This window comes from Anabrus simplex, chromosome 8, assembly GCF_040414725.1.
Source record: "Anabrus simplex isolate iqAnaSimp1 chromosome 8, ASM4041472v1, whole genome shotgun sequence".
Taxonomy (NCBI): Eukaryota; Metazoa; Arthropoda; class Insecta; order Orthoptera; family Tettigoniidae; genus Anabrus; species Anabrus simplex.
Window position 1 is genome coordinate 222863506 of NC_090272.1, and position 70679 is coordinate 222934184.

General features: G+C 52.2%; 8 non-coding genes across 8 annotated transcripts; all 8 read right to left on the reverse strand.

Annotated features, from left to right (window-relative positions):
* Positions 1-15412: 15412 nt before the first annotated feature.
* Positions 15413-15484, reverse strand: TRNAL-CAA (transfer RNA leucine (anticodon CAA)). The gene has a single exon. It is a non-coding gene; the product is annotated as a tRNA-Leu (tRNA).
* Positions 15485-25326: 9842 nt separating this feature from the next.
* On the reverse strand, positions 25327-25398 carry TRNAL-CAA (transfer RNA leucine (anticodon CAA)). The gene has a single exon. It is a non-coding gene; the product is annotated as a tRNA-Leu (tRNA).
* A 1452-nt stretch (positions 25399-26850) lies between these two features.
* TRNAI-UAU (transfer RNA isoleucine (anticodon UAU)) lies at positions 26851-26922 on the reverse strand. Its single transcript has one exon. It is a non-coding gene; the product is annotated as a tRNA-Ile (tRNA).
* A 6429-nt stretch (positions 26923-33351) lies between these two features.
* Positions 33352-33423, reverse strand: TRNAL-CAA (transfer RNA leucine (anticodon CAA)). The gene has a single exon. It is a non-coding gene; the product is annotated as a tRNA-Leu (tRNA).
* Positions 33424-45005: 11582 nt separating this feature from the next.
* On the reverse strand, positions 45006-45077 carry TRNAT-CGU (transfer RNA threonine (anticodon CGU)). Its single transcript has one exon. It is a non-coding gene; the product is annotated as a tRNA-Thr (tRNA).
* A 2553-nt stretch (positions 45078-47630) lies between these two features.
* TRNAT-CGU (transfer RNA threonine (anticodon CGU)) lies at positions 47631-47702 on the reverse strand. Its single transcript has one exon. It is a non-coding gene; the product is annotated as a tRNA-Thr (tRNA).
* Positions 47703-59374: 11672 nt separating this feature from the next.
* TRNAM-CAU (transfer RNA methionine (anticodon CAU)) lies at positions 59375-59446 on the reverse strand. The gene has a single exon. It is a non-coding gene; the product is annotated as a tRNA-Met (tRNA).
* Positions 59447-70368: 10922 nt separating this feature from the next.
* TRNAL-CAA (transfer RNA leucine (anticodon CAA)) lies at positions 70369-70440 on the reverse strand. Its single transcript has one exon. It is a non-coding gene; the product is annotated as a tRNA-Leu (tRNA).
* Between the last annotated feature and the right edge of the window lie 239 nt (positions 70441-70679).

Genomic DNA, 70679 nt, shown 5'->3' on the forward strand with positions numbered 1-70679 from the left:
TACGGGCCCAGCACGCTTCAACTGCGCCACCCTGCTGCGGGGGTTGCGCTGCTTGCTCCAGGCTCTGGCTGTAGAGTGAGACATTATTGTGTTAAGATAACTTTAGCAGAGCGTGGTTTCGATCAACGGACCTCTGGGTTATGGGCCCAGCACGCTTCCACTGCGCCACTCTGCTGCGAGAGCGTCGCGTCTTGCTCCAGGCTCTGACTGTAGTGTGACACATTATTGTGTTTTAAAAACGTTAGTAAAACGGGGTCTCGTCCCCCGGACATCTGGATTATTGGCCCGGCATGCTTCCACTGCGCTACTCTGCTGCGAGGGCAGGGCGTCTTGCACCAGGCTCTGGCTGTAGTGTGAGACATTATTGTGTTAACATAACTTTAGGAGAGAATGGTTTCGTTCTGTCCGCCTCTGTGGTGTAGCGGTTAGTGTGATTAGCTGCCACCCCCATAGGCCCGGGTTCGATTCCCGGCTCTGCCACGAAATTTGAAAAGTGAGTGGTACGAGGGCTTGAACGGGGTCAACTCAGCCTCGGGAGGTCAACTGAGTAGAGGTGGGTTCAATTCCCACCTCAGCCATCCTGGAAGTGTTTTTCCGTGGTTTCTCACTTCTCCTCCAGGCAAATGTCGGGATGGTACCTAACTTAAGGTCACGGCCGCTTCCTTCCCTCTTCCTTGTCTATCGCTTCCAATCTTCCCACTACGGACATCTAGGTTATGGGCCCAGGACTCTTCCACTGCGCCAATTTGCTGCTGACAGAGCGCGTCTTGCTCGACGCTCTGGCTGTAGTGTGACACATTTTGTGTTGAAATAACTTTACCAGAGCGTGGTCTCGTCCCACGTACTTCTCGATTATTCGCCCAGCATGCTTCCAATTCGCCACTCTGCTGCATGGGCAGGGCGTCTTGCACCAGGCTCCGGCTGTAGTGTGAGACATTATTGTGTTAAAATAACCTTAGCAGAGCATGATTTCGATCCACGGACCTCTGGGTAATGGGCCCAGCACGCTTCCACTGTGCCACTCTGCTGCTGTCTGAGCGCGTCTTGCTCGAGGCTCTGGCTGAAGTGCGAGACATTTTGTGTTGAAATAATTTTAGCAGATAGTGGTTTCGATCCACGGACCTCTGTGATATGGGCCCAGCACGCTCCCATTGCGCCACTCGGCTGCTGTGGGAGCGCGTCTCGCCAGAGTCTCTGGCTGAAGTGCGAGACATTTTTTGTTGAAATAATTTTAGCAGAGCGTTGTCTCGAACCACGGACGTCAAGGTTATGGGCCCAGCACGCTTCCACTGCGCCACTCTGCTGCGAGTGCGTCGCGTCTTGCTCCAGGCTCTGACTGTAGTGTGAGACATTATTGTGTTTTAAGAACGTTAGTGAAACTGGGTCTCGTCCCCCGGACATCTGGATTATTTGCCCGGCATGCTTCCAATGCGCTACTCTGCTGCGAGGGCAGGGCGTCTTGCACCAGGCTCTGGCGGTAGTGTGAAACATTATTGTGTTAAAATAACTTTAGCAGAGCGTGTTTTGGATCCACGGACCGCTGGGTTATGGGCCCACCACGCTCCCACTGAGCCACTCTGCTGGGTGGACAGACCCTTTTGCTCCAGCCTCAGGCTGTAGTGCGAGACATTATTGTGTTTAAAAAATTCAGCGGTGCGTTGTTTCGATCCACGGCTCTCTGAGTTACGGGCCCAGCACGCTTCCAATTCGCCACTCTGCTACAAGCGCCGCGCGTCTTCCTTCAGGCTCTGGATGTAGAGTGAGACATTATTGAGTTAAAAAAAATTAACAGAGCGTTGTTGCGATCCATGGACCTCTGGGTTATGGGCCCAGTACACTCCCACTGCGCGACTCTGCAGCTGTAAGGGAGCGTATTGCTCCAGGCCCTGGCTGTAGTTTGAGACATAGTGTTAAAATAACTTTAGCTGAGCGTGGTTTCCACCCACGGACCTCTGGGTTATAGCCCAGCACCCTTTCACTGCGCCACTTTGCTGGGAGGACAGCGCGTCTCCTCCAGGCTCTGGCTGTAGTATGAGTCATTATTGTGTTAAATTAACTTTAGCGGAGAGTGGGTTCGATCCACGGACCTCTGGATAATGGGTCCAGCACGCTTCCATTGCGCCACACTTCTTTGAGAACAGAGCGCTTTCCTCCAGGCTCTGGATGTAGAGTGAGACATTATTGAGTTAAAAAAAATTAACAGAGCGTGGTTTCGATCCACGGACCTATGGGTTAAGGGCCCAGCACGCTTCCACAGCGCCACCCCGCTGCTTGTGAGAGCGCGCCTTCCCATAGGCTCTGGCTGTATATGAGACATTATTGTGTTAAGATAACTTTAGCAGAGCGTGGGTTCGATCCACGGACCTCTGGATAATGGGTCCAGCACGCTTCCATTGCGCCACACTTCTTTGAGAACAGAGCTCTTTCCTCCAGGCTCTGGCTGTAGTATGAGACATTATTGTGTTAAAATAAAATTAGTAGTGCGTGTCTTCGATCCACAGACCTAATGGTTATGGGCCCAGCACGCCTCCAAAGCGCCACTCTGCTGCAGTGATTGGGCGTCTTACACCAGGCTCTGGCTGTAGTTTGAGACGTTATTGTGTCAAAATAACTTTAGCAGAGGGTGGCTTCGATCCACGGACCTCTCTGTTATGAGTCCAGCACGAGACCACTGCGGCAATCTGCTGCGAGAGGAGAGAGACTTCCTCCAGGCTCTGGCTGTAGTGTGAGACATTATTGTGTTAAAATAACTTTAGCAGAGCGTGGTTTCCACCCACGGACCTCTGGGTTATGGCCCAGCACCCTTCCACTGCGCCACTTTGCTGGGAGGACAGCGCGTCTCCTCCAGTCTTTGGCTGTAGTATGAGACAATAAGTGTTAAAATGACATTAACAGAGCGCGGTTTCGATACACGGCCCTCTGTGTTCTGGGCCCAGCACGCTTCCATTGCGCCACTCTGCTGCTGTGAGGGCGCGTCTTGCTCCAGGCTCTGGCCGTAGTTTGAAATATTGTGTTAAAATAACTTTAGAAGAGCGTGGTTACCACCCACGGACCTCTGGGTTATGGGCCCAGCACGCTTCCATTGCGCCACTGCGCTGTGAGGACAGCACGTCTCCTCCAGGCTCTGGCTGTAGTATGAGACATTATTGTGTTAAATTAACTTTAGCAGAGCGTGGTTTCGATCCACGGACCGCTGGGTTATGAGCCCAACACGCTTCCACTGCGCCACTCTCCAGCTGTGAGGGAGCGTCTTGCTCCGGGCTCTGGCTGTAGTGTGAGACATTTTGCGTTAAAATAACTTTAGAAGAGTATGGTTACGATCTACGGCATTCCGGGATTTCGCCCCAGCACGCTTCTACTGCGCCACTCTGCAGGGGTGAGTGGGCGTCTTACACCAGGCGCAGGCTGTAGTTTGAGACGTTATTGTGTTAAACTAACTTTAGCAGAGCGTGGTTTCGATCTACGGACCTCTTGGTCATGGGCTCAGCACGCTCTCATTACGCCACTCCCCTGCTGTGAGAGCGCGTCTTGCTCGAGGCTCTGGCTGTAGTGTGAGACATTTTGCGTTGATATAAGTTTAGCAGAGCGTGGATTCGATCCACGGACCTCGTGGTTACGGGCCCTGCACGCTTCCACTGCGCCACTCTGCAGCGAGGGCTGCGCTGCTTGCTCCAAGCTCTGGCTGTGTTCTGAGTCATTATTGTGTTGAGATAATATTAGCAGAGCGTGGTTTCGATATACGGACCTCTGTGTTATGGGCCCAGCACGCGACCACTGCAGCACTCTGCTGCGAGTGGAGCGCGCCGTCCCCTAGGCTCTGGCTGTAGTGCGAGACATTATTGTGTTAAAATAAACTTAGCAGACCGTGGTTTCGATCCACGGACCTCTGCGTCATGGGCCCAGCACGCTTCCACTGCGCCACTCTGCTGCGGTTAGAGCGCGTCTTACACCAGGCTATGGCTGTAGTATGAGACATTATTGTGTTTAAAAATAATTAGTACAGCCTGGTCTCGTCCCCCGTACCTCTGGATTATGGGCCCCGCACGCTTCCACAGGACCACTCTGATGGGAGGACAACGCGTCTTTCTCCAGGTCTCGCTGTAGTGTGGGACATTACTGTGTTGAAATACTTTAGAAGAGCGTGGCTTCGAACCACGGACCTTTGTGTTTTGTGCCCAGCATGCTCCCACTGCTCCACTCTGCTGCGAGGGCAGCGCGACTTACACCAGGCTCTGGCTGTAATTTGAGGCGTTATTGTGTTGAAACATCTTTAGCAGAGAGTGGTCTCGATCCACGGACCTCTGGGTAATGGGCCCAGCACGCTTCCACTGCGCCACACTTCTTTGAGCACAGAACGCCTTCCTCCAGGCTCTGGCTGTAGTATGAGACATTATTGTGTTAAGATAACTTTAGCAGAGCGTGGTTTCTATCCGCGGAACGCTGGGTTATGGTCCCAGCACGCTTCCACTGCGCCACTCTGCAGCAGAAAGCGAGCGTCGTGCTCCAGGCATTGCCTGTACTTTGAGGCATGATGTTAAAATAACTTTAGCAGAGCGTGGTTTCCACCCACGGACCTCTGGGTTATGGCCCAGCACCCTTCCACTGCGCCACTTTACTGGGAGGACAGCGCGTCTCCTCCAGGCTCTGGCTGTAGTATGAGACATTAAGTGTTAAAATGACATTAGCAGAGCGCGGTTTCGATACACGGCCCTCTGTGTTCTGGGCCCAGCACGCTTCCACTGCGCCACTCTGCAGCTCTGAAGGCGGGTGTTGCTCCAGGCTCTGGCTGTAGTTTTAGGCATTGCGTTAAATTAACTTTAGCAGAAAGTGGATACCACCCACGGACCTCTGGGTTATGGGCCCAGCACGCTTAAACTGCGCACCTCTGCTGGGAGGACAGCGCGTCTCCTCCAGGCTCTGGCTGTAGTATGAGACATTAAGTGTTAAAATGACATTAGCAGAGCGCGGTTTCGATACACGGCCCTCTGTGTTCTGGGCCCAGCACGCTTCCACTGCGCCACTCTGCAGCTCTGAAGGCGGGTCTTGCTCCAGGCTCTGGCTGTAGTTTGAGGCATTGTGTTAAAATAACTTTAGCAGAAAGTGGATACCACCCACGGACCTCTGGGTAATGGGCCCAGCACGCTTCCACTGCGCCACACTTCTTTGAGCACAGAACGCCTTCCTCCAGGCTCTGGCTGTAGTATGAGACATTATTGTGTTAAGATAACTTTAGCAGAGCGTGGTTTCTATCCGCGGAACGCTGGGTTATGGTCCCAGCACGCTTCCACTGCGCCACTCTGCAGCAGTAAGCGAGCGTCGTGCTCCAGGCATTGGCTGTACTTTGAGGCATGATGTTAAAATAACTTTAGCAGAGCGTGGTTTCCACCCACGGACCTCTGGGTTATGGCCCAGCACCCTTCCACTGCGCCACTTTGCTGGGAGGACAGCGCGACTCCTCCAGGCTCTGGCTGTAGTATGAGACATTAAGTGTTAAAATGACATTAGCAGAGCGCGGTTTCGATACACGGCCCTCTGTGTTCTGGGCCCAGCACGCTTCCACTGCGCCACTCTGCAGCTCTGAAGGCGGGTCTTGCTCCAGGCTCTGGCTGTAGTTTGAGGCATTGTGTTAAAATAAGTTTAGCAGAAAGTGGATACCACCCACGGACCTCTGGGTTATGGGCCCAGCACGCTTAAACTGCGCACCTCTGCTGGGAGGACAGCGCGTCTCCTCCAGGCTCTGGCTGTAGTATGATACATTATTGTGTTAAATTAACTTTAGCGGAGAGTGGGTTCGATCCACGGACCTCTCTGTTATGAGTCCAGCACGAGACCACTGCGGCAGTCTGCTGCGAGGGGAGCGCGTCTTCCTCCAGGCTCTGGCTGTAGTGTGAGACATTTTTGTGTTTTAAAGACGTTAGTAAAACGGAGTCTCGTCCCCCAGAAATCTGGATTATTGGCCCGGCATGCTTCCACTGCGCTACTCTGCTGCGAATGCAGTAGTGTGAGATATTTTGTGTTGAAATAACTTTAGCAGAGCGTGGTTTCGATCCACGAACCTCTGGGTTATGGGGCCAGCACGCTTCCACAGCGCCACTCTGCTGCGTGGGCTGCGCTGCTTACTCTAGGCTCTGGCTGTAGAGTGCGACATGATTGTGTTAAAATAACTTTAGCAGACCTTGGTTTCGATCCACGGACCTCCGAGTTATGGGCCCACAAGCGACCACTGCGGCAATCTGCTGCGAGTGAGCGCGTCTTCCTAAAGGCTCTGGCTGCAGTGTGAGATATTATTGTGTTAAAATAAACTTAGCAGAGCGTGGTTTCGATCCACGGACCTCTGGGTTATGGGCCCAGCACGCTTCCACTGCGCCACTCTGCTGCGAGAGCTAAGTTGCTTCCTCCAGGCTCTGGCTGTAGAGTGAGACATTATTGGGTTAAAATAACCTTAGCAGAGCGTGGTTTCGATCCACGGACCTCTTGGGTATGGGCCCAGCATGCGACCACTGCGGCACTCCGCTGCGGAAGCGTCGGGTCTTGCTGCAGGCTCTGACTGTAGTGTGGGACATTATTGTGTTTTAAAAACGTTAGTAAAACGGGGTCTGGCCCCCCGGACATCTGGATTATTGGCCCGGCATGCTTCCACTGCGCTACTCTGCGGCGAAGGCAGTAGTGTGAGATATTTTGTGTTGAAATAACTTTAGCAAAGCGTGGTTTGGATCCACGGACCTCTGAGTTATGGGCCCAGCACGCTTCCATTGTGCCACTCTTCTGCTGTCAGAGCGCCTCTTGCTCCAGGCTCTGGCTGTAGTGCGAGACATTTTGTGCTGAAGTAAATTTAGCAGAGCGTGGATTCGATCCACGGACCTCTGGGTTATGGGCCCAGCACGCTTCAACTGCGCCACTCTGCTGCTAGAGCTGCTCTGCTTTCTCCGGGCTCTGGCTGTAGAGTGAGACATTATAGTGTTAAAATACCTTTTAGCAGAGCGTGGATTCGATCAACGGACCTCTGGGTTATGGGCCCAGCACGCTTCCACTTTGCCACTCTGCTGCGAGAACGTCCAATCTTGCTCCAGGCTCTGACTGTAGTATGAGACATTATTGTGTTTTAAAACCGTTAGTAAAACGGGGTCTCGTAGCCCGGACATCTTGATTATTGGTCCGGCATGCTTCCACTGCGCTACTTTGCTGCGCGGGCAGTTCGTCTTGCACCAGGCTCTGGCTGTTGTGTGAGACATTTTGTGTTGAAATAACTTTAGCAGAGCGTGGTTTCGATCCACGGACCTCTGGGTTATGAGCCCAGCACGCTCCTTCTGCGCCACTCTGCTGCTGTGAGAGCGCGTCTTGCTCGAGGCTCTGGCTGTAGTGTGAGACATTTTGTGTTAAAATAACTTTAGCAGAGCGTGGTTTCAAACCACGGACCTCTGGGTTATGGGCCCAGCACTCTTCCACTGCGCCAATCTGCTGCTGTGAGAGCGCGACTTGCTTGAGGCTCTGGCTGTGTTGTGAGACATTTTGTGTTGATATAACTTTAGCAGAGCGTGGTTTCGATCCATGGACAACTGGGTTATGGGCCCAGCACGCATGCACTGCGCCACTCTGCTGCGAGAACGTCGCGTCTTGCTCCAGGCTCTGACTGTAGTGTGAGGCATTATTGTATTTAAGAACGTTAGTAAAACGGGGTCTCGTCCACCGGACATCTGGATTATTGGCCAGGCATGCTTCCACTGCGCTACTGTGCTGCGAGTGCAGGGCGTCTTGCTCGAGGCTCTGGCTGTAGTGCGAGACATTTTGTGTTGAAATAACTTTAGCAGAGCGTGGTTTCGATGCACGGACCTCTGGCTTATGGGCCCAGCACGCTCCCAATGCGCCACTCTGCTGCTGTGACAGCGCGTCTTGCTCGAGGCTCTGGCTGTAGTGTGAGACATTTTGTGTTTAATTAACTTTAGCAGAGCATTTATTCGATCCAGGGACCTCTGGGTTATGGGCCCAGCACGCTTCAACTGCGCCACTCTCCTGCGAGGGCTGCGCTGCTTGCTCCAGGCTCTGGCTGTAGAGTGATACATTATTGTGTTAAAATAACTTTAGCAGAGTGTGGTTGCGATCCACGGACCTCCTGGTAATGGGCCCAGCACGCTTCCACTTTGCCACTCTGATGCGAGAACGTCCAATCTTGCTCCAGGCTCTGACTGTAGTGTGAGACATTATTGTGGTTAAAAACGTTAGTAAAACTGGGTCTCGTCCCCCGGACATCTGGATTATCGGCCCGGGATGTTCCCACTGCGCTACTCTGCGGCGATGGCAGGGCGTCTTGCTCGAGGCTCTGGCTGTAGTGCGAGACATTTTGTGTTGAAATAACTTTAGTAGAGCGTGGTTCCGATCCACGTACCTCTGGGTTGTGGGCCCAGCACGTTCCCACTGCGCCACTCCGCTGCTGTGAGAGCGCGTCTTGCTCGAGGCTCTGGCTGTAGTGTGAGACATTTTGTGTTGAAATAACTTCAGCAGAGCGTGGATTCGATCCACGGACCTGTGGGTTATGGGCTCAGCACGCTTCAACTGCGCCACTCTGCTGCGAGGGCTACGCTGCTTGCTCCAGGCTCTGGCTGTAGTGTGAGACATTTTGTGTTGAAATAACTTCAGCAGAGCGTGGATTCGATCCAGGGACCTATGGGTTATGGGCTCAGCACGCTTCAACTGCGCCACACTCCTGCGAGGGCTACGCTGCTTGCTCCAGGCTCTGGCTGTAGAGTGAGACAATATTGTGTTATAATAACTTTAGCAGAGCGGGGATTCGATCCACGGACCTCTGCATTATATGCCCAGCACGCTTCCACTGCGCCAGCCTGCTACTGGGAAAACGCGACTTCCTCCAGTCTCTGGCTGTATTATGAGTCATTATTGTGTTAAGAAAAGCATAGCAGACCTCGGTTTCGATCCACGGACCTCTTGGTAATGGGCCCAGCACGCGACCACTGCGGCAGTCTGCTGCGATAGCGTCGCGTCTTGATGCAGGCTCTGACTGTAGAGTGATACATTATTGTGTTAAAATAACTTTAGCAGAGCATGGTTTCGACCCACGGACTTCTGGTTTTTCGCCCCAGCACGCTTCCACCGCGCCTCTCTGCTGCGGTGATTGGCGTCTCATTCCGGTTTCTGGCTGTAGTTTGAGACGTTATTGTGTTATATAACTTTAGCAGAGCGTGGTTTCATTCCACGGACCTCTGGGTTATGGGCACAGCACGCTTCCACTTTGCCACTCTGCTGCGAGAACGTCCAATCTTGCTCCAGGCTCTGGCGGTAGTGTGAGACGTTATTGTGTTAAAGTAACTTTAGCAAAGCGTGGTTTGGATCCACGGACCTCTGGGTTATGGGCCCAGCACGCTTCCACTGTGCCACTCTTCTGCTGTCAGAGCGCCTCTTGCTCCAGGCTCTGGCTGTAATACGAGACATTTTGTGCTGAAGTAAATTTAGCAGAGCGTGGATTCGATCCACGGACCTCTGGGTTATGGGCCCAGCACGCTTCAACTGCGCCACTCTGCTGCTAGAGCTGCTCTGCTTTCTCCGGGCTCTGGCTGTAGAGTGAGACATTATGGTGTTAAAATACATTTTAGCAGAGCGTGGTTTCGTTCCACGGACATCTGGGTTATGGGCCCAGCACGCTCCTTCTGCGCCACTCTGCTGCTGTGAGAGCGCGTCTTGCTCGAGGCTCTGGCTGTAGTGTGAGACATTTTTTGTTAAAATAACTTTAGCAGAGCGTGGTTTCAAACCACGGACCTCTGGGTTATGGGCCCGGCACTCTTCCACTGCGCCAATCTGCTGCTGTGAGAGCGCGACTTGCTTGAGGCTCTGGCTGTGTTGTGAGACATTTTGTGTTGATATAACTTTAGCAGAGCGTGGTTTCGATCCACGGACCTCTCGGTTATGGGCCCAGCACGCTTCCACTGCGCCACCTTGCTACTGTGAAAACGCGACTTCCTCCAGGCTCTGGCTGTATTATGAGTCATTATTGTGTTAAGAAAAGCATAGCAGACCGCGGTTTTGATCCACGGACCTCCTGGTAATGGGCCCAGCACGCGACCACTGCGGCTGTCTGCTGCGATAGCGTCGTGTCTTGATGCAGGCTCTGGCTGTAGAGTGATACATTATTGTGTTAAAATAACTTTAGCAGAGTGTGGTTGCGATCCACGGACCTCTTGGTTATGGGCCCGGCATGCTTCCACTGCGCTACTCTGATGCGAGGAAAGAGCGTCTTGCACCAGGCTCTGGCTGTAGTGTGAGACATTATTGTGTTAAAATAACTTTAGCAGAGCATGGTTTCGATCCAAGGACTTCTGGTTTTTCGCCCCAGCACGCTTCCACCGCGCCACTCTGCTGCGGTGATTGGCGTCTCATACCGGTCTCTGGCTGTAGTTTGAGACGTTATTGTGTTATATAACTTTAGCAGAGCGTGGTTTCATTCCACGGACCTCTGGGTTATGTGCCCAGCACGCTTCCACTTTGCCACTCTGCTGCGAGAACAACCAATCTTGCTCCAGGCTCTGACTGTAGTGTGAGACATTATTGTGGTTAAAAACGTTAGTAAAACGGGGTCTCGTCCCCCGGACATCTGGATTATCGGCCCGGGATGTTCCCACTGCGCTACTCTGCGGCGATGGCAGGGCGTCTTGCTCGAGGCTCTGGCTGTAGTGCGAGACATTTTGTGTTGAAATAACTTTAGTAGAGCGTGGTTTCGTTCCACGGACCTCTGGGTTGTGGGCCCAGCACGTTCCCACTGCGCCACTCCGCTGCTGTGAGAGCGCGTCTTGCTCGAGGCTCTGGCTGTAGTGTGAGACATTTTGTGTTGAAATAACTTCAGCAGAGCGTGGATTAGATCCACGGACCTGTGGGTTATGGGCCCAGCACGCTTCAACTGCGCCACTCTGCTGTGAAAGCTGCTCTGCTTGCTCCAGGCTCTGGCTGTAGAGTGAGACATTATTGTGTTAAAATAACTTTAGCAGAGCGTGGATTCGATCCAGGGACCTATGGGTTAAGGGCCCAGCACGCTTCAACTGCGCCACACTCCTGCGAGGGCTACGCTGCTTGCTCCAGGCTCTGGCTGTAGAGTGAGACATTATTGTGTTATAATAACTTTAGCAGAGCGGGGATTCGATCCACGGAAATCTGGGTTATATGCCCAGCACGCTTCCACTGCGCCAGCCTGCTACTGGGAAAACGCGACTTCCTCCAGGCTCTGGCTGTATTATGAGTCATTATTGTGTTAAGAAAAGCATAGCAGACCGCGGTTTCGATCCACGGACCTCTTGGTAATGGGCCCAGCACGCGACCACTGCGGCAGTCTGCTGCGATAGCGTCGCGTCTTGATGAAGGCTCTGACTGTAGAGTGATACATTATTGTGTTAAAATAACTTTAGCAGAGCGTGGTTGCGATCCACGGACCTCTTGGTTATGGGCCCGGCATGCTTCCACTGCGCTACTCTGATGCGAGGAAAGAGCGTCTTGCACCAGGCTCTGGCTGTAGTGTGAGACATTATTGTGTTAAAATAACTTTAGCAGAGCATGGTTTCGACCCACGGACTTCTGGTTTTTCGCCCCAGCACGCTTCCACCGCGCCTCTCTGCTGCGGTGATTGGCGTCTCATACCGGTCTCTGGCTGTAGTTTGAGACGTTATTGTGTTATATAACTTTAGCAGAGCGTGGTTTCATTCCACGGACCTCTGGGTTATGGGCCCAGCACGCTTCCACTTTGCCACTCTGCTGCGAGAACGTCCAATCTTGCTCCAGGATCTGACTGTAGTGTGAGATATTATTGTGTTTAAAAACATTAGTAAAACCTGGTCTCGTCCCCCGGACATCTGGATTATCGGCCCGGCATGTTCCCACTGCGCTACTCTGCTGCGATGGCAGGGCGTATTGCACCAGGCTCTGACTGTAGTGTGAGACATTATTGTGTTAAGATAACTTGAGCAGAGCGTGGTTTGGATCCACTGACCTCTGGGTTATGGGCCCAGCACGCTCCTTCTGCGCCACTCTGCTGCTGTGAGAGCGCGTCTTGCTCGAGGCTCTGGCTGTAGTGTGAGACATTTTGTGTTAAAATAACTTTAGCAGAGCGTGGTTTCAAACCACGGACCTCTGGGTTATGGGCCCAGCACTCTTCCACTGCGCCAATCTGCTGCTGTGAGAGCGCGACTTGCTTGAGGCTCTGGCTGTGTTGTGAGACATTTTGTGTTGATATAACTTTAGCAGAGCGTGGTTTCGATCCATGGACATCTGGGTTATGGGCCCAGCACGCATCCACTGCGCCACTCTGCTGCGAGAACGTCGCGTCTTGCTCCAGGCTCTGACTGTAGTGTGAGGCATTATTGTATTTAAGAACGTTAGTAAAACGGGGTCTCGTCCACCGGACATCTGGATTATTGGCCAGGCATGCTTCCACTGCGCTACTGTGCTGCGAGTGCAGGGCGTCTTGCTCGAGGCTCTGGCTGTAGTGCGAGACATTTTGTGTTGAAATAACTTTAGCAGAGCGTGGTTTCGATGCACGGACCTCTGGCTTATGGGCCCAGCACGCTCCCACTGCGCCACTCTGCTGCTGTGACAGCGCGTCTTGCTCGAGGCTCTGGCTGTAGTGTGAGACATTTTGTGTTTAATTAACTTTAGCAGAGCATTTATTCGATCCAGGGACCTCTGGGTTATGGGCCCAGCACGCTTCAACTGCGCCACTCTCCTGCGAGGGCTGCGCTGCTTGCTCCAGGCTCTGGCTGTAGAGTGAGACATTATTGTGTTATAATAACTTTAGCAGAGCGTGGCTGCGATCCACGGACCTCTGGGTTATGGGCCCAGCACGCTTCCACTGCGCCACCTTGCTACTGTGAAAACGCGACTTCCTCCAGGCTCTGGCTGTATTATGAGTCATTATTGTGTTAAGAAAAGCATAGCAGACCGCGGTTTTGATCCACGGACCTCCTGGTAATGGGCCCAGCACGCGACCACTGCGGCTGTCTGCTGCGATAGCGTCGTGTCTTGATGCAGGCTCTGGCTGTAGAGTGATACATTATTGTGTTAAAATAACTTTAGCAGAGTGTGGTTGCGATCCACGGACCTCTTGGTTATGGGCCCGGCATGCTTCCACTGCGCTACTCTGATGCGAGGAAAGAGCGTCTTGCACCAGGCTCTGGCTGTAGTGTGAGACATTATTGTGTTAAAATAACTTTAGCAGAGCATGGTTTCGATCCAAGGACTTCTGGTTTTTCGCCCCAGCACGCTTCCACCGCGCCACTCTGCTGCGGTGATTGGCGTCTCATACCGGTCTCTGGCTGTAGTTTGAGACGTTATTGTGTTATATAACTTTAGCAGAGCGTGGTTTCATTCCACGGACCTCTGGGTTATGTGCCCAGCACGCTTCCACTTTGCCACTCTGCTGCGAGAACATCCAATCTTGCTCCAGGCTCTGACTGTAGTGTGAGACATTATTGTGGTTAAAAACGTTAGTAAAACGGGGTCTCGTCCCCCGGACATCTGGATTATCGGCCCGGGATGTTCCCACTGCGCTACTCTGCGGCGATGGCAGGGCGTCTTGCTCGAGGCTCTGGCTGTAGTGCGAGACATTTTGTGTTGAAATAACTTTAGTAGAGCGTGGTTTCGTTCCACGGACCTCTGGGTTGTGGGCCCAGCACGTTCCCACTGCGCCACTCCGCTGCTGTGAGAGCGCGTCTTGCTCGAGGCTCTGGCTGTAGTGTGAGACATTTTGTGTTGAAATAACTTCAGCAGAGCGTGGATTAGATCCACGGACCTGTGGGTTATGGGCCCAGCACGCTTCAACTGCGCCACTCTGCTGTGAAAGCTGCTCTGCTTGCTCCAGGCTCTGGCTGTAGAGTGAGACATTATTGTGTTAAAATAACTTTAGCAGAGCGTGGATTCGATCCAGGGACCTATGGGTTATGGGCCCAGCACGCTTCAACTGCGCCACACTCCTGCGAGGGCTACGCTGCTTGCTCCAGGCTCTGGCTGTAGAGTGAGACATTATTGTGTTATAATAACTTTAGCAGAGCGGGGATTCGATCCACGGACCTCTGGGTTATATGCCCAGCACGCTTCCACTGCGCCAGCCTGCTACTGGGAAAACGCGACTTCCTCCAGGCTCTGGCTGTATTATGAGTCATTATTGTGTTAAGAAAAGCATAGCAGACCGCGGTTTCGATCCACGGACCTCTTGGTAATGGGCCCAGCACGCGACCACTGCGGCAGTCTGCTGCGATAGCGTCGCGTCTTGATGCAGGCTCTGACTGTAGAGTGATACATTATTGTGTTAAAATAACTTTAGCAGAGCGTGGTTGCGATCCACGGACCTCTTGGTTATGGGCCCGGCATGCTTCCACTGCGCTACTCTGATGCGAGGAAAGAGCGTCTTGCACCAGGCTCTGGCTGTAGTGTGAGACATTATTGTGTTAAAATAACTTTAGCAGAGCATGGTTTCGACCCACGGACTTCTGGTTTTTCGCCCCAGCACGCTTCCACCGCGCCTCTCTGCTGCGGTGATTGGCGTCTCATACCGGTCTCTGGCTGTAGTTTGAGACGTTATTGTGTTATATAACTTTAGCAGAGCGTGGTTTCATTCCACGGACCTCTGGGTTATGGGCCCAGCACGCTTCCACTTTGCCACTCTGCTGCGAGAACGTCCAATCTTGCTCCAGGATCTGACTGTAGTGTGAGATATTATTGTGTTTAAAAACATTAGTAAAACCTGGTCTCGTCCCCCGGACATCTGGATTATCGGCCCGGCATGTTCCCACTGCGCTACTCTGCTGCGATGGCAGGGCGTATTGCACCAGGCTCTGACTGTAGTGTGAGACATTATTGTGTTAAGATAACTTGAGCAGAGCGTGGTTTGGATCCACGGACCTCTGGGTTATGCGCCCAGCACGCTTCCACTGCGCCACTCTGCTGCTGTGAGAGCGCGACTTGCTTGAGGCTCTGGCTGTGGTGTGAGACATTTTGTGTTGAAATAACTTAAGCAGAGCGTGGTTTCGATCCACGGACCTCTGGGTTATGGGCCCAGCACACTTCCACTGCGCCACTCTGCTGCTGTGAGAGCGCGTCTTGGTAGCTCTTCTGGCTCTGGTGTGAGACATTTTGTGTTTAAATAACTTCAGCAGATCGTGGTTTCGATCCACGGACCTCTGGGGTATGGGCCAAGCACGCTCCCACTGCGCCACACTGCTGTTGCGAGTGCGCGTCTTGCTCGAGGCTCTGGCTGTAGTGCGAGACATTTTTTGTTGAAGTAGCTTTAGCGGAGCGGTATTTCGATCCACGGACCTCTGGCTTTTGGGCCCAGGACGCTCCCAATGCGCCACTCTGCTGCTGTGAGAGCGCGTCTTGCTCGAGGCTCTGGCTGTAGTGTGAGACATTTTGTGTTTAAATAACTTAACAGAGCGTGGATTCGATCCACGGACCTCTGGGTTTTGGGCCCAGCACGCTTCAACTGCGCCACTCTGCTGCTAGGGCTGCTCTGCTTTCTCCAGGCTCTGGCTGTAGAGAGAGACATTATTGTGTTAAAATAACTTTTAGCAGAGCGTGGTTTCGATCCACGGACCTCTGGGTTAAGGGCCCAGCACGCTTCCACTGCGCCACACTGCTGCGGTGAGAGCGCGTCTTGATCGAGGCTCTGGCTGTAGTGTGAGACATTTTGTGTTTAATTAACTTTAGCAGAGCATTGTTTCGATCCCCGGACCTCTGGGTTATGGGCCCAGCACGCTTCAACTGCGCCACTCTCCTGCGAGGGCTGCGCTGCTTGCTCCAGGCTCTGGCTGTAGAGTGAGACATTATTGTGTTATAATAATTTTGCAGAGCTTGGATTCGATCCACGGACCTCTGGGTTATGGGCCCAGCACGCTTAAACTGCGCACCTCTGCTGGGAGGACAGCGCGTCTCCTCCAGGCTCTGGCTGTAGTATGATACATTATTGTGTTAAATTAACTTTAGCGGAGAGTGGGTTCGATCCACGGACCTCTCTGTTATGAGTCCAGCACGAGACCACTGCGGCAGTCTGCTGCGAGGGGAGCGCGTCTTCCTCCAGGCTCTGGCTGTAGTGTGAGACATTTTTGTGTTTTAAAGACGTTAGTAAAACGGGGTCTCGTCCCCCAGAAATCTGGATTATTGGCCCGGCATGCTTCCACTGCGCTACTCTGCTGCGAATGCAGTAGTGTGAGATATTTTGTGTTGAAATAACTTTAGCAGAGCGTGGTTTCGATCCACGAACCTCTGGGTTATGGGGCCAGCACGCTTCCACAGCGCCACTCTGCTGCGTGGGCTGCGCTGCTTACTCTAGGCTCTGGCTGTAGAGTGCGACATGATTGTGTTAAAATAACTTTAGCAGACCTTGGTTTCGATCCACGGACCTCCGCGTTATGGGCCCACAAGCGACCACTGCGGCAATCTGCTGCGAGTGAGCGCGTCTTCCTAAAGGCTCTGGCTGCAGTGTGAGATATTATTGTGTTAAAACAAACTTAGCAGAGCGTGGTTTCGATCCACGGACCTCTGGGTTATGGGCCCAGCACGCTTCCACTGCGCCACTCTGCTGCGAGAGCTAAGTTGCTTCCTCCAGGCTCTGGCTGTAGAGTGAGACATTATTGGGTTAAAATAACCTTAGCAGAGCGTGGTTTCGATCCACGGACCTCTTGGGTATGGGCCCAGCATGCGACCACTGCGGCACTCCGCTGCGGAAGCGTCGGGTCTTGCTGCAGGCTCTGACTGTAGTGTGGGACATTATTGTGTTTTAAAAACGTTAGTAAAACGGGGTCTGGCCCCCCGGACATCTGGATTATTGGCCCGGCATGCTTCCACTGCGCTACTCTGCGGCGAAGGCAGTAGTGTGAGATATTTTGTGTTGAAATAACTTTAGCAAAGCGTGGTTTGGATCCACGGACCTCTGAGTTATGGGCCCAGCACGCTTCCATTGTGCCACTCTTCTGCTGTCAGAGCGCCTCTTGCTCCAGGCTCTGGCTGTAGTGCGAGACATTTTGTGCTGAAGTAAATTTAGCAGAGCGTGGATTCGATCCACGGACCTCTGGGTTATGGGCCCAGCACGCTTCAACTGCGCCACTCTGCTGCTAGAGCTGCTCTGCTTTCTCCGGGCTCTGGCTGTAGAGTGAGACATTATGGTGTTAAAATACCTTTTAGCAGAGCGTGGATTCGATCAACGGACCTCTGGGTTATGGGCCCAGCACGCTTCCACTTTGCCACTCTGCTGCGAGAACGTCCAATCTTGCTCCAGGCTCTGACTGTAGTATGAGACATTATTGTGTTTTAAAACCGTTAGTAAAACGGGGTCTCGTAGCCCGGACATCTTGATTATTGGTCCGGCATGCTTCCACTGCGCTACTTTGCTGCGCGGGCAGTTCGTCTTGCACCAGGCTCTGGCTGTTGTGTGAGACATTTTGTGTTGAAATAACTTTAGCAGAGCGTGGTTTCGATCCACGGACCTCTGGGTTATGAGCCCAGCACGCTCCTTCTGCGCCACTCTGCTGCTGTGAGAGCGCGTCTTGCTCGAGGCTCTGGCTGTAGTGTGAGACATTTTGTGTTAAAATAACTTTAGCAGAGCGTGGTTTCAAACCACGGACCTCTGGGTTATGGGCCCAGCACTCTTCCACTGCGCCAATCTGCTGCTGTGAGAGCGCGACTTGCTTGAGGCTCTGGCTGTGTTGTGAGACATTTTGTGTTGATATAACTTTAGCAGAGCGTGGTTTCGATCCATGGACAACTGGGTTATGGGCCCAGCACGCATGCACTGCGCCACTCTGCTGCGAGAACGTCGCGTCTTGCTCCAGGCTCTGACTGTAGTGTGAGGCATTATTGTATTTAAGACCGTTAGTAAAACGGGGTCTCGTCCACCGGACATCTGGATTATTGGCCAGGCATGCTTCCACTGCGCTACTGTGCTGCGAGTGCAGGGCGTCTTGCTCGAGGCTCTGGCTGTAGTGCGAGACATTTTGTGTTGAAATAACTTTAGCAGAGCGTGGTTTCGATGCACGGACCTCTGGCTTATGGGCCCAGCACGCTCCCAATGCGCCACTCTGCTGCTGTGACAGCGCGTCTTGCTCGAGGCTCTGGCTGTAGTGTGAGACATTTTGTGTTTAATTAACTTTAGCAGAGCATTTATTCGATCCAGGGACCTCTGGGTTATGGGCCCAGCACGCTTCAACTGCGCCACTCTCCTGCGAGGGCTGCGCTGCTTGCTCCAGGCTCTGGCTGTAGAGTGATACATTATTGTGTTAAAATAACTTTAGCAGAGTGTGGTTGCGATCCACGGACCTCCTGGTAATGGGCCCAGCACGCTTCCACTTTGCCACTCTGATGCGAGAACGTCCAATCTTGCTCCAGGCTCTGACTGTAGTGTGAGACATTATTGTGGTTAAAAACGTTAGTAAAACTGGGTCTCGTCCCCCGGACATCTGGATTATCGGCCCGGGATGTTCCCACTGCGCTACTCTGCGGCGATGGCAGGGCGTCTTGCTCGAGGCTCTGGCTGTAGTGCGAGACATTTTGTGTTGAAATAACTTTAGTAGAGCGTGGTTCCGATCCACGTACCTCTGGGTTGTGGGCCCAGCACGTTCCCACTGCGCCACTCCGCTGCTGTGAGAGCGCGTCTTGCTCGAGGCTCTGGCTGTAGTGTGAGACATTTTGTGTTGAAATAACTTCAGCAGAGCGTGGATTCGATCCACGGACCTGTGGGTTATGGGCTCAGCACGCTTCAACTGCGCCACTCTGCTGCGAGGGCTACGCTGCTTGCTCCAGGCTCTGGCTGTAGTGTGAGACATTTTGTGTTGAAATAACTTCAGCAGAGCGTGGATTCGATCCAGGGACCTATGGGTTATGGGCTCAGCACGCTTCAACTGCGCCACACTCCTGCGAGGGCTACGCTGCTTGCTCCAGGCTCTGGCTGTAGAGTGAGACAATATTGTGTTATAATAACTTTAGCAGAGCGGGGATTCGATCCACGGACCTCTGGGTTATATGCCCAGCACGCTTCCACTGCGCCAGCCTGCTACTGGGAAAACGCGACTTCCTCCAGTCTCTGGCTGTATTATGAGTCATTATTGTGTTAAGAAAAGCATAGCAGACCTCGGTTTCGATCCACGGACCTCTTGGTAATGGGCCCAGCACGCGACCACTGCGGCAGTCTGCTGCGATAGCGTCGCGTCTTGATGCAGGCTCTGACTGTAGAGTGATACATTATTGTGTTAAAATAACTTTAGCAGAGCATGGTTTCGACCCACGGACTTCTGGTTTTTCGCCCCAGCACGCTTCCACCGCGCCTCTCTGCTGCGGTGATTGGCGTCTCATTCCGGTTTCTGGCTGTAGTTTGAGACGTTATTGTGTTATATAACTTTAGCAGAGCGTGGTTTCATTCCACGGACCTCTGGGTTATGGGCACAGCACGCTTCCACTTTGCCACTCTGCTGCGAGAACGTCCAATCTTGCTCCAGGCTCTGGCGGTAGTGTGAGACGTTATTGTGTTAAAGTAACTTTAGCAAAGCGTGGTTTGGATCCACGGACCTCTGGGTTATGGGCCCAGCACGCTTCCACTGTGCCACTCTTCTGCTGTCAGAGCGCCTCTTGCTCCAGGCTCTGGCTGTAATACGAGACATTTTGTGCTGAAGTAAATTTAGCAGAGCGTGGATTCGATCCACGGACCTCTGGGTTATGGGCCCAGCACGCTTCAACTGCGCCACTCTGCTGCTAGAGCTGCTCTGCTTTCTCCGGGCTCTGGCTGTAGAGTGAGACATTATGGTGTTAAAATACATTTTAGCAGAGCGTGGTTTCGTTCCACGGACATCTGGGTTATGGGCCCAGCACGCTCCTTCTGCGCCACTCTGCTGCTGTGAGAGCGCGTCTTGCTCGAGGCTCTGGCTGTAGTGTGAGACATTTTTTGTTAAAATAACTTTAGCAGAGCGTGGTTTCAAACCACGGACCTCTGGGTTATGGGCCCGGCACTCTTCCACTGCGCCAATCTGCTGCTGTGAGAGCGCGACTTGCTTGAGGCTCTGGCTGTGTTGTGAGACATTTTGTGTTGATATAACTTTAGCAGAGCGTGGTTTCGATCCACGGACCTCTGGGTTATGGGCCCAGCACGCTTCCACTGCGCCACCTTGCTACTGTGAAAACGCGACTTCCTCCAGGCTCTGGCTGTATTATGAGTCATTATTGTGTTAAGAAAAGCATAGCAGACCGCGGTTTTGATCCACGGACCTCCTGGTAATGGGCCCAGCACGCGACCACTGCGGCTGTCTGCTGCGATAGCGTCGTGTCTTGATGCAGGCTCTGGCTGTAGAGTGATACATTATTGTGTTAAAATAACTTTAGCAGAGTGTGGTTGCGATCCACGGACCTCTTGGTTATGGGCCCGGCATGCTTCCACTGCGCTACTCTGATGCGAGGAAAGAGCGTCTTGCACCAGGCTCTGGCTGTAGTGTGAGACATTATTGTGTTAAAATAACTTTAGCAGAGCATGGTTTCGATCCAAGGACTTCTGGTTTTTCGCCCCAGCACGCTTCCACCGCGCCACTCTGCTGCGGTGATTGGCGTCTCATACCGGTCTCTGGCTGTAGTTTGAGACGTTATTGTGTTATATAACTTTAGCAGAGCGTGGTTTCATTCCACGGACCTCTGGGTTATGTGCCCAGCACGCTTCCACTTTGCCACTCTGCTGCGAGAACATCCAATCTTGCTCCAGGCTCTGACTGTAGTGTGAGACATTATTGTGGTTAAAAACGTTAGTAAAACGGGGTCTCGTCCCCCGGACATCTGGATTATCGGCCCGGGATGTTCCCACTGCGCTACTCTGCGGCGATGGCAGGGCGTCTTGCTCGAGGCTCTGGCTGTAGTGCGAGACATTTTGTGTTGAAATAACTTTAGTAGAGCGTGGTTTCGTTCCACGGACCTCTGGGTTGTGGGCCCAGCACGTTCCCACTGCGCCACTCCGCTGCTGTGAGAGCGCGTCTTGCTCGAGGCTCTGGCTGTAGTGTGAGACATTTTGTGTTGAAATAACTTCAGCAGAGCGTGGATTAGATCCACGGACCTGTGGGTTATGGGCCCAGCACGCTTCAACTGCGCCACTCTGCTGTGAAAGCTGCTCTGCTTGCTCCAGGCTCTGGCTGTAGAGTGAGACATTATTGTGTTAAAATAACTTTAGCAGAGCGTGGATTCGATCCAGGGACCTATGGGTTATGGGCCCAGCACGCTTCAACTGCGCCACACTCCTGCGAGGGCTACGCTGCTTGCTCCAGGCTCTGGCTGTAGAGTGAGACATTATTGTGTTATAATAACTTTAGCAGAGCGGGGATTCGATCCACGGAAATCTGGGTTATATGCCCAGCACGCTTCCACTGCGCCAGCCTGCTACTGGGAAAACGCGACTTCCTCCAGGCTCTGGCTGTATTATGAGTCATTATTGTGTTAAGAAAAGCATAGCAGACCGCGGTTTCGATCCACGGACCTCTTGGTAATGGGCCCAGCACGCGACCACTGCTTCAGTCTGCTGCGATAGCGTCGCGTCTTGATGCAGGCTCTGACTGTAGAGTGATACATTATTGTGTTAAAATAACTTTAGCAGAGCGTGGTTGCGATCCACGGACCTCTTGGTTATGGGCCCGGCATGCTTCCACTGCGCTACTCTGATGCGAGGAAAGAGAGTCTTGCACCAGGCTCTGGCTGTAGTGTGAGACATTATTGTGTTAAAATAACTTTAGCAGAGCATGGTTTCGACCCACGGACTTCTGGTTTTTCGCCCCAGCACGCTTCCACCGCGCCTCTCTGCTGCGGTGATTGGCGTCTCATACCGGTCTCTGGCTGTAGTTTGAGACGTTATTGTGTTATATAACTTTAGCAGAGCGTGGTTTCATTCCACGGACCTCTGGGTTATGGGCCCAGCACGCTTCCACTTTGCCACTCTGCTGCGAGAACGTCCAATCTTGCTCCAGGATCTGACTGTAGTGTGAGATATTATTGTGTTTAAAAACATTAGTAAAACCTGGTCTCGTCCCCCGGACATCTGGATTATCGGCCCGGCATGTTCCCACTGCGCTACTCTGCTGCGATGGCAGGGCGTATTGCACCAGGCTCTGACTGTAGTGTGAGACATTATTGTGTTAAGATAACTTGAGCAGAGCGTGGTTTGGATCCACTGACCTCTGGGTTATGGGCCCAGCACGCTCCTTCTGCGCCACTCTGCTGCTGTGAGAGCGCGTCTTGCTCGAGGCTCTGGCTGTAGTGTGAGACATTTTGTGTTAAAATAACTTTAGCAGAGCGTGGTTTCAAACCACGGACCTCTGGGTTATGGGCCCAGCACTCTTCCACTGCGCCAATCTGCTGCTGTGAGAGCGCGACTTGCTTGAGGCTCTGGCTGTGTTGTGAGACATTTTGTGTTGATATAACTTTAGCAGAGCGTGGTTTCGATCCATGGACATCTGGGTTATGGGCCCAGCACGCATCCACTGCGCCACTCTGCTGCGAGAACGTCGCGTCTTGCTCCAGGCTCTGACTGTAGTGTGAGGCATTATTGTATTTAAGAACGTTAGTAAAACGGGGTCTCGTCCACCGGACATCTGGATTATTGGCCAGGCATGCTTCCACTGCGCTACTGTGCTGCGAGTGCAGGGCGTCTTGCTCGAGGCTCTGGCTGTAGTGCGAGACATTTTGTGTTGAAATAACTTTAGCAGAGCGTGGTTTCGATGCACGGACCTCTGGCTTATGGGCCCAGCACGCTCCCACTGCGCCACTCTGCTGCTGTGACAGCGCGTCTTGCTCGAGGCTCTGGCTGTAGTGTGAGACATTTTGTGTTTAATTAATTTTAGCAGAGCATTTATTCGATCCAGGGACCTCTGGGTTATGGGCCCAGCACGCTTCAACTGCGCCACTCTCCTGCGAGGGCTGCGCTGCTTGCTCCAGGCTCTGGCTGTAGAGTGAGACATTATTGTGTTATAATAACTTTAGCAGAGCGTGGCTGCGATCCACGGACCTCTGGGTTATGGGCCCAGCACGCTTCCACTGCGCCACCTTGCTACTGTGAAAACGCGACTTCCTCCAGGCTCTGGCTGTATTATGAGTCATTATTGTGTTAAGAAAAGCATAGCAGACCGCGGTTTTGATCCACGGACCTCCTGGTAATGGGCCCAGCACGCGACCACTGCGGCTGTCTGCTGCGATAGCGTCGTGTCTTGATGCAGGCTCTGGCTGTAGAGTGATACATTATTGTGTTAAAATAACTTTAGCAGAGTGTGGTTGCGATCCACGGACCTCTTGGTTATGGGCCCGGCATGCTTCCACTGCGCTACTCTGATGCGAGGAAAGAGCGTCTTGCACCAGGCTCTGGCTGTAGTGTGAGACATTATTGTGTTAAAATAACTTTAGCAGAGCATGGTTTCGATCCAAGGACTTCTGGTTTTTCGCCCCAGCACGCTTCCACCGCGCCACTCTGCTGCGGTGATTGGCGTCTCATACCGGTCTCTGGCTGTAGTTTGAGACGTTATTGTGTTATATAACTTTAGCAGAGCGTGGTTTCATTCCACGGACCTCTGGGTTATGTGCCCAGCACGCTTCCACTTTGCCACTCTGCTGCGAGAACATCCAATCTTGCTCCAGGCTCTGACTGTAGTGTGAGACATTATTGTGGTTAAAAACGTTAGTAAAACGGGGTCTCGTCCCCCGGACATCTGGATTATCGGCCCGGGATGTTCCCACTGCGCTACTCTGCGGCGATGGCAGGGCGTCTTGCTCGAGGCTCTGGCTGTAGTGCGAGACATTTTGTGTTGAAATAACTTTAGTAGAGCGTGGTTTCGTTCCACGGACCTCTGGGTTGTGGGCCCAGCACGTTCCCACTGCGCCACTCCGCTGCTGTGAGAGCGCGTCTTGCTCGAGGCTCTGGCTGTAGTGTGAGACATTTTGTGTTGAAATAACTTCAGCAGAGCGTGGATTAGATCCACGGACCTGTGGGTTATGGGCCCAGCACGCTTCAACTGCGCCACTCTGCTGTGAAAGCTGCTCTGCTTGCTCCAGGCTCTGGCTGTAGAGTGAGACATTATTGTGTTAAAATAACTTTAGCAGAGCGTGGATTCGATCCAGGGACCTATGGGTTATGGGCCCAGCACGCTTCAACTGCGCCACACTCCTGCGAGGGCTACGCTGCTTGCTCCAGGCTCTGGCTGTAGAGTGAGACATTATTGTGTTATAATAACTTTAGCAGAGCGGGGATTCGATCCACGGACCTCTGGGTTATATGCCCAGCACGCTTCCACTGCGCCAGCCTGCTACTGGGAAAACGCGACTTCCTCCAGGCTCTGGCTGTATTATGAGTCATTATTGTGTTAAGAAAAGCATAGCAGACCGCGGTTTCGATCCACGGACCTCTTGGTAATGGGCCCAGCACGCGACCACTGCGGCAGTCTGCTGCGATAGCGTCGCGTCTTGATGCAGGCTCTGACTGTAGAGTGATACATTATTGTGTTAAAATAACTTTAGCAGAGCGTGGTTGCGATCCACGGACCTCTTGGTTATGGGCCCGGCATGCTTCCACTGCGCTACTCTGATGCGAGGAAAGAGCGTCTTGCACCAGGCTCTGGCTGTAGTGTGAGACATTATTGTGTTAAAATAACTTTAGCAGAGCATGGTTTCGACCCACGGACTTCTGGTTTTTCGCCCCAGCACGCTTCCACCGCGCCTCTCTGCTGCGGTGATTGGCGTCTCATACCGGTCTCTGGCTGTAGTTTGAGACGTTATTGTGTTATATAACTTTAGCAGAGCGTGGTTTCATTCCACGGACCTCTGGGTTATGGGCCCAGCACGCTTCCACTTTGCCACTCTGCTGCGAGAACGTCCAATCTTGCTCCAGGATCTGACTGTAGTGTGAGATATTATTGTGTTTAAAAACATTAGTAAAACCTGGTCTCGTCCCCCGGACATCTGGATTATCGGCCCGGCATGTTCCCACTGCGCTACTCTGCTGCGATGGCAGGGCGTATTGCACCAGGCTCTGACTGTAGTGTGAGACATTATTGTGTTAAGATAACTTGAGCAGAGCGTGGTTTGGATCCACGGACCTCTGGGTTATGGGCCCAGCACGCTTCCACTGCGCCACTCTGCTGCTGTGAGAGCGCGACTTGCTTGAGGCTCTGGCTGTGGTGTGAGACATTTTGTGTTGAAATAACTTAAGCAGAGCGTGGTTTCGATCCACGGACCTCTGGGTTATGGGCCCAGCACACTTCCACTGCGCCACTCTGCTGCTGTGAGAGCGCGTCTTGGTAGCTCTTCTGGCTCTGGTGTGAGACATTTTGTGTTTAAATAACTTAACAGAGCGTGGATTCGATCCACGGACCTCTGGGTTTTGGGCCCAGCACGCTTCAACTGCGCCACTCTGCTGCTAGGGCTGCTCTGCTTTCTCCAGGCTCTGGCTGTAGAGAGAGACATTATTGTGTTAAAATAACTTTTAGCAGAGCGCGGTTTCGATCCACGGACCTCTGGGTTAAGGGCCCAGCACGCTTCCACTGCGCCACACTGCTGCGGTGAGAGCGCGTCTTGATCGAGGCTCTGGCTGTAGTGTGAGACATTTTGTGTTTAATTAACTTTAGCAGAGCATTGTTTCGATCCCCGGACCTCTGGGTTATGGGCCCAGCACGCTTCAACTGCGCCACTCTCCTGCGAGGGCTGCGCTGCTTGCTCCAGGCTCTGGCTGTAGAGTGAGACATTATTGTGTTATAATAATTTTGCAGAGCGTGGATTCGATCCACGGACCTCTGGGTTATGGGCCCAGCACGCTTCCACTGCGCCACCTTGCTACTGTGAAGACGCGACTTCCTCCAGGCTCTGGCTGTATTATGAGTCATTATTGTGTTAAGAAAAGCATAGCAGACCGCGGTTTTGATCCACGGACCTCCTGGTAATTGGCCCAGCACGCGACCACTGCGGCACTCTGCTGCGGTGAGAGCGCGTCTTGATCGAGGCTCTGGCTGTAGTGTGAGACATTTTGTGTTTAATTAACTTTAGCAGAGCATTGTTTCGATCCCCGGACCTCTGGGTTATTCGCCCAGCATGCCTCCACTGAGCCACTCTGCTGCAAGGGCAGGGTGTCTTGCATCAAGCTCTGGCTGTAGTGTGAGACATTATTGTGTTAAGATAACATTAGCAGAGCGTGGTCTCGTCCCCCGGACCTACGGATTTTTGGCCCGGCATGCTTCCACTGCGCTACTCTGCTGCGAGGGCAGTTCGTTTTGCACCAGGCTCTGGCTGTTGTGTGAGACATTTTGTGTTGAAATAACTTTAGCAGAGCGTGGATTCGATCCACGGACCTCTGGGTTATGGGCCCAGCAAGCGACCACTGCGGCAGTCTGCTGCGATAGCGTCGCGTCTTGATGCAGGCCCTGGCTGTAGAGTGATACATTATTGTGTTAAAATAACTTTAGCAGAGCGTGGTTGCGATCCACGGAACTCTTGGTTATGGGCCCGGCATGCTTCCACTGAGCTACTCTGCTGCGAGGGCAGAGGGTCTTGCACCAATCTCTGGCTGTAGTGTGAGACATTATTGTGTTAAAATAACTTTAGCAGAGCATGGTTTCGACCCACGGACTTCTGGCTTTTCGCCCCAGCACGATTCCAATGCGCCACTCTGCTGCTGTGAGACGCGACTTGCTCGAGGCTCTGGCTGTGGTGTGAGACATTTTGTGTTGAAATAACTTTAGCAGAGCGTGGATTCGATCCACGGACCTCTTGGTTATGGGCCCGGCATTCTTCCACTGCGCTACTCTGCTGCGAGGGCAGAGCGTCGTGCACCAGGCTCTGGCTGTAGTGTGAGACATTATTGTGTTAAAATAACTTTAGCAGAGCGTGGATTCGATCCACGGACCTCTGGGTTATAGGCCCAGCATGCTTCCACTGCGCCACCCTGCTGCTGGGAGAACGCGACTTATTCCAGGCTCTGGCTGTATTATGAGTCATTATTGCTTTAAGAAAAAGTTAGCAGACCGCGGTTTCGATCCACGGAACTCTTGGTTATGGGCCCAGCAAGCGACCAATGCGGCACTCTGCTGCGGTAGCGTCGTGTCTTGCTGCTGGCTCTGGCTGTCGATTGAGACATGATTGTGTTAAAATAACTTCAGCAGAGATGGTTTCGATCCACGGACCTCTTGGTTATGGGCCCGGCATTCTTCCACTGCGCTACTCTGCTGCGAGGGCAGAGCGTCGTGCACCAGGCTCTGGCTGTAGTGTGAGACATTATTGTGTTAAAATAACTTTAGCAGAGCATGGTTTCGACCCACGGACTTCTGGCTTTTCGCCCCAGCACGCTTCCACCGCGCCACTCTGCTGCGGTGATTGGGCGTCTCGTACCAGTCTCTGGCTGTATTTAGAGACGTTATTGTGTTATATAACTTTAGCAGAGCGTGGTTTCCTTCCACGGACCTCTGGGTTATGGGCCCAGCACGCTTCCACTTTGCCACTCTGCTGCGACCGTCCAACTTGCTCCAGGCTCTGACTGTAGTGTGAGACATTATTGTGTTTAAAAACGTTAGTAAAACGGGGTCTCGTCCCCCGGACATCTGGACTATCGGCCAGGCATTCTTCCACTGCGCTACTCTGCTGCGAGGGCAGAGCGTCTTGCGCCAGGCTCTGGCTGTAGTTTGAGACGTTATTGTGTTATATAACTTTAGCAGAGCGTGGTTTCGATCCACATACCTCTGGGTTATGGGCCCTGCACACTTCCACTGCGCCACTCTGCTGCTGTGAGAGCGCGACTTGCTTGAGGCTCTGGCTGTGGTGGGAGACATTTTGTGTTTAACTAACTTTAGCAGAGCGTGGTTTCGATCCACGAACATCCGGGTTATGGGCCCAGCACGCTTCCACTGCGCCATTCTGCTGCGAGAACGTCGCGTCTTGCTCCAGGCTCTGACCGTAGTGTGAGACATTATTGTGTTTTAAAACCGTTAGTAAAACGGGGTCTCGTAGGCCTGATATCTTGATTATTGGTCCGGCATGCTTCCACTGAGCTACTCTGCTGCGAGGGTAGGGCGTATTGCACCAGGCTCTGGCTGTAGTGTGAGACATTATTGTGTTAATATAACTTTAGCAGGGCGTGGTTTCGATCCACGGACCTCTGGGTTATGGACGCAGCACGCATCCACTGCGACACTCTGCTGCGGTGGGAGGGTGTCTTGCTCGAGGCTCTGGCTGTAGAGTGAGACATTTTGTGTTGAAATAACTTTAGCAGAGCGTGGTTTCGATCCATGGACCTCTGATTTATGGGCCCATCACGCTCCAACTGCGCCAGTGTGCTGCGGTGATTGGGCGTCTTATACCAGGCTCTGGCTGTAGTTTGAGACGTTATTGTGTTATGTAAATTTGACAGAGCGTGGTTTCATTCCACGGACCTCTGGGTTATGGGCCCAGCACGCTTCAACTGCGCCACTCTGCTGCGAGAGCTGCGCTGCTTGCTCCAGGCTCTGGCTGTAGAGTGAGACATTATTGTGTTAAAATGACTTAAGCAGAGCGTGGTTTCGGTCTACGGACGTCTGGGTTATGGGCCCAGCATGCTTCCACTGCCTCACTCTGCTGCGAGGGGAGCCCCTCTTTCTCCAGGCTCTGGCTGTAGTGTGAGATGTTATTGTATTAAAATAAACTTAGCAGAGCGTGGGTTCGATCCACGGACCTCTGGGTTATGGGCCCAGCACGCTTCCACTGCGCCAACCTGCTGCTGTGAGAACGCGACTTCCTCCAGGCTCTGGCTGTAGTGTGAGACATTTTGTGTTGAAATAACTTCAGCAGAGCGTGGACTCGATCTACGGACCTCTGGGTTATGGGCCCAGCACGCACCCACTGCGCCACACAGCTGCTGCGAGAGCGCGTCTTGCTCGAGGCTCTGGCTGTAGTGTGAGACATTTTGTGTTGAAATAACTTTAGCAGAGCGTAGATTCGATTCACGGACCTCTGGGTTATGGGCGCAGCACGCTTCAACTGCGCCGCTCTGCTGCGAGAACGTCGCGTCTTGCTCCAGGCTCTGACTGTAGTGTGAGACATTATTGCGTTTTAAAAACGTTAGGAAAACGGGGTCTCGTAGCCCGAACATCTGGATTATTGGCCCAGCATGCTTCCACTGCACTACTCTGCTGCGAGGGCAGGGCGTATTTCAACAGGCTCTGGCTGTAGTGTGAGACATTATTGTGTTAAAATAACCTTAGCAGAGCGTGGTTTCGATCCACGGACCTCTGGGTTATGGGCCCAGCACGTTTCCACTGCGCCACTCAGCTGCGGTGAAAGCGCGTCTTGCTCGAGGCTCTCGCTGTAGTGTGAGACATTTTGTGTTGAAATAACTTTAGCAGAGCGTGGATTCGATCCACGGACCTCTGGGTTATGGGCCCAGCACTCTTCCACTGCGCCACCCTGCTGCTGTGAAAACGCGACTTCCTCCAGGCTCTGGCTGTATTATGAGTCATTATTGTGTTAAGAAAACGTTAGCAGACCGCGGTTTCGATCCACGGCCCTCTGAGTTATGGGCGCACAAGCGACCACTGCGGCACTCTGCTGCGAGGGGAGCGCGTCTTCCTCCAGGCTCTGGCTGTAGTGTGAGATAATATTGTGTTAAATTAAACTTAATAGAGCGTGGTTTCGATCCACGGACCTCTGGGTTATGGGCCCAGCACGCTTCACTGCGCCACTCTGCTGCGAGAACATCGCATCTTGCTCCAGGCTCTGACTGTAGTGTGAGACATTATTGTGTTTAAAAACGTTAGTAAAACGGTGTCTCGTCCCCCGGGCATCTGGATTATTTGTCAGGCATGCTTCCACTGCGCTACTCGGCTGCGAGTGCAGGGCGTCTTGCTCGAGGCTCTGGCTGTAGTGCGAGACATTTTGTGTTGAAATAACTTTAGCAGAGCGTGGTCTCGAACCACGGACCTCTGGGTTATGGGCCCAGCACGTTTCCACTGCCCCACTCTGCTGCGGTGAGAGCGCGTCTTGCTCGAGGCTCGGGCTGTAGTGTGAGACAATTTGTATTGAAATAACTTTTGGAAGAGCGTGGATTCGATCCACGGACCTCTGGGTTATGGGCCCAGCACGCTTCCACTGCGCAACACTGCTGCTGTGAGAACGCGACGTCCTCCAGGCTCTGGCTGTATTATGAGTCATTATTGTGTTAAGAAAACGTTAGCAGACCGCGGTTTCGATCCACGGACCTCTGAGTTATAGGCCCACAAGCGACCACTGCGGCACTCTGCTGCGAGGGGAGCGCGTCTTTCCCCAGGCTCTGGCTGTAGTGTGAGATATTATTGTGTCAAAATAAACTTAGCAGAGCGTGGTTTCGATCCACGGACCTCTGGGTTATGGGCCCACACGCTTCCGTTGCGCCACTCTGCTGCGAGAACATCGCATCTTGCTCCAGGCTCTGACTGTAGTGTGAGACATTATTGTGTTTAAAAACGTTAGTAAAACGGGGTTTCGTCCCCCGGACATCTGGATTATCCGCCCGGAATGTTTCCACTGCGCTAATCTGCTGCGAGGGGAAGGGCGTATTGCACCAGGCTCTGGCTGTAGTGTGAGACATTATTGTGTTAAAATAACTTTAGCAGAGCGTGGTTTCGATCCACGGACCTCTGGGTTATGGGCCCAGCACGCTTCCACTGCGCCATTCTGCTGCTCTGAGAGCGCGACTTGCTCGAGGCTCTGGCTGTGGTGTGAGACATTTTGTGTTGAAATAACTTTAGCAGAGCGTGGTTTCGATCCACGGACCTCTGGGTTATGGGCCCAGCACGCTTCCACTGCGCCACACTGCTGCGAGAACGTCGCTTCTTGCTCCAGGCTCTGACTGTAGTGTGAGACATTATTGTGTTTTAAAACCGTTAGTAAAACGGGGTCTCGTAGCCCGGACCTCTGGGTTATGGGCCCAGCACGCTCCCACTGCGCCACTCTGCTGCGGTGAGAGGGCGTCTTGCTCGAGGCTCTGGATGTAGTGTGAGACATTTTGTGCTGAAACAACTTTAGCAGAGCGTGGTTTCGATCCACGGACCTCTGGGTTATGGGCCCAGCACGCTACCACTGTGCCACTCTGCTGCGGTGAGAGGGCGTCCTGCTCGAGGCTCTGGCTGTAGTGTGAGACATTTTGTGTTGAAATAACTTTAGCGAAGCATGGTTTCGACCCACGGACTTCTGGCTTTTCGCTCCAGCACGCTTCCACTGCGCCACTCTGCTGCGGTGATTGGGCGTCTTATACCAGGCTCTGGCTGTATTTTGAGACGTTATTATGTTATGTAACTTTAGCAGAGCGTGGTTTCGATCCACGGACCTCTGGGTTTTGGGCCCAGCACGCTCCCACTGCGCCAATCTGCGAGAACGTCGCATCTTCCTCCAGGGCTCTGACTGTAGTGTGAGACATTATTGTGCTTAAAAACGTTAGTAAAACGGGGTCTCGTCCCCCGGACATCTGGATTATCGGCCCGGCATGTTACCACTGCCGTACTCTGCTGCGAGGGCAGGGCGTATTGCACCAGGCTCTGTCTGTAGTGTGAGACATTATTGTGTTAAAATAACTTTAGCAGAGCGTGGTTTCGATCCACGGACCTCTGGGTTATGGGTTCAGCACGCTTCCACTGCGCCACTCTGCTGCTGTGAGAGCGCGTCTTGCTAGCTGCTCTGGCTGTGCTGTGAGACATTTTGTGTTGAAGTAACTTTAGCAGAGCGTGGTTTCGATCCACGGACCTCTGGGTTATGGGCCCAGCACGCTCCCACTGCGCCACACTGCTGCTGCGAGAGCGCGTCCTGCTCGAGGCTCTGGCTGTAGTGTGAGACATTTTGTGTTGAAATAACTTTAGCAGAGCGTAGATTCGATCCACGGACCTCTGGGTTATGGGCCCAGCACGCTCCAACTGCGCCACTCTGCTGCGAGAACGTCGCGTCTTGCTCCAGGCTCTGACTGTAGTGTGAGACATTATTGTGTTTTAAAAACGTTAGGAAAACGGGGTCTCGTAGCCCGAACATTTGGATTATTGGCCCGGCATGCTTCCACTGCGCTACTCTGCTGCGAGGGCAGGGCGTATTGCACCAGGCTCTGGCTGTAGTGTGAGATATTATTGTGTTAAAATAACCTAAGCAGAGCGTGGTTTCGATCCACGGACCTCTGGGTTATGGGCCCAGCACGTTTCCACTGCCCCACTCTGCTGCGGTGAGAGCGCGTCTTGCTCGAGGCTCTCGCTGTAGTGTGAGACATTTTGTGTTGAAATAACTTTAGCAGAGCGTGGATTCGATCCACGGACCTCTGGGTTATGGGCCCAGCACGCTTCCACTGCGCGACCCTGCTGCTGTGAGAACGCGACTTCCTCCAGGCTCTGGCTGTATTATGAGTGATTATTGTGTTAAGAAAACGTTAGCAGACCGCGGTTTCGATCCACGGACCTCTGAGTTATGGGCCCACAAGCGACCACTGCGGCACTCTGCTGCGAGGGGAGCGCGTCTTTCCCCAGGCTCTGGCTGTAGTGTGAGATATTATTGTGTTAAAATAAGCTTAGCAGAGCGTGGATTCGATCCACGGACCTCTGGGTTATGGGCCCACACGCTTCCGCTGCGCCACTCTGCTGCGAGAACATCGCATCTTGCTCCAGGCTCTGACTGTAGTGTGAGACATTATTGTTTTTAAAAACGTTAGTAAAACGGGGTCTCGTCCCCCGGACATCTGGATTATCGGCCCGGGATGTTTCCATTGCGCTAATCTGCTGCGATGGGAAGGGCGTATTGCACCAGGCTCTGGCTGTAGTGTGAGACATTATTGTGTTAAAATAACTTTAGCAGAGCGTGGTTTCGATCCACGGACCTCTGGGTTATGGGCCCAGCACGCTTCCACTGCGCCACTCTGCTGCTGTGAGAGCGCGACTTGCTCGAGGCTCTGGCTGTGGTGTGAGACATTTAGTGTTGAAATAACTTTAGCAGAGCGTGGTTTCGATCCACGGACCTCTGGGTTATGGGCCCAGCACGCTTCCACTGCGCCACTCTGCTGCGAGAACGTCGCGTCTCCTCTCCAGGCTCTGACTGTAGTGTGAGACATTATTGTGTTTTAAAACAGTTAGTAAAACGGGGTCTCGTAGCCCGGACATCTGGATTATTGGCCCGGCATGCTTCCACTGCGCTACTCTGCTGCGAGGGCAGGGCGTATTGCACCAGGCTCTGGCTGTAGTGTGAGACATTATTGTGTTAAAATAACTTTAGCAGAGCGTGGTTTCGATCCACGGACCTCTGGGTTATGGGCCCAGCACGCTCCCACTGCGCCACTCTGCTGCGGTGAGAGGGCGTCTTGCTCGAGGCTCTGGCTGTAGTGTGAGACATTTTGTGTTGAAACAACTTTAGCAGAGCGTGGTTTCGATCCACGGACCTCTGGGTTTTGGGCCCAGCACGCTCCCACTGTGCCACTCTGCTGCGGTGAGAGGGCGTCCTGCTCGAGGCTCTGGCTGTAGTGTGAGACATTTTGTGTTGAAATAACTTCAGTGGAGCATGGTTTCGACCCACGGACTTCTGGCTTTTCGCCCCAGCACGCTTCCACTGCGCCACTCTGCTGCTGTGATTGGGCGTCTTATACCAGGCTCTGGCTGTATTTTGAGACGTTATTGTGTTATGTAACTTTAGCAGAGCGTGGTTTCATTCCACAGACCTCTGGGTTATGGGCCCAGCACGCTTCCACTGCGCCACTCTGCTGCGAGAACGTCGCATCTTGCTCCAGGCTCTGACTGTAGTCATCATCATCATCATCATCATCATCTGTTTACCCTCCAGGTTCGGCTTGTTCTCGGACTCAGCGAAGGATACTACCTCTACCGCCTCAAGGGCAGTGTCCTGGAACTTCAGACTTTTGGTCGTGGGATACAACTGGGGAAAATGACCAGTACCTCGCCCAGGCGGCCTCACCTGCTATGCTGAACAGGGGCCTTGTGGGGGGATGGGAAGATTGGAAGGGATAGACAAGGAAGAGGGAAGGAAGCGGCCGTGGCCTTGAGTTAGGTACCATCCTGGCATTCGCCTGGAGGAGAAGTGGGAAACCACGGAAAACCACTTCCAGGATGGCTGAGGTGGGAATCGAACCCACCTCTACTCAGTTGACCTCCCGAGGCTGAGTGGACCCCGTTCCAGCCCTCGTACCACTTTTCAAATTTTCGTGGCAGAGCCGGGAATCGAACCCGGACCTCCGGGGGTGGCAGCTAATCACGCTAACCACTACACCACAGAGGCGGACTCTGACTGTAGTGTGAGACATTATTGTGTTTTAGAACCGTTAGTAAAACGGTGTCTCGTAGCCCGGACATCTGGATTATCGGCCCGGCATGCTTCCACTGCGCTACTCTGCTGCGAGGGCAGGGCGTATTGCACCAGGCTCTGGCTGTAGTTTGAGACATTGTGTTGAAATAACTTGAGCAGAGCGTGGATTCGATCCACGGACCTCTGGGTTATGGCCCCAGCACGCTTCAACTGCGCCACTCTGCTGCGAGCGTGCGCTGCTTGCTCCAGGCTCTGGCTGTAGAGTGAGACATTTTTGTATTAAAATACCTTTAGCAGAGCGCGGTTTCGATCCACGGACCTCTGGGTTATGGGCCCAGCACGCTTCCAATGCGCCACCCTGCTGCTGTGAGAGCGCGACTTCCTCCAGGCTCTGGCTGTATTATGAGTCATTATTGTGTTAAGAAAACGTTAGCAGACCGCGGTTTCGATCCACGGACCTCTGATTTATGGGCCCACAAGAGACCACTACGGCACTCTGCTGCCAGGGGAGCGCGTCTTCCTCCAGGCTCTGGCTGTAGTAGTAGTAGTAGTAGTAATTTATTGAACATTACAGGCTGTTCGCCCAAGATACATGTTCACAGTGCCAGATTACAAGAAACAGAAAAAACCATTAAAATAAACGAGACTAAACAATTATAGACAGATCCATAAACTCACCAACTAAATCTACTGAGCGGTCTCTTACATGGGCGGATGTCCAGTCCACATGTAAGGGCCAACCCTGCAACCCTATAATAATTCAATTAAGTTGCCACTACATGAGACAGAAAGAACCATTAAAACAGACGAAACTAAACAATTATAAACAGATCTATAAACACTCCAAATAAATCAACTAAGCGGCCTCTTACATGGGCGGATGACCAGTCCACATGTAAGGGCCAACCCTGTAACACTATAATCTAATCCTAAAGTAAAAACAAGTACTAAAATTAAGAACATCTACCGGTGCTGCCCGGCCGTGTCATCACCCCTGGTGAGAAGAAGCCGCCCTCCCGATGATGACACGACCGGCCCTATCTGTGGGGCCCTACGAAGGACCCCCACAACTTACCAGATGATCGTGTGTTTCTCTCACCATTCCATTGCGGCCGGCCACGTAAAGCCGGAGCCGCTCTCTTCCCTACCACTAATCTACTGAACGGTCCCTTACATGGGCGGATGACCAGTCCACATGTAAGGGCCAACCCTGCAACCCTATAATCTAACAACTAACTTGGTGGCCCCCCACACGAGCGGGATACCAGTCTCCATGCAAGGCACCACCTCTAGACTAAATCTGCTAAGTTGCCACTCCATAAAACAGAAATAATCATTAAAGCAAACGAAACTGAACAATTATAAACAGATCTATAAACACATCCCAATTCTCACATTTCTCCCTTTTACATATTTCGGGTGGGCCCGTCCCACCCATTCTTTTACGGTTATATCCTGTTCTCCCTTGCCCCTCATTCCTTACCATCCCCTTTACGGTTGTATCCTGATCTCCCTTGCCCCTCATTCCTTACCATTCCCTACTATGCGTGAATAGTGAGAGAAACGCACTTGCCTAAATGTACACCTACATCTGCATCCTACCCTGTCAGCATGTCTAATGAAATCATTACTACAAGCTGACGTTTCTAACATTTAAAATGCCAAGTGCCAATCTCCTACTGACCTATTTATGCTATCTACACCACTATTTACATTCCAAGATCTTGCATCATATACAACCTCGTATTTCTTTCATACATTGTTTTTTTACTGCACATAAGAACTTATTCAGGCCGTTGCCGTTTCTCCACTGATTCGCTACCCATATAATAATTTTCTGTTCATCTTTTTGTCTACACATTTCCAGTTGCTTGGTATTTAGAAATTTTTCTCTTAGTTCCTCTGTCCCTATACAGCCACAAAGTAAATGTAAATCATCATTCTTAGCTTTACATAGTATACACTTAGAGTTCTCTTTACTTCTGATCCATCCTTTGTTTCTATGCAGCCCCAACAACCACCATAATAACCCACTCTTAACTCTTCCATCTCCAAATCTTATGCTTAAGTTGGAGATCTGGTAGACCTTATAGAATAAGCTGAGCGAGTTCCTTTCTCTACATTCTTCCAAGCATTTCTGCATCTGAATGTCTTTAATTCTCAATGTCAGGGCCCTCTGCATTCTGCTATTATTCCCCTTCCATCCCTCTCGCCAGATATATCCCATACCCAATCCCTCAACATAACTTTTGATTTTTGCTAACCAACTCTCATCATACATTCCTTCCAGTTCATATCTATATACTTCCTGCACCAGAAAACCGCCACCTCCCCGTCTTAGTCTGGACCAATAATTTAATACTCTTTTGACACAGTTTAACTCGATAAACTCTCCGCATAAGATTAATGCCCCCACATTAGCTGTACATTGCGGTAGCCTCATAACAGCCTTACTGAAATTATATGTTATTTGATTCAGGCTTACCCTTTTCTTTTCTAATCCCCAGAGTTCGACCCCATATAAAGCTCTGCTCAGGACTAGAGATTCCAGTATTAGCCTGAGTATTTTATAGCTTACTCCTGGATACTTAGCTACTAGAATTTTTATTGCTGCGAGGGCTGCTATCCCTCTAAGTTTGCATCTCTTGATGTGGTCTTCCCACCCTCCTTTCTTATTCAGTATCATCCCTAGATATTCTAATCTGTCTACTTCCTCTATTCTTGCTCCCTGTACCAACCATTCCTTTCTTTTTCTTACCCTCCTCTTACTTACAATCATCACCTTCGTTTTAGTATAGTTAATTTTCAGTGACCATTTATTTGCGTAATCTGCTAGTTTATCCAGACTTTTCTTCAATCCTCCCCTAGTCAGCGTCATTAGCAAAATATCGTCCGCGAAAATCAGGCCTGGGATCTCCATATTACCTACCGTTGGTACAGCCCACTTTGCCTCACCGTGTTCGTCTAGTATATCATTAATAAACAGAATAAATAATATGGGTGATAGTTTGCATCCTTGTTTGAGCCCCAGCTTACACTCTATCGGATTACTTATTACATTGTCTTCTAGTTTAACGCTATTATATACTCTATGATATAGCGCCTCTATCGCACGTATCATTTTCCTAGAAACGCCCAGCTTCCCTAATTTTTCTATTAACGCCTTTCTGCTTACTGTATCAAACGCTTTCTCAAAATCTACTGCTGCCAAAAATATGCTGCCACTTCCCCGTACCGTGTATTTCTCGGTTAACATTTTCACAATCATGATATTATCTATTGTTTGTCTTCCCCTTCTAAATCCTCCCTGGTATTTTGAGATTATACCGTTATTTTCAGAACAGTCCCTTAATCTATTAGCTAAGACTCCTGTGTAAATTTTGCTCAATGTATCTAAAAGAGTTATACCTCGGTAGTTATTAGGTAAATTTCTATTCCCTTTCTTTTTATATATTGGGCATATTATCCCATACTCCCATTCCTTCGGTACCTTCGCCCCGTTGAAAATCTTATTGAATAGCTTAACAATTCCTTCTACCATCGGACCGTATTTACTTATTTGTTTCCAGCATTCATTACTAATACCATTCCTCCCACCCGCTGATTTCAACTTAAGTTTCCCAATCACCCCCTGTACTTCTTCTATCGTAAAATCCCTATCTAGTTCGTGTATACTTACTTCCACATTAGACCACAAGGTCTGTTTTCTTTCCTTATACTCCCAATCGTCCCTTCCTCCTAATAGCTCACCGAAATATGTCACCCATTTTACATAGTCGATATTTCTTTTCTTCAATCCCTTCCCTCCTTTATTGATCATATTTATTCTCTCCCATATTTTTTCCGTTTGATTATTTCTGCATTCCTTGTTTATTTGCTCTGATTGCTCCTTCAACCATTGTTTCTTCTTATCTGCAATTTTGCTTTTATACTCTTTCCTCAACCTGCAGAATGCTTCACGCTCTTCTCTCCCTCCTTTTGCTCTATAGTCTTTTAGCGCTCCCAACGTTGCTTTTCTGAGAGCCTCACATTCCCTGTCATACCAACCCTCCCCTTCCGTTTTTTTCCTTTTGCTGTGCCCGACTGTACGGGTCACTCTCTTCACAGGATACTGCAATAATTCGAGCGCTCTATCTGTGTTGTTTTCCATCAGCGCCCTTTCCCAGCCAATTCTAATTAGATGTATCTCTTTATCCATGAATGTATCTAGTCTTCTCTTTGAGTTCTCTGCCCATATATATTTAGTATAGCCACTACCCCACTCTGTCATTCTTTTTCTCTCTTCCTCTTTATTTTCCTCTAGCCTCACCAAATTGACCCATACCGGAGCGTGGTGCGATTCAATCCAGTCCTCCACTATTATGTTTTTGATGTAACCTAGCAAGTCCTGTGAGCTCATTACTAAATCAATAACGCTCCCTCCTTGTTCAGTGACATAGGTCATTTTACCTTCTTTGTCCCCCTCCCAAAAGCCATTCAAGATGCAGAAACTCCCGACTTCACATAATTCTAAGAGTTTTCTACCATAGTTATTGATTACCTCATCATTACTACTTCTTCCTGCTCCAACTATCAATTCTTCTTCTTTACTATACCTTGGACTTCGCTCGCCTATTCTGGCATTCCAGTCTCCAAGTAATAATATACCGTCCTCCTCATACCTCCCTCTAATGATACCAATTTCTAATAATAATTCTTCAAAGAACTTATCATTTGCATATGGAGATTCCCTGGGGTGACAGTAGGCAAAAGCCAAGCACACATGTTTCTCTCTCCCTGCCTCTCTCCCCATATTAAATCTTATCCACATGACCCCTTCAATTTCACTCTCGATATGCTCTATACATTCGTTCAGCTCTTCTTTGACTAATACTACTATTCCTCCTGGCACGCGGCCCATTTTGCTTTTTCTCTTCCTTGACTTGTGCCTTACCGTGAATCCTCCCCAAGTTATCTCCCTGCCTACTTCTAGCCATGTTTCTAAAAGCGCTACAATATCAAAGCTTTCTATTAATGTTTTTACTTTTACATTGTCTATCTTTCTCAGTACACCTTCAATATTAACAAATCCTATTTTCCAGCCTAGTTACAGCTTTTTCTCCCTACCTTCCAGACCGCCATCTTTAATCTTACTTCTCGTCACCCTCTCACTCTCAGCTTCTACCTCCCTTCCATCATTCCTCGACGGTTTATTGTCATCCTTCTTCTCTTTATCTTCTACACCCTTATTTCTTTTCCCCCATAGGTCTTTCAGGCTCCTGCTTCTTCCCCTGGTCGTAAGGTCTCCCTCTTTCTTATTCCCCCCCAGATCGGTAATCAGAGCACCCTCTTTTCCTTTCGGAACCCTGTCTGCTAACACTTCTTGAACCTGCACAATTGACCTTTCACTCACACTATCTTGCACTGTACTGATTTCTTGCCTCGTTGCTTCAGCCATGGTTACCACATTTCCTCCCTCCTCTTGAGCGTACTCCCGACTCTCTCTTGGCCGTTTCGAACGTTCCTCTTCCTGTTTCAGCCCTTCCTCCATCCTTTTTAATTTTGTTACAGACCAAACACGCCACCATACACCATTTGTTACCACTAGCCTTTGATCCTTGATAAATGCTTTAAGGCCTTGATGTTTAGCTCTGCCTAAATGTTTCCGTAGGATTTTTATATTCTCACTCCCTTCTTTTCCCAAGTCTTTGTTTATCCAGATCCTTTCGCCTTGTAGGTTCTTTGCGTTTCTTAACACTATGTCCGCCATTATGGTTGACATCATCTTCACTTTCACTGGTCTCCTACCTTTCACTTTTCCTACTCTTTCGATATCGTCCATATCCACTTCACTGAAGTTAAGTTTCAGCTTATTTTGTACAAGGTCCACCATTTTATATATAAGCTTAACTCTATCTTCATTTCGTTCTTCCTGTAGCCCATAGATATGTATGCATTTCTTCATCCTTTGTTGGTTAACGATGCCGAGCTCGTTCTTCAGAAACGTCACTTCCTTTTCCAGATCTTTTACCTGCTCTTTTAGCACTCTCGTTGCTCTCTCATTCTCTTCTATTCTTTTTTCTGTGGCTCCCCACTGATCCTTGAACCAGGACTTCATGTCTTCGAAACCCTTGGCTTGTTCCTTTTTGAGTTCATTTACCAATATCTCTCCAGTGCTTGTTTTTATCGTTTCACTTATCATTCCCTTAATTCTCTCCCAGTCCTCCCAGCTCATGTCAGGAGCGGGATTCATCTCTACACCTCCTATAATTAGTAGCACCGTTATTACCGATGCTACCAAAATGACTTCACCAATCATCCCCAGTTCTCCATTATTCGCCGCTTGCTTTGACGCCTTCTTCTGCCTGCCCATCCAGCCACCTATCGCCGCACGATATTGCTCTATGCCGATCATGATATGCTGCTCACACCTTACCTTGTCAAATACTCACTTAGTCTTGAGCTTGAAAACTCCTTTCTACCTCTTATACAGGACCACACGAGACCCCACACAACTTGGTTCACCCAGGGGATAGACACTGCGGTTGCACTAAGTGTTAGCGTGTACTAACCAAGATTGCATGCACTGACTCACTTTGGTAAGGGAAGACACCTATGCAATATTGGCACTCAGTCGTTCATACTGGCGAGAAAAACCACCGCTGCAATCTGTGCGGCAAGACATTTACTGGTATCACGGTCGTGGGATGATTGACCTTGGCAGGCTCTTTGTTCAACTAGACGGTATGCAAACTTACATTACTTAACCTCACTATTAGCCCAGATTCACGTGCAACCAAAATTTCGCTTCCTACTCCACTTAACCCAAACTTTACCACTTACTACCACCTCCTCATATCCAGAACACTTAACTGCATCTCACTGATCAACTAAACATTACGTCTTCACTCGATCCTTCTTCTATTTCACTTATATATCACTCAATGCTCCCTCGCCAATCTGTAGTACTCCAATGTCCGCCGTGGCACCGTCGGGCTCTGGCTGTAGCGTGAGATATTATTGTGTAAAAATAAACTTAGCAGAGCGTGGTTTCGATCCACGGACCTCTGGGTTATGGGCCCAGCACGCTTCCACTGCGCCACTCTGCTGCGAGAACACTGCATGTTGATCCAGGCTCTGACTGTAGTGTGGGACATTATTGTGTTTAAAAATGTCAGTAAAACGGGGTCTCGTCCCCCGGACATCTGGATTATTTGTCAGGCATGCTTCCACTGCGCTACTCGGCTGCGAGTGCAGGGCGTCTTGCTCGAGGCTCTGGCTGTAGTGCGAGACATTTTGTGTTGAAATAACTTTAGCAGAGCGTGGTTTCGAACCACGGACCTCTGGGTTATGGGCCCAGCACGTTTCAACTGCCCCACTCTGCTGCGGTGAGAGCGGGCCTTGCTCGAGGCTCGGGCTGTAGTGTGAGACAATTAGTGTTGAAATAACTTTAGCAGAGCGTGGATTCGATCCACGGACCTCTGGGTTATGGGCCCAGCACGCTTCCACTGCGCGACCCTGCTGCTGTGAGAACGCGACGTCCTCCAGGCTCTGGCTGTATTATGAGTCATTATTGTGTTAAGAAAACGTTAGCAGACCGCGGTTTCGATCCACGGACCTCTGAGTTATGGGCCCACAAGCGACCACTGCGGCACTCTGCTGCGAGGGGAGCGCGTCTTTCCCCAGGCTCTGGCTGTAGTGTGAGATATTATTGTGTTAAAATGACCTTAGAAGAGCGTGATTTCGATCCACGGACCTCTGGGTTATAGGCCCACACGCTTCCGCTGCGCCACTCTGCTGCGAGAACATCGCATCTTGCTCCAGGCTCTGACTGTAGTGTGAGACATTATTGTGTTTAAAAACGTTAGTGAAACGGGGTCTCGTCCCCCGGACATCTGGATTATCGGCCCGGGATGTTTCCACTGCGCTACTCTGCTGCGAGGGGAAGGGCGTATTGCACCAGGCTCTGGCTGTAGTGTGAGACATTATTGTGTTAAAATAACTTTAGCAGAGCGTGGTTTCGATCCACGGACCTCTGGGTTATGGGCCCAGCACGCTTCCAATACGCCACTCTGCTGCTGTGCGAGCGCGACTTGCTCGAGGCTCTGGCTGTGGTGTGAGACATTTTGTGTTGAAATAACTTTAGCAGAGCGTGGTTTCGATCCACGGACCTCTGGGTTATTGTCCCAGCACGCTTCCACTGCGCCACTCTGCTGCGAGAACGTCGCGTCTTGCTCCAGGCTCTGACTGTAGTGTGAGACATTATTGTGTTTTAAAACCGTTAGTAAAACGGGGTCTCGTAGCCCGGACATCTGGATTATTGGCCCGGCATGCTTCCACTGCGCTACTCTGCTGCGAGGGCAGGGCGTATTGCACCAGGCTCTGGCTGTAGTGTGAGACATTTTGTGTTGAAACAACTTTAGCAGAGCGTGGTTTCGATCCACGGACGTCTGGGTTATGGGCCCAGCACGCTACCACTGTGCCACTCTGCTGCGGTGAGGGGGCGTCCTGCTCGACGCTCTGGCTGTAGTGTGAGACATTTTTTGTTGAAATAACCTTAGCGGAGCATGGTTTCGACCCACGGACATCTGGCTTTTCGCCCCATTACGCTTCCACTGCGCCACTCTGCTGCGGTGATTGGGCGTCTGATACAAGGCTCTGGCTGTATTTTGAGACGTTATTGTGTTATGTAACTTTAGCAGAGCGTGGTTTCATTCCACGGACCTCTGGGTTATGGGCCCAGCACGCTTCCACTGCGCCACTCTGCTGCGAGAACGTCGCATCTTGCTCCAGGCTCTGACTGTAGTGTGAGACATTATTGTGTTTTAGAACCGTTAGTAAAACGGTGTCTCGTAGCCCGGATATCTGGATTATCGGCCCGGCATGCTTCCACTGCGCTACTCTGCTGCGAGGGCAGGGCGTGTTGCACCAGGCTCTGGCTGTAGTCTGAGACATTGTGTTGAAATAACTTTAGCAGACCGTGGTTTCGATCCACGGACCTCTGGGTTATGGGCCCAGCACGGTTCCACTGCGCCACTCTGCTGCGAGAACGTCGCGTCTTGCTCCAGGCTCTGACTGTAGTGTGAGACATTATTGTGTTTTAAAACCGTTAGTAAAACGGGGTCTCGTAGCCCGGGGATCTGGATTATTGGCCCGGCATGCTTCCACTGCGCTACTCTGCTGCGAGGGCAGGGCGTAATGCACCAGGCTCTGGCTGTAGTGTGAGACATTATTGTGTTAAAATAACTTTAGCAGAGCGTGGTTTCGATCCACGGACCTCTGGGTTATGGGCCCAGCACGCTTCAACTGCGCCACTCTGCTGCGAGCGTGCGCTGCTTGCTCCAGGCTCTGGCTGTAGAGTGAGACATTTTTGTATTAAAATACCTTTAGCAGAGCGTGGTTTCTATCCACGGACCTCTGGGTTATGGGCCCAGCATGCTTCCAATGCGCCACCCTGCTGCTCTGAGAGCGCGACTTCCTCCAGGCTCTGGCTGTATTATGAGTCATTATTGTGTTAAGAAAACGTTAGCAGACCGGGGTTCCGATCCACGGACCTCTGATTTATGGGCCCACAAGAGAACACTGCGGCACTCTGCTGCGAGGGGAGCGCGTCTTTCTCCAGGCTCTGGCTGTAGTGTGAGATATTATTGTGTAAAAATAAACTTAGCAGAGCGTGGTTCCGATGCACGGACCTCTGGGTTATGGGCACAGCACGGTTCCACTGCGCCACTCTGCTGCGAGAACACCGCATCTTGATCCAGGCTCTGACTGCAGTGTGAGACATTATTGTGTTTAAAAACGTTAGTAAAACGGGGTCTCGTCCCCCGGACATCTGGATTATTTGGCAGGCATGCTTCCACTGCGCTACTCGGCTGCGAGTGCAGGGCGTCTTGCTCGAGGCTCTGGCTGTAGTGCGAGACATTTTGTGTTGAAATAACTTTAGCAGATCGTGGTTTCGATCCACGGACCTCTGGGTTATGGGCCCAGCACGTTTCCACTGCCCCACTCTGCTGCGGTGAGAGCGCGTCTTGCTCGAGGCTCGGGCTGTAGTGTGAGACAATTTGTGTTGAAATAACTTTAGCAGAGCGTGGATTCGATCCACGGACCTCTGGGTTATGGGTCCAGCACGCTTCCACTGCGCGACCCTGCTGCTGTGAGAACGCGACTTCCTCCAGGCTCTGGCTGTATTATGAGTCATTATTGTGTTAAGAAAACGTTAGCAGACCGCAGTTTCGATCCACGGACCTCTGAGTTATGGGCCCACAAGCGACCACTGCGGCACTCTGCTGCGAGGGGAGCGCGTCTTTCCCCAGGCTCTGGCTGTAGTGTGAGATATTATTGTGTTAAAATAAACTTAGCAGAGCGTGGATTCGATCCACGGACCTCTGGGTTATGGGCCCAGCACGCTTCCACTGCGCCACTCTGCTGCTGTGAGAGCGGACTAGCTCGAGGCTCTGGATGTGGTGTGAGACATTTTGTGTTGAAATAACTTTAGCAGAGCGTTGTTTCGATCCACGGACCTCTGGGTTATGGGCCCAGCACGCTTCCACTGCGCCACTCTGCTGCGAGAACGACGCGTTTTGTTCCAGGCTCTGACTGTAGTGTGAGACATTATTGTGTTGTAAAACCGTTAGTAAAACGGGGTCTCTAGCCCGGACATCTGGATTATTGGCCCGGCATGCTTCCACTGCGCTACTCTGCTGCGAGGGCAGGGCGTATTGCACCAGGCTCTGGCTGTAGTGTGAGACATTATTGTGTTAAAATAACTTTAGCAGAGCGTGGATTCGATCCACGGACCTCTGGGTTACGGGCCCAGCACGCTCCCACTGCGCCATTCTGCTGCGGTGAGATGGAGTCTTGCTCGAGGCTCTGGCTGTAGTGTGAGACATTTTGTGTTGAAACAACTTTAGCAGAGCGTGGTTTCGATCCACGGACCTCTGGGTTATGGGCCCAGCACGCTTCCACTGCGCCACTCTGCTGCGAAAACGTCGCATCTTGCTCCAGGCTCTGACTGTAGTGTGATACATTATTGTGTTTTAGAACCGTTAGTAAAACGGTGTCTCGTAGCCCGGACATCTGGATTATCGGCCCGGCATGCTTCCACTGCGCTACTCTGCTGCGAGGGCAGGGCGTATTGCACCAGGCTCTGGCTGTAGTGTGAGACATTATTGTGTTAAAATAACTTTAGCAGAGCGTGGTTTCGATCCACGGACCTGTGGGTTATGGGCCCAGCACGCTCCCACTGCGCCACTCTGCTGCGGTGAGAGGGCGTCTTGCTCGAGGCTCTGGCTGTAGTGTGAGACTTTTTGTGTTGAAACATCCTTAGCAGAGCGTGGTTTCGATCCACGGACCTCTGGGTTATGGGCCCAGCTCGCTACCACTGTGCCACTCTGCTGCGGAGAGAAGGCGTCCTGATCGAGGCTCTGGCTGTAGTGTGAGACATTTTGTGTTGAAATAACTTTAGCGGAGCATGGTTTCGACCCACGGACTTCTGGCTTTTCGCCCCAGCACGCTTCCACTGCGCCACTCTGCTGCGGTGATTGGGCGTCTCATACCAGTCTCTGGCTGTATTTTGAGACGTTATTGTGTTATGTAACTTTAGCAGAGCGTGGTTTCGATCCACGGACCTCTGGGTTATGGGCCCAGCACGCTTCCACTGCGCCACTCTGCTGCGAGAACGTCGCATCTTGCTCCAGGCTCTGACTGTAGTGTGAGACATTATTGTGTTTTAGAACCGTTAGTAAAACGGTGTCTCGTAGCCCGGACATCTGGATTATCGGCCCGGCATGCTTCCACTGCGCTACTCTGCTGCGAGGGCAGGGCGTATTGCACCAGGCTCTGGCTGTAGTTTGAGACATTGTGTTGAAATAACTTGAGCAGAGCGTGGATTCTATCCACGGACCTCTGGGTTATGGGCCCAGCACGCTTCAACTGCGCCACTCTGCTGCGAGCGTGCGCTGCTTGCTCCAGGCTCTGGCTGTAGAGTGAGACATTTTTGTATTAAAATACCTTTAGCAGAGCGTGGTTTCGATCCACGGACCTCTGGGTTATGGGCCCAGCACGCTTCCAATGCGCCACCCTGCTGCTGTGAGAGCGCGACTTCCTCCAGGCTCTGGCTGTATTATGAGTCATTATTGTGTTAAGAAAACGTTAGCAGACCGGGGTTTCGATCCACGGACCTCTGATTTATGGGCCCACAAGAGAACACTGCGGCACTCTGCTGCGAGGGGAGCGCGTCTTTCTCCAGGCTCTGGCTGTAGTGTGAGATATTATTGTGTTAAAATAAACTTAGCAGAGCGTGGTTCCGATGCACGGACCTCTGGGTTATGGGCCCAGCACGGTTCCACTGCGCCACTCTGCTGCGAGAACACCGCATCTTGATCCAGGCTCTGACTGTAGTGTGAGACATTATTGTGTTTAAAAACGTTAGTAAAACGGGGTCTCGCTCTCGGACATCTGGATTATTTGGCAGGCATGCTTCCACTGCGCTACTCGGCTGCGAGTGCAGGGCGTCTTGCTCGAGGCTCTGGCTGTAGTGCGAGACATTTTGTGTTGAAATAACTTTAGCAGATCGTGGTTTCGATCCACGGACCTCTGGGTTATGGGCCCAGCACGTTTCCACTACCCCACTCTGCTGCGGTGAGAGCGCGTCTTGCTCGAGGCTCGGGCTGTAGTGTGAGACAATTTGTGTTGAAATAACTTTAGCAGAGCATGGATTCGATCCACGGACCTCTGTGTTATGGCCACAGCACGCTTCCACTGCGCGACCCTGCTGCTGTGAGAACGCGACTTCCTCCAGGCTCTGGCTGTATTATGAGTCATTATTGTGTTAAGAAAACGTTAGCAGACCGGGGTTCCGATCCACGGACCTCTGAGTTATGGGCCCCCAAGCGACCACTGCGGCACTCTGCTGCGAGGGGAGCGCGTCTTTCCCCAGGCTCTGGCTGTAGTGTGCGATATTATTGTGTTAAAATAAACTTAGCAGAGCGTGGATTCGATCCACGGACCTCTGGGTTATGGGCCCAGCACGCTTCCACTGCGCCACTCTGCTGCTGTGAGAGCGGACTAGCTCGAGGCTCTGGATGTGGTGTGAGACATTTTGTGCTGAAATAACTTTAGCAGAGCGTTGTTTCGATCCACGGACCTCTGGGTTATGGGCCCAGCACGCTTCCACTGCGCCACTCTGCTGCGAGAACGACGCGTTTTGTTCCAGGCTCTGACTGTAGTGTGAGACATTATTGTGTTGTAAAACCGTTAGTAAAACGGGGTCTCGTAGCCCGGACATCTGGATTATTGGCCCGGCATGCTTCCACTGCGCTACTCTGCTGCGAGGGCAGGGCGTATTGCACCAGGCTCTGGCTGTAGTGTGAGACATTATTGTGTTAAAATAACTTTAGCAGAGCGTGGATTCGATCCACGGACCTCTGGGTTACGGGCCCAGCACGCTCCCACTGCGCCATTCTGCTGCGGTGAGATGGAGTCTTGCTCGAGGCTCTGGCTGTAGTGTGAGACATTTTGTGTTGAAACAACTTTAGCAGAGCGTGGTTTCGATCCACGGACCTCTGGGTTATGGGCCCAGCACGCTTCCACTGCGCCACTCTGCTGCGAAAACGTCGCATCTTGCTCCAGGCTCTGACTGTAGTGTGATACATTATTGTGTTTTAGAACCGTTAGTAAAACGGTGTCTCGTAGCCCGGACATCTGGATTATCGGCCCGGCATGCTTCCACTGCGCTACTCTGCTGCGAGGGGAGGACGTATTGCACCAGGCTCTGGCTGTAGTTTGAGACATTGTGTAGAAATAACTTGAGCAGAGCGTGGATTCGGTCCACGGACCTCTGGGTTATGGGCCCAGCACGCTTCAACTGCGCCACTCTGCTGCGAGCGTGCGCTGCTTGCTCCAGGCTCTGGCTGTAGAGTGAGACATTTTTGTATTAAAATACCTTTAGCAGAGCGTGGTTTCGATCCACGGACCTCTGGGTTATGGGCCCAGGACGCTTCCAATGCGCCACCCTGCTGCTGTGAGAGCGCGACTTCCTCCAGGCTCTGGCTGTATTATGAGTCATTATTGTGTTAAGAAGACGTTAGCAGACCGCGGTTTCGATCCACGGACCTCTGATTTATGGGCCCACAAGAGAACACTGCGGCACTCTGCTGCGAGGGGAGCGCGTCTTCTTCCAGTCTCTGGCAGTAGTGTGAGATATTATTGTGTTAAAATAAACTTAGCAGAGCGTGGATTCGATCCACGGACCTCTGGGTTATGGGCCCAGCACGCTTCCACTGCGTCACTCGGCTGCGTGAACACCGCATGTTGATCCAGGCTCTCACTGTAGTGTGAGACATTATTGTGTTTAGAAACGTTAGTAAAACGTGGTCTCGTCCCCCGGACATCTGGATTACTTGTCCGGCATGCTTCCACTGCGCTACTCGGCTGCGAGTGCAGGGCGTCTTGCTCGAGGCTCTGGCGGTAGTGCGAGTCATTTTGTGTTGAAATAACTTTAGCAGAGCGTGGTTTCGATCCACGGACCTCTGGGTTATGGGCCCAGCACGCTCCCACTGCGCCACTCTGCTGCTGTGAGAGCGCGTCTTGCTCGAGGCACTGGCTGTAGTGTGAGACATTTTGTGTTGAAATAACTTTAGCAGAGCGTGGATTCGATCCACGGACGTCTGGGTTATGGGCCCAGCAGGCTTGAACTGCGCCACTCTGCTGCGAGAGCGGCGCTGCTTGCTCCAGACTCTGGCTGTAGAGTGAGACATTATTGTGTTAAAATAACGTTAGCAGAGCGTGGTTTCGATCCACGGCCCTCTGGGTTATGGGCCCAGCACGCTTCCACTGCGCAACCCTCCTGCTATGAGATCGCGTCTTGCTAGCTGCTCTGGCTGTGTTGTGAGACATTTTGTGTTGAAGTAACTTTAGCAGAGCGTGGTTTCGATCCACGGAGGTCTGGGTTATGGGCCCAGCACGCTCCCACTCCGCCACACTGCTGCTGCGAGAGCGCGTCTTGCTCGAGGCTCGGGCAGTAGTGTGAGACAATTTGTGTTGAAATAACTTTAGCAGAGCGTGGATTCGATCCACGGACCTCTGGTTATGGGCCCAGCACGCTTCCACTGCCCGACCCTGCTGCTGTGAGAAATCGATTTCCTCCAGGCTCTGGCTGTATTATTAGTCATTATAGTGTTAAGAAAACGTTAGCAGACCGCTGTTTCGATCCACGGACCTCTGAGTTATGGGCCCAAAAGCGACCACTGCGGCACTCTGCTGCGAGGGGAGCGCGTCTTTCTCCAGGCTCTGGCTGTAGTGTGAGATATTATTGTGTTAAAAGAAACTTTGCAGAGCGTGGTTTCGATCCACGGACCTCTGGGTTATGGGCCCAGCACGCTTCCACTGCGCCACTCTGCTGCTGTGAGAGCGCGACTTGCTCGAGGCTCTGGCTGTGGTGTGAGACCTTTTGTGTTGAAATAAATTTAGCAGAGCGTGGTTTCGATCCACGGACCTCTGGGTTATGGGCCAAGCACGCTTCCACTGCGCCACTCTGCTGCTGTGAGAGCGCGACTTGCTCGATGCTCTGGCTGTGGTGTGAGACATTTTGTGTTGAAATAAATTTAGCAGAGCGTGGTTTCGATCCACGGATCTCTGGGTTATGGGCCCAGCACGCTTCCACTGCGCCACTCTGCTGCGAGAACGTCGCGTGTTGCTCCAGGCTCTGACTGTAGTGTGAGACATTATTGTGTTAAAATAACTTTAGCAGAGCGTGGTTTCGATCCACGGCCCTCTGAGTTACGGGCCCAGCTCGCTTCAACTGCGCCACCCTGCTGCTGTGAGAACGCGACTTCCTCCAGGCTCTGGCTGTATTATGAGTCATTATTGTGTTACGAAAACGTTAGCAGACCGCGGTTTCGATCCAAGGACCTTTTGGTTATGGGCGCAGCATGCGACCACTGCGGCACTCTGCTGCGGAAGCGTCGCGTCTTGCTGCAGGCTCTGACTCTAGTGTGAGACATTATTGTGTTTTAAAAACGTTAGTAAAACGGGGTCTGTCCCCCCGGACATCTGGATTATTGGCCCGGCATGCTTCCACTGCGCTACTCTGCTGCGAGGGCAGGGCGTCTTGCACCAGGCTCTGGCGGTAGTGTGAGACATTATTGTGTTAAAATAACTTTAGCAGAGCGTGGTTTCGATCCACGGACCTCTGGGCTATGGGCCCAGCACGCTCCCACTGCGCCACTCTGCTGCGGTGAGAGGGCGTCTTCCTCGAGTCTCTGGCTGTAGTGTGAAACATTTTGTGTTGAAACAACTTTAGCAGAGCGTGGTTTCGATCCACGGACCTCTGGGTTATGGGCCCAGCACGCTACCACTGTGCCAATCTGCTGCGGTGAGAGGGCGTCCTGCTCGAGGCTCTGGCTGTAGTGTGAGACATTTTGTGTTGAAATAACTTTAGCGGAGCATGGTTTCGACCCACGGACTTCTGGCTTTTCGACCCAGCACGCTTACACTGCGCCACTCTGCTGCGGTGATTGGGCGTCTCATACCAGGCTCTGGCTGTAGTTTGAGACGTTATTGTGTTATGTAACTTTAGCAGAGCGTGGTTTCGATCCACGGACATCTGGGTTATGGGCCCAGCACGCTTCCACCGCGCCACTCTGCTGCTGTGAGAGCGCCACTTGCTCGAGACTCTGGCTTTGGTGTGAGACATTTTGTGTTGAAATAACTTTAGCAGAGCGTGGCTTCGATCCGCGGACCTCTGGGTTATGGGCCCAGCACGCTTCCACTGCGCCACGCTGCTGCGAGAACGTAGCGTCTTGCTCTAGGCTCAGACTGTAGTGTGAGATATTATTGTGTTTTAGAACCTTTAGTAAAACGGGGTCTCGTAGCCCGGACATCTGGATTGTTGGCCCGGCATGCTTCCACTGCGCTACTCTGCTGCGAGGGCAGGGCGTATTGCACCAGGCTCTGGCGGTAGTGTGAGACATTATTGTGTTAATATAACTTTAGCAGAGCGTGGTTTCGACCCACGGACTTCTGGCTTTCCGGCCCAGCACGCTTCTACTGCGCCACTGTGCTGCGGCGATTGGGCGTCTTATACCAGGCTCTGGCTGTAGTTTGAGTCGTTATTGTGTTATATAACTTTAGCAGAGCGTGGTTTCATTCCACGGACCTCTGGGTTATTTGCCCAGCACGCTTCCACTGCTCCACTCTGCTGCGAGAACGTCGCATCTTGCTCCAGGCTCTGACTGTAGTGTGAGACATTATTGTGTTTAAAAACGTTAGTAAAACGCGGTCTCGTCCCCCGGACTTCTGGATTATCGGCTCGGCATGTTCCCACTGCGCTACTCTACTGCGAGGGCAGGGCGTATTGCACCAGGCTCTGGCTGTAGTGTGAGACATTATTGTGTTAAAATAACTTTAGCAGAGCGTGGTTTCGACCCACGGACTTCTGGCTTTCCGGCCCAGCACGCTTCTACTGCGCCACTGTGCTGCGGCGATTGGGCGTCTTATACCAGGCTCTGGCTGTAGTGTGAGACATTATTGTGTTAAAATAACTTTAGCAGAGCGTGGTTTCGATCCACGGACCTCTGGGTTACGCACCCAGCATGCCTCCACTGAGCCACTCTGCTGCGAGGGCAGTTCGTCTTGCACAAGTCTCTGGCAGTTGTGTGAGACATTTTGTGTTGAAATAATTTTAGCAGTGTGTGGAATCGATCCACGGACCTCTGGGTCATGTGCCCAGCACGCTTCAACTGCGCCACTCTGCTGCGCGAACTGCGCTGCTTGCTCCAGGCTCTGGTTGTAGTGTGAGACATTTTGTGTTAAAATAACTTTAGCAGAGCGTGGATTCGATCCACGAACCTCTGGGTTGTTGGCACAGCACGCTTCCACTTCGACACTCTGCTGCGGTGAGACACCGTCTTGCTCGAGGCTCTGGCTGTTGTGTGAGACATTTTGTGTTTAAATAAATTTAGCAGAGCGTGGATTCGATCCACGGACCTCTGGGTTATGGGCCCACCACGCTTCAACTGCGCCTCTCTGCTGCGAGGGCTGCTCTGCTTTCTCCAGGCTCTGGCTGTAGAGTGAGACATTATTGTGTTAAAATAAATTCAGCTGAGCGTGGTTTCGATCCACGGACCTCTGGTTTATGGGCCCAGCACGCTTCCACAGCGCCATCCTGCTGCTGTGTGAACGCGACTTCCTCCAGGCTCTGGCTGTATTCTGAGTCATTATTGTGTTAAGAAAAGTTAGCAGACCGCGGTTTCGATCCACGGACCTCTTGGTAATGAGCCCAGCAAGCGACCACTGCGGCACTCTGCTGCAGTAGCGTCGCGTCTTGCTGCACGCTCTGGCTGTCGATTGAGACATTATTGTGTTAAAATAACTTTAGCAGAGCATGGTTTCGACCCACGGACTTCTCGCTTTTCGCCCCAGCACGCTTCCACCGCGCCACCCTGCTGCAGTGATTGGGCGTCTCATACCAGTCTTTGGCTGTAGTTTGAGACGTTATTGTGTTATATAACTTTAGCAGAGCGTGGATTCGATCCACGGACCTCTGGGTTATGGGCCCAGCACGCTTCAACTGCGCCACTCTGCTGCGAGCGTGCGCTGCTTGCTCCAGGCTCTGGCTGTAGAGTGAGACATTTTTGTATTAAAATACCTTTAGCAGAGAGTGGTTTCGATCCACGGACCTCTGGGTTATGGGCCCAGCACGCTTCCAATGCGCCACCCTGCTGCTGTGAGAGCGCGACTTCCTCCAGGCTCTGGCTGTATTATGAGTCATTATTGTGTTAAGAAAACGTTAGCAGACCGCGGTTTCGATCCACGGACCTCTGATTTATGGGCCCACAAGAGAACACTGCGGCACTCTGCTGCGAGGGGAGCGGGTCTTCCTCCAGGCTCTGGCTGTAGTGTGAGATATTATTGTGTTAAAATAAACTTAGCAGAGCGTGGTTTCGATCCACGGACCTCTGGGTTAATAGCCCAGCACGGTTCCACTGCGCCACTCTGCAGCGAGAACACCGCATCTTGATCCAGGCTCTGACTGTAGTGTGAGACATTATTGTGTTTAAAAACGTTAGTAAAACGGGGTCTCGTCCGCCGGACATCTGGATTATTTGTCAGGCATGCTTCCACTGCGCTACTCGGCTGCGAGTGCAGGGCGTCTTGCTCGAGGCTCTGGCTGTAGTGCGAGACATTTTGTGTTGAAATAACTTTAGCAGAGCGTTGTTTCGATCCACGGACCTCTGGGTTATGGGCCCAACACGCTCCCACTGCTTCACTTTGCTGCGAGAACGTCGCATCTTGCTCCAGGCTGTGACTGTAGTGTGCGACATTATTGTGTTTAAAAACGTTAGTAAAACGGGGTCTCGTCCCCCGGACATCTGGATTATCGGCCCGGGATGTTTCCGCTACGCTAATCTGCTGCGAGGGGAAGGGCGTATTGCACCAGGCTCTGGCTGTAGTGTGAGACATTATTGTGTTAAAATAACTTTAGCAGAGCGTGGTTTCGATCCACGGACCTCTGGGTTATGGGCCGAGCACGCTTCCACTGCGCCACTCTGCTGCGAGAACGTCGCGTCTTGCTCCAGGCTCTGACGGTAGTGTGAGACATTATTGTGTTTTAAAACCGTTAGTAAAACGGGGACTCGTAGCCTGGACATCTGGATTATTGGCAAGGCATGCTTCCACTGCGCTACTCTGCTGCGAGGGCAGGGCGTATTGCACCAGGCTCTGGCTGTAGTGTGAGACATTATTGTGTTAAAATAACTTTAGCAGAGCGTGGTTTCGATCCATGGACCTCTGGGTTATGGGCCCAGCACGCTCCCACTGCGCCACTCTGCTGCGGTGAGATGTTGTCTTGCTCGAGGCTCTGGCTGTAGTGTGAGACATTTTGTGTTGAAACAACTTTAGCAGAGCGTTGTTTTGATCCACGGACCTCTGGGTTATGGGCCCAGCACGCTTCCACTGCGCCACTCAGCTGCAAGAACGTCGCGTCTTGCTCCAGGCTCTGACTGTAGTGTGAGACATTATTGTGTTTTAGAACCGTTAGTAAAACGGTGCCTCGTAGCCCGGACATCTGGATTATCGGCCCGGCATGCTTCCACTGCGCTACTCTGCTGCGAGGGGAGGGCGTATTGCACCAGGCTCTGGCTGTAGTTTGAGACATTGTGTTGAAATAACTTGAGCAGAGCGTGGATTCGATCCACGGACCTCTGGGTTATGGGCCCAGCACGCTTCAACTGCGCCACTCTGCTGCGAGCGTGCGCTGCTTGCTGCAGGCTGAGACATTTTTGTATTAAAATACCTTTAGCATAGCGTGGTTTCGATCCACGGACCTCAGGGTTATGGGCCCAGCACGCTTCCAATGCGCCACCCTTCTGCTGTGAGAGCGCGACTTCCTCCAGGCTCAGGCTGTATTATGAGTCATTATTGTGTTAAGAAAACGTTAGCAGACCGCGGTTTCGATCCACGGACCTCTGATTTATGGGCCCACAAGAGAACACTGCGGCACTCTGCTGCGAGGGGAGCGCGCCTTCCTCCAGGCTCTGGCTGTAGTGTGAGATATTATTGTGTTAAAATAAACTTACCAGAGCGTGGTTTCGATCAACGGACCTCTGGGTTATGGGCCCAGCACGCACCTACTGCGCCACTCTGCTGCTGTGAGAGCGCGTCTTGCTCGAGGCACTGGCTGTAGTGTGAGACATTTTGTGTTGAAATAACTATAGCAGAGCGTGGATTCGATCCACGGACGTCTGGGTTATGGGCCCAGCAGGCTTCAAATGCGCCACTCTGCTGCGAGAGCGGCGCTGCTTGCTCCAGGCTCTGGCTGTGGAGTGAAACATTTTTGGGTTAAAATAACGTTAGCAGAGCGTGGTTTCAATCCACGGCCCTCTGGGTTATGGGCCCAGCACGCTTCCACTGCGCAACCCTGCTGCTATGAGAGCGCGTCTTGCTAGCTGCCCTGGCTGTGTTGTGAGACATTTTGTGTTGAAGTAACTTTAGCAGATCGTGGTTTCGATCCACGGACCTCTGGGTAATGGGCCCAGCACGCTTCCACTGCGCGACCCTGCTGCTGTGAGAACGCGACTTCCTCCAGGCTCTGGCTGTATTATGAGTCATTATTGTGTTAAGAAAACGTTAGCAGACCGCGGTTTCGATCCACGGACCACTGAGTTATGGGCCCACAAGCGACCACTGGGGCACTCTGCTGCGAGGGGAGCGCGTCTTTCCCCAGGCTCTGGCTGTAGTGTGAGATATTATTGTGTTAAAATGAACTTAGCAGAGCGTGGTTTCGATCCACGGACCTCTGGGTTATGGGCCCAGCACGCTTCCACTGCGCCACTCTGCTGCGAGAACGTCGCATCTTGCTCCAGGCTATGACTGTAGTGTGAGACATTATTGTGTTTAAAAACGTTAGTAAAACGGGTTCTCGTCCCCCGGACATCTGGATTATGGGCCCGGGATGTTTCCACTGCGCTAATCTGCAGCGAGGGGAAGGGCGTATTGCACGAGGCTCTGGCTGTAGTGTGAGACATTATTGTGTTAAAATAACTTTAGCAGAGCGTCGTTTCGATCCACGGACCTCTGGGTTATGGGCCCAGCACGCTTCCACTGCGCCACTCTGCTGCTGTGAGAGCGCGACTAGCTCGAGGCTCTGGCTGTGGTGTGAGACATTTTGTGTTGAAATATCTTTAGCAGAGCGTGGTTTCGATCCACGGACCTCTGGGTTATGGGTTCAGCGCGCTTCCTCTGCGCCACTCTGCTGCGAGAACGTCGCGTCTTGCTCCAGGCTCTGACTGTAGTGTGAGACATTATTGTGTTTTAAAACCGTTAGTAAAACGGGGTCTCGTAGCCCGGACATCTGGATTATTGGCCCGGCATGCTTCCACTGCGCTACTCTGCTGCGAGGGCAGGGCGTATTGCACCAGGCTCTGGCTGTAGTGTGAGACATTATTGTGTTAAAATAACTTTAGCAGAGCGTGGTTTCGATCCACGAACCTCTGGGATATGGAAGCAGCACGCTCCCACTGCGCCACTCTGCTGCGGTGAGATGGCGTCTTGCTCGAGTCTCTGGCTGTAGTGTGAGACATTTTGTGTTGAAATAAATTTAGCAGAGCGCGGTTTCGATCCACGGACCTCTGGGTTATGGGCCAAGCACGCTTCCACCGCGCCACTCTGCTGCGAGAACGTCGCATCTTGCTCCAGGCTCTGACTGTAGTGTGAGACATTATTGTGTTTTAGAACCGTTAGTAAAACGGTGTCTCGTATCCCGGACATCTGGATTATCGGCCCGGCATGCTTCCACTGCGCTACTCTGCTGCGAGGGGAGGGCGTATTCCACCAGGCTCTGACTGTAGTTTGAGACATTGTGTTGAAATAACTTGAGCAGAGCGTGGATTCGATCCACGGACCTCTGGGTTATGGGCCCAGCACGCATCAACTGCGCCACTCTGCTGCGAGCGTGCGCTGCTTGCTCCAGGCTCTGGCTGTAGTGTGAGACATCATTGTGTTAAAATAACTTTAGCAGAGCGTGGTTTCGATCCACGGACCTCTGGGTTATGGGCCCAGCACGCTCCCATTGCGCCACTCTGCTGCGGTGAGATGGCGTCTTGCTCGAGGCTCTGGCTGTAGTGTGAGACATTTTGTGTTGAAACAACTTTAGCAGAGCGTGGTTTCGATCCACGGACCTCTGATTTATGGGCCCACAAGAGAACACTGCGGCACTCTGCTGCGAGGGGAGCGCGTCGTCCTCAAGGCTCTGGCTGTAGTGTGAGATATTATTGTGTTAAAATAAACTTAGCAGAGCGTGGTTCCGATCCACGGACCTCTGGTTTATGGGCCCAGCACGCTTCCACTGCGCCACTCTGCTGCGAGAACGTCGCATCTTGCTCCAGGCTCTGACTGTAGTGTGAGACATTATTGTGTTTAAAAACGTTTGTAAAACGGGGTCTCGTCCCCCGGACATCTGGATAATTTGTCAGGCATGCTTTCACTGCGCTACTCTGCTGCGAGTGCAGGGCGTCCTGCTCGAGGCTCTGGCTGTAGTGCGAGTCATTTTGTGTTGAACTAACTTTAGCAGAGCGTGGTTCCGATCCACGGACCTCTGGGATATGGGCCTAGCACGCTCCCACTGCGCCAAACTGCTGCTGTGAGAGCGCGTCTTGCTCGAGGCTCTGGCTGTAGTGTGAGACATTTTGTGTTGAAATAACTTTGGCAGAGCGTGGATTCGATCCACGGACCTCTGGGTTATGGGCCCAGCACGTTTCAACTGCGCCACTCTGCTGCGAGAGCGGCGCTGCTTGCTCCAGGCTCTGGCTGTAGAGTGAGACATTATTGTGTTAAAATAACTTTAGCAGAGCGTGGTTTCGATCCACGGACCTCTGGGATATGGGCCCAGCACGCTCCCAGTGCGCCACTCTGCTGCTGTGAGAGCGCGTCTTGCTCGAGGCTCTGGCTGTAGTGTGAGACATTTTGTGTTGAAATAACTTTGGCAGAGCGTGGATTCGATCCACGGACCTCTGGGTTATGGTCCCAGCATGCTTCAACTGCGGCACTCTGCTGCGGAAGCGTCGCGTCTTGCTGCAGGCTCTGACTGTAGTGTGAGACATTATTGTGTTTTAAAAACGTTAGTAAAACGGGGTCTGGCCCCCCGGACATCTGGATTATTGGCCCGGCATGCTTCCACTGCGCTACTCTGCTGCGAAGGCAGGGCGTCTTGCACCAGGCTCTGGCGGTAGTGTGAGACATTATTGTGTGAAGGTAACTTTAGCAGAGCGTGGATTCGATCCACGGACATCTGGGTTATGGGCCCAGCACGCTTCCACTGCGCCACTCTGCTGCTGTGAGAGCGCCACTTGCTCGATGCTCTGGCTTTGGTGTGAGACATTTTGTGTTGAAATAACTTTAGCAGAGCGTGGATTCGATCCGCGGACCTCTGGGTTACGGGCCCAGCACGCTTCCACTGCGCCACGCTGCTGCGAGAACGTAGCGTCTTGCTCTAGGCTCTGACTGTAGTGGAGACATTATTGTGTTTTAGAACCTTTAGTAAAACGGGGTCTCGTAGCCCGGACATCTGGATTGATGGCCCGGCATGCTTCCACTGCGCTACTCTGCTGCGAGGGCAGGGCGTATTGCACCAGGCTCTGGCTGTAGTGTGAGACATTATTGTGTTAAAATAACTTTAGCAGAGCGTGGTTTCGATCCACGGACCTCTGGGTTATGGGCCCAGCAAGCTTCCACAGCGCCACGCTGCTGCGAGAACGTAGCGTCTTGCTCTAGGCTCTGGCTGTAATGTGAGACATTTTGTGTTGAAATAACTTTAGCGGAGCATGGTTTCGACCCACGGACTTCTGGCTTTCCGGCCCAGCACGCTTCTACTGCGCCACTCTGCTGCGGCGATTGGGCGTCTTATACCAGGCTCTGGCTGTAGTTTGAGACGTTATTGTGTTATATAACTTTAGCAGAGCGAGGATTCATTCCACGGACCTCTGGGTTATTTCCCAGCACGCTTCCACTGCTTCACTCTGCTGCGAGAACGTCGCATCTTGCTCCAGGCACTGACTGTAGTGTGAGACATTATTGTGTTTAAAAACGTTAGTAAAACGGGGTCTCGTCCCCCGGACATCTGGATTATCGGCTCGGCATGTTCCCACTGCGCTACTCTGCTGCGAGGGCAGGGCGTATTGCACCAGGCTCTGGCTGTAGTGTGAGACATTATTATGTTAAACTAACTTCAGCAGAGCGTGGTTTCGATCCACGGACCTCTGGGTTATGGGCCCAGCACGCTTCCACTGCGGCACTCCGCTGCGACGGGAGCGCGACTTTCTCCAGGCTGTGGCTGTAGTGAGAGAAATTATTGTGTTAAAATAAACTTAGCAGAGCGTGGTTTGGATCCACCGACCTCTGGGTTATGGGCCCAGCACGCTCCCAATGCGCCAATCTGCTGTTGTGAGAGCGCGTCTTGCTCGAGGGTCTGGCTGTAATGTGAGACATTTGCTGTTTAAATAACTTTAGCAGAGCGTGGATTCGATTCCCAGACCTCTGGGTTTTGTGCCAAAACGCTTCAACTGCGCCACTCTGCTGCTAGGGCTGCTCTGCTTTCTCCAGGCTCTGGCTGTAGAGTGAGACATTATTGTGTTAAAGTAACTTTTAGCAGAGCGTGGATTCGATCCACGGACCTCTGGGTTATGGGCCCAGCGCGCTTCCACTGCGCCACCCTGCTGCTGTGAGAACGCGACTTCCTCCAGGCTCTGGCTGTATTATGAGTCATTATTGTGTTACGAAAAGGTTAGCAGACCGCGGTTTCGATCCACGGACCTCTGCGTTATGGGCCCAGCACGCTTCAACTGCGCCACTCTGCTACGAGAGCTGCGCTGCTTGCTCCAGGCTCTGGCTGTAGAGTGAGACATTATTGTGTTAAAATAACTTTAGCAGAACATTGTTTCGATCCCCGGACCTCTGGGTTACGCGCCCAGCATGCCTCCACTGAGCCACTCTGCTGCGAGGTCAGTTCGTCTTGCACAAGTCTCTGGCTGTTGTGTGTGACATTTTGTGTTGAAATAACTTCAGCAGAGCGCGGTTTCGATCCACGGACATCTGGGTTATGGACCCAGCACGCATTCACTTCGCCACTCTGCTGCGTTGAGAGGGCGTCTTGCTCGAGGCTCTGGCCGTAGAGTGAGACATTTTGTGTTGAAATAACTTTAGCAGAGCGTGGTTTCGATCCACGGACCTCTGGGTTATGGGCCCAGCACGCTCCCACTGCGCCACTCTGCTGCGGTGATTGGGCGTCTTATACCAGGCTCTGGCTGTAGTTTGAGACGTTATTGTGTTATATAACTTTGGCAGAGCGTGGTTTCATTCCACGGACCTCTGGGTTGTGGGCCCAGCACGCTTCCACTGCGCCACTCTGCTGCGAGAACGTCGCATCTTGCTCCAGGCTCTGACTGTAGTGTGAGACATTATTGTGTTTAAAAACGTTAGTAAAACGCGGTCTCGTCCCCCGGACAACCGGATTATCGCCCCGGCATGTTTCCACTGCGCTACTCTGCTGCGAGGGCAGGGCGTATTGCACCAGGCTCTGTCTGTAGTGTGAGACATTATTGTGTTAAAATAACTTTAGCAGAGCGTGGTTTCGATCCACGGACCTCTGGGTTATGGGCCCAGCACGCTCCCACTGCGCCACTCTGCTGCGAGAACGTCGCGTCTTGCTCCAGGCTCTGACTGCAGTGTGAGACATTATTGTGTTTTAAAACCGTTAGTAAAACGGGGTCTCGTAGCCCGGACATCTGGATTATTGGCCTGGCATCCTTCCACTGCGCTACTCTGCAGCGAGGGCAGGGCGTATTGCACCAGGCTCTGGCTGTAGTGTGAGACATTATTGTGTTAAAATAACTTTAGCAGAGCGTGGTTTCGATCCACGGACATCTGGGTTATGGGCCCAGCACGCTCCCACTGCGCCACTCTGCTGCGGTGAGAGGGCGTCTTGCTCGAGTCTCTGGCTGTAGTGGCAGACATTTTGTGTTTTTGAGACATTGTGTGGTTTCGAACCACGGACCTCTGGGTTATGGGCCCAGCACGCTACCACTGTGCCACTCTGCTGCGGTGAGAGGGCGTCCTACTCGAGGCTCTGGCTGTAGTGTGAGACATTTTGTGTTGAAATAACTTTAGCGGAGCATGGTATCGACCCACGGACTTCTGGCTTTTCGCCCCAGCACGCTTCCACCGCGCCACTCTGCTGCGGTGATTGGGGGTCTTATACCAGGCTCTGGCTGTAGTTTGAGACGTTATTGTGTTATGTAACTTTAGCAGAGCGTGGTTTCTTTCCACGGACCTCTGGGTTATGGGCCCAGCCCGCTTCCACTGCGCCACTCTGTTGCGAGAACGTCGCATCTTGCTCCAGGCTCTGACTGTAGTGTGAGACATTATTGTGTTTAAAAACGTTAGTAAAACTGGGTCTCGTCCCCCGGACATCCGGATTATCGCCCCGGCATGTTTCCACTGCGCTACTCTGCTGCGAGGGCAGGGCGAATTGCACCACGCTCTGGCTGTAATGAGAGACATTATTGTGTTAAAATACCTTTAGCAGAGCGTGGATTCGATCCACGGACCTCTGGGTTATGGGCCCAGCACGCTTCCACTGCGCCACTCTGCTGCGGTGAGTGCGCGTCTTGCTCGAGGCTCTGGCTGTGGTGTGAGACTTTTTGTGTTGAAATAACTTTAGCAGTGCGTGGATTCGATCCACGGACCTCTGGGACATGGGCCCAGGACGCTTCAACTGCGCCACTCTGCTGCGAGAACTGCGCTGCTTGCTCCAGGCTCTGGCTGTATAGTGAGACATATTTGTGTTAAAATATCTTTAGCAGAGCGTGGTTTCGATCCACGGACCTCTGGGTTATGGGCCCAGCACGCTCCCACTGCGCCACTCTGCTGCTGTGAGAGCGCGTCTTCCTCGAGGCTCTGGCTGTAGTGTGAGACATTTTGTGTTGGAATAACTTTAGCAGAGCGTGGATTCGATCCACGGACCTCTGGGTTATGGGCCCAGCACGCTTCAACTGCGCCTTTCTGCTGCGAGAACTGCGCTGCTTGCTCCAGGCTCTGGCTGTAGTGTGAGACATTTTGTGTTAAAATGACTTTAGCAGAGCGTGGATTCGATCCACGGACCTCTGGGTTATGGGCCCAGCACGCTTCCACTGCGCCACTCTGCTGCTGTGAGAGCGCGTCTTGCTAGCTGCTCTGGCTGTGCTGTGAGACATTTTGTGTTGAAGTAACTTTAGCAGAGCGTGGATTCGATCCACGGACCTCTGGGTTATGGGCCCAGCACGCTCCGACTGCGCCACACTGCTGCTGCGAGAGCGCGTCTTGCTCGGGGCTCTGGCCGTAGTGTGAGACATTTTGTGTTGAAATAACTTGAGCAGAGCGTGGTTTCGATCCACGGACCTCTGGGTTATGGGCCCAGCACGCTCCCACTGCGCCACTCTGCTGCCGTGATTGGGCGTCTTATACCAGGCTCTGGCTGTAGTTTGAGACGTTATTTTGTTATATAACTTTGGCAGAGCGTGGTTTCATTCCATGGACCTCTGGGTTGTGGGCCTAGCACGCTTCCACTGCGCCACTCTGCTGCGAGAACGTCGCATCTTGCTCCAGGCTCTGACTGTAGTGTGAGACATTATTGTGTTTAAAAACGTTAGTAAAACGGGGTCTCGTCCCCCGGACTTCCGGATTATCGCCCCGGCATGTTTCCACTGCGCTACTCTGCTGCGAGGGCAGGGCGTATTGCACCAGGCTCTGTCTGTAGTGTGAGACATAATTGTGTTAAAATAACTTTAGCAGAGCGTGGTTTCGATCCACGGACCTCTGGGTTATGGGCCCAGCACGCTCCCATTGCGCCACTTTGCTGCGAGAACGTCGCATCTTGCTCCAGGCTATGACTGTAGTGTGAGACATTATTGTGTTTAAAAACGTTAGTAATACGGGGTCTCGTCCCGCGGACATCTGGATTATCGGCCCGCGATATTTCCACTGCGCTAATCTGCTGCGAGGGAAAGGGCGTATTGCACCAGGCTCTGGCTGTTGTGTGAGACATTATTGTGTTAACATAACTTTAGCAGAGCGTGGTTTCGATCCACGAACCTCTGGGTTATGGGCCCAGCACGCTTCCACTGCGCCACTCTGCTGCTGTGAGAGCGCGTCTTGTTCGAGGCTCGGGCTGTAGTGTGAGACAATTTGTGTTGAAATAACTTTAGCAGAGCCTGGACTCGATCCACGGACCTCTGGGTTATGGGCCCAGCACGCTTCCACTGCGCGACCCTGCTGCTGTGAGAACGCGACTTCCTCCAGGCTCTGGCTGTATTATGAGCCATTATAGTGTTAAGAAAACGTTAGCAGACCGCGGTTGCGAACCACGGACCTCTGAGTTATGGGCCCACAAGCGACCACTGCGACACTCTGCTGCGTGGGGAGCGCGTTTTCTCCAGGCTCTGGCTGTAGTGTGAGACATTATTGTTTTTAAAAACGTTAGTAAAACGGGGTCTCGTCCCCCGGACATCTGGATTATTGGACAGGCATGCTTCTACTGCGCCACTCTGCTGCGAGGGCAGGGCGTATTGCGCCAGGCTCTGTCTGTACTGTGAGACATAATTTTGTTAAAATAACTTTAGCAGAGCGTGGTTTCGATCCACGGACCTCTGGGTTATGGGCCCAGCACGCTTCCACTGCGCCACTCTGCTGCGAGGGCAGGGCGTATTGCACCAGGCTCTGGCTGTAGTGTGAGACATTATTGTGTCAAAATAACTTTAGCAGAGCGTGGTTTCGATCCACGGACATCTGGGTTATGGGCCCAGCACGCTCCCACTGCGCCACTCTGCTGCGGTTAGAGAGCGTCTTGCTCGAGTTTCTGGCTGTAGTGTGAAACATTTTGTGTTGAAACAACTTTAGCAGAGCGTGGTTTCGATAGACCTCTGGGTTATGGGCCCAGCACGCTTCCACTGCGCCAATCTGCTGCGGTGATTGGGCGTCTTATACCAGGCACTGGCTGTAGTTTGAGACGTTATTGTGTTATGTAACTTTAGCAGAGCGTGGTTTCATTCCACGGACCTCTGGGTTATGGGCCCAGCACGCCTGCACTGCGCCACGCTGCTGCTGTCAGAGCGCGTCTTGCTCGCGGCTCTGGCTGTAGTGCGAGACATTTTGTGTTGAAATAACTTTAGCAAAGCGTGGTTTCGATCCACGGACCTCTGGGTTATGGGCCCAGCACGCTCCCAATGCGCCACTCTGCTGCTGTGAGAGCGCGTCTTGCTCGAGGCTCTGGCTGTAGTGTGAGACATTTGCTGTTTAAATAACTTTAGCAGAGCGTGGATTCGATTCCCGGACCTCTGGGTTTTGGGCCAAAACGCTTCAACTGCGCCACTCTGCTGCTAGGGCTGCTCTGCTTTCTCCAGGCTCTGGCTGTAGAGTGAGACATTATTGTGTTAAAATAAATTTTAGCAGAGCGTGGTTTCGATCCACGGACTTCTGGGTTATGGGCCCATCACGCTTCCACTGTGCCACCCTGCTGCTGCGAGAGCGGGTCTTGCTCGAGGCTCCGGCTGTAGTGTGAGACATTTTGTGTTGAAATAACTTTAGCAGTGCGTGGATTCGATCCCCGGACCTCTGGGTTACGCGCCCAGCATGCTTCCACTGAGCCACTCTGCTGCGAGAACGTCGCGTCTTGCTCCAGCCTCTGACTGTAATGTGAGACATTATTGTGTTTTAAAAACGTTAGGAAAACGGGGTCTCGTAGACCGAACATCTGGATTATTGGCCCGGGATGCTTCCACTGCGCTACTCTGCTGCGAGATCAGGGCGTATTGCACCAGGCTCTGGCTGTAGTTTGAGACGTTATTGTGTTATATAACTTTGGCAGAGCGTGGTTTCGATCCACGGACCTCTGGGTTATGGACCCAGCACGTTTCCACTGCCCCACTCTGCTGCGGTGAGAGCGCATCTTGCTCGAGGCTCGGGCTGTAGTGTGAGACAATTTGTGTTGAAATAATTTTAGCACAGCGTGGATTCGATCCACGGACCTCTGGGTTATGGGCCCAGCACGCTTCAACGGCGCCACTCTGCTGCGAGAACGTCGCGTCTTGCTCCAGGCTCTGACTGTAGTGTGAGACATTATTGTGTTTTAAAAACGTTAGGAAAACGGGGTCTCGTAGACTGAACATCTGGATTATTGGCAAGGGATGCTTCCACTGCGCTACTCTGCTGCGAGGTCAGGGCGTATTGCACCAGGCTCTGGCTGTAGTTTGAGACGTTATTGTGTTATATAACTTTGGCAGAGCGTGGTTTCGATCCACGGACCTCTGGGTTATGGGCCCAGCACGCTTCCACTGCGCCACTCTGCTGCGAGAACGTCGCGTCTTGCTCCAGGCTCTGACTGTAGTGTGAGACATTATTGTGTTTTAGAACCTTTAGTAAAACGGGGTCTCGTAGCCCGGACATCTGGATTGTTGGCCCGGCATGCTTCCACTGCGCTACTCTGCTGCGAGGGCAGAGCGTATTGCACCAGGCTCTGGCTGTAGTGTGAGACATTATTGTGTTAAAATAACTTTAGCAGAGCGTGGTTTCGATCCACGGACCTCTGGGTTATGGGCCCAGCAAGCTTCCACTGCGCCACGCTGCTGCGAGAACGTAGCGTCTTGCTCTAGGCTCTGGCTGTAGTGTGAGACATTTTGTGTTGAAATAACTTTAGCGGAGCATGGTTTCGACCCACGGACTTCTGGCTTTCCGGCCCAGCACGCTTCCACTGCTTCACTCTGCTGCGAGAACGTCGCATCTTGCTCCAGGCTCTGACTGTAGTCATCATCATCATCATCTGTTTACCCTCCAGGTTCGGTTTTTCCCTCGGACTTCGCGAGGGATCCCACCTCTACCGCCTCAAGGGCAGTGTCCTGGAGCTTCAGACTCTTGGTCAGGGGATACAACTGGGGAGTATGACCAGTACCTCGCCCAGGCGGCCTCACCTGCTATGCTGAACAGGGGCCTTGTGGAGGGATGGGAAGATTGGAAGGGATAGGCAAGGAAGAGGGAAGGAAGCGGCCGTGGCCTTAAGTCAGGTACCATCCCGGCATTCGCCTGGAGGAGAAGTGGGAAACCACGGAAAACCACTTCCAGGATGGCTGAGATGGGAATCGAACCCACCTCTACTCAGTTGACCTCCCGAGGCTGAGTGGACCCCGTTCCAGCCCTCGTACCACTTTTTCAAATTTCGTGGCAGAGCCGGGAATCGAACCCGGGCCTCCGGGGGTGGCAGCTAATCACGCTAACCACTACACCACAGAGGCGGACTCTGACTGTAGTGTGAGACATTATTGTGTTTAAAAACGTTAGTAAAACGGGGTCTCGTCCCCCGGACATCTGGATTATCGGCTCGGCATGTTCCCACTGCGCTACTCTGCTGCGAGGGCAGGGCGTATTGCACCAGGCTCTGGCTGTAGTGTGAGACATTATTGTGTTAAACTAACTTCAGCAGAGCGTGGTTTGGATCCACGGACCTCTGGGTTATGGGCAAAGCACGCTTCAACTGCGCCACTCTGCTACGAGAGCTGCGCTGCTTGCTCCAGGCTCTGGCTGTAGAGTGAGACATTATTGTGTTAAAATAACTTTAGCAGAACATTGTCTCGAACCCCGGACCTCTGGGTTACGCGCCCAGCATGCCTCCACTGAGCCACTCTGCTTCGAGGTCAGTTCGTCTTGCACAAGTCTCTGGCTGTTGTGTGTGACATTTTGTGTTGAAATAACTTCAGCAGAGCGCGGTTTCGATCCATGGACATCTGGGTTATGGACCCAGCACGCATTCACTTCGCCACTCTGCTGCGTTGAGAGGGCGTCTTGCTCGAGGCTCTGGCCGTAGAGTGAGACATTTTGTGTTGAAATAACTTTAGCAGAGCGTGGTTTCGATCCACGGACCTCTGGGTTATGGGCCCAGCACGCTCCAACTGCGCCACTCTGCTGCGGTGATTGGGCGTCTTATACCAGGCTCTGGCTGTAGTTTGAGACATTTTGTGTTTTTGAGACATTGTGTGGTTTCGAACCACGGACCTCTGGGTTATGGGCCCAGCACGCTACCACTGTGCCACTCTGCTGCGGTGAGAGGGCGTCCTACTCGAGGCTCTGGCTGTAGTGTGAGACATTTTGTGTTGAAATAACTTTAGCGGAGCATGGTATCGACCCACGGACTTCTGGCTTTTCGCCCCAGCACGCTTCCACCGCGCCACTCTGCTGCGGTGATTGGGCGTCTTATACCAGGCTCTGGCTGTAGTTTGAGACGTTATTGTGTTATGTAACTTTAGCAGAGCGTGGTTTCTTTCCACGGACCTCTGGGTTATGGGCCCAGCCCGCTTCCACTGCGCCACTCTGTTGCGAGAACGTCGCATCTTGCTCCAGGCTCTGACTGTAGTGTGAGACATTATTGTGTTTAAAAACGTTAGTAAAAATGGGTCTCGTCTCCCGGACATCTGGATTATCGGCCCGGCATGTTCCCACTGCCCTACTCTGCAGCGAGGGCAGGGCGTATTGCACCAGGCTCTGGCTGTAATGAGAGACATTATTGTGTTAAAATACCTTTAGCAGAGGGTGGATTCGATCCACGGACCTCTGGGTTATGGGCCCAGCACTCTTCCACTGCGGCACTCTGCTGCGGTGAGTGCGCGTCTTGCTCGAGGCTCTGGCTGTGGTGTGAGACTTTTTGTGTTGAAATAACTTTAGCAGTGCGTGGATTCGATCCACGGACCTCTGGGTCATGGGCCCAGGACGCTTCAACTGCGCCACTCTGCTGCGAGAACTGCGCTGCTTGCTCCAGGCTCTGGCTGTAGAGTGAGACATATTTGTGTTAAAATATCTTTAGCAGAGCGTGGTTTCGATCCACGGACCTGTGGGTTATGGGCCCAGCACGCTCCCACTGCGCCACTCTGCTGCTGTGAGAGCGCGTCTTGCTCGAGGCTCTGGCTGTAGTGTGAGACATTTTGTGTTGGAATAACTTTAGCAGAGCGTGGATTCGATCCACGGACCTCTGGGTTATGGGCCCAGCACGCTTCAACTGCGCCACTCTGCTGCGAGAACTGCGCTGCTTGCTCCAGGCTCTGGCTGTAGTGTGAGACATTTTGTGTTAAAATGACTTTAGCAGAGCGTGGATTCGATCCACGGGCCTCTGGGTTATGGGCCCAGCACGCTTCCACTGCGCCACTCTTCTGCTGTGAGAGCGCGTCTTGCTAGCTGCTCTGGCTGTGCTGTGAGACATTTTGTGTTGAAGTAACTTTAGCAGAGCGTGGTTTCGATCCACGGACCTCTGGGTTATGGGCCCAGCACGCTCCCACTGCGCCACACTGCTGCTGCGAGAGCGCGTCTTGCTCGGGGCTCTGGCCGTAGTGTGAGACATTTTGTGTTGAATTAACTTTAGCAGAGCGTAGATTCGATCCACGGACCTCTGGGTTATGGGCCCAGCACGCTTCAACTGCGCCACTCTGCTGCGAGAACGTCGCGTCTTGCTCCAGGCTCTGACTGTAGTGTGAGACATTATTGTGTTTTAAAAACGTTAGGAAAACGGGGTCTCGTAGCCCGAACATCTGGATTATTGGCCCGTCATGCTTCCACTGCGCTACTCTGCTGCGAGTGCAGGGCGTATTGCACCAGGCTCTGGCTGTAGTGTGAGATATTATTGTGTTAAAATAACCTTAGCAGAGCGCGGTTTCGATCCACGGACCTCTGGGTTATGGGCCCAGCACGCTTCCACTGCGCCACCCTGCTGCTGTGAGAGCGCGACTTGCTTGAGGCTCTGGCTATGGTGTGAGACAATTTGTGTTGAAATAAATTTAGCAGAGCGCGGTTTCGATCCACGGACATCTGGGTTATGGACCCAGCACGCATTCACTGCGCCACTCTGCTGCGTTGAGAGGGCGTCTTGCTCGAGGCTCTGGCCGTAGAGTGAGACATTTTGTGTTGAAATAACTTTAGCAGAGCGTGGTTTCGATCCACGGACCTCTGGGTTATGGGCCCAGCACGCTCCCACTGCGCCACTCTGCTGCGGTGATTCGGCGTCTTATACCAGGCTCTGGCTGTAGTTTGAGACGTTATTGTGTTATATAACTTTGGCAGAGCGTGGTTTCATTCCATGGACCTCTGGGTTGTGGGCCTAGCACGCTTCCACTGCGCCAATCTGCTGCGAGAACGTCGCATCTTGCTCCAGGCTATGACTGTAGTGTGAGACATTATTGTGTTTAAAAACGTTAGTAATACGGGGTCTTGTCCCACGGACATCTGGATTATGGGCCCGCGATGTTTCCACTGCGCTAATCAGCTGCGAGGGAAAGGGCGTATTGCACCAGGCTCTGGCTGTAGTGTGAGACATTATTGTGTTAACATAACTTTAGCAGAGCGTGGTTTCGATCCACGAACCTCTGGGTTATGGGCCCAGCACGCTTCCACTGTGCCACTCTGCTGCTGTGAGAGCGCGTCTTGTTCGAGGCTCGGGCTGTAGTGTGAGACAATTTGTGTTGAAATAACTTTAGCAGAGCCTGGATTCGATCCACGGACCTCTGGGTTATGGGCCCAGCACGCTTCCACTGCGCGACCCTGCTGCTGTGAGAACGCGACTTCCTCCAGGCTCTGGCTGTAGTGTGAGACATTATTGTGTCAAAATAACTTTAGCAGAGCGTGGTTTCGATCCACGGACCTCTGGGTTATGGGCCCAGCACGCTCCCACTGCGCCACTCTGCTGCGGTTAGAGAGCGTCTTGCTCGAGTTTCTGGTTGTAGTGTGAAACATTTTGTGTTGAAACAACTTTAGCAGAGCGTGGTTTCGATAGACCTCTGGGTTATGGGCCCAGCACGCTTCCACTGCGCCAATCTGCTGCGGTGATTGGGCGTCTTATACCAGGCACTGGCTGTAGTTTGAGACGTTATTGTGTTATGTAACTTTAGCAGAGCGTGGTTTCATTCCACGGACCTCTGGGTTATGGGCCCAGCACGCCTCCACTGCGCCACTCTGCTGCGAGAACGTCGCATCTTGCTCCAGGCTCTGACTGTAGTGTGAGACATTATTGTGTTTAAAAACGTTAGTAAAACGGGGTCTCGTCCCCCGGACATCTGGATTATTTGTCAGGCATGCTTCTACTGCGCTATTCTGCTGCGAGTGCAGGGCGTCTTGCTCGAGGCTCTGGCTGTAGTGCGAGTCATTTTGTGTTGAACTAACTTTAGCAGAGCGTGGTTTCGATCCACGGACCTCTGGGTTATGGGCCCAACACGCTTCCACTGCGCCACGCTGCTGCTGTCAGAGCGCGTCTTGCTCGAGGCTCTGGCTGTAGTGCGAGACATTTTGCGTTGAAATAACTTTAGCAAAGCGTGGTTTCGATCCACGGACCTCTGGGTTATGGCCCCAGCACGCTCCCAATGCGCCACTCTGCTGCTGTGAGAGCGCGTCTTGCTCGAGGCTCTGGCTGTAGTGTGAGACATTTGCTGTTTAAATAACTTTAGCAGAGCGTGGATTCGATTCCCGGACCTCTGGGTTTTGGGCCAAAACGCTTCAACTGCGCCACTCTGCTGCTAGGGCTGCTCTGCTTTCTCCAGGCTCTGGCTGTAGAGTGAGACATTATTGTGTTAAAATAAATTTTAGCAGAGCGTGGTTTCGATCCACGGACTTCTGGGTTTTGGGCCCAGCACGCTTCCACTGCGCCACCCTGCTGCTGCAAGAGCGGGTCTTGCTCGAGGCTCCGGCTGTAGTGTGAGACATTTTGTGTTGAAATAAATTTAGCAGTGCGTGGATTCGATCCCCGGACCTCTGGGTTACGCGCCCAGCATGCCTCCACTGAGCCACTCTGCTGCGAGGGCAGTTCGTCTTGCTCCAGGCTCTGACTGTAGTGTGAGACATTATTGTGTTTTAAAAACCGTTAGTAAAACGGGGTCTCGTAGCCCGGACATCTG